This window comes from Nelusetta ayraudi, unplaced genomic scaffold (genome assembly GCF_046127955.1).
Source record: "Nelusetta ayraudi isolate G7.1 ecotype Tasmania unplaced genomic scaffold, CSIRO-AGI_Nayr_v1 ptg000059l, whole genome shotgun sequence".
In the NCBI taxonomy this organism is placed as follows: Eukaryota; Metazoa; Chordata; class Actinopteri; order Tetraodontiformes; family Monacanthidae; genus Nelusetta; species Nelusetta ayraudi.
This window is the reverse complement of record NW_027466109.1, coordinates 221,244-292,500: the sequence shown is the minus strand read 5'-3', so window position 1 is coordinate 292,500 and position 71,257 is coordinate 221,244. Positions and strand designations below refer to the sequence as shown.

The 71,257-nt window shown below is 48.2% G+C and overlaps 1 protein-coding gene across 4 annotated transcripts; it reads left to right on the top strand.

The window, feature by feature from the left end:
- Positions 1-37,734: 37,734 nt before the first annotated feature.
- lnx1 (ligand of numb-protein X 1) lies at positions 37,735-70,667 on the top strand. Of its 4 annotated transcripts, none has more exons than XM_076039298.1 (11): positions 37,735-37,883; positions 42,198-42,687; positions 58,910-59,160; positions 60,798-60,953; positions 62,799-63,007; positions 63,096-63,515; positions 65,040-65,174; positions 66,453-66,630; positions 67,691-67,937; positions 68,729-68,887; positions 69,728-70,667. In XM_076039298.1, exons 2-11 carry the CDS (start codon positions 42,278-42,280, stop codon positions 69,861-69,863), a joined length of 2,301 nt encoding a protein of 766 aa, XP_075895413.1. In that variant the 5' UTR covers positions 37,735-37,883; positions 42,198-42,277; the 3' UTR covers positions 69,864-70,667. The 4 variants fall into 4 exon arrangements, 3 of the variants coding, with proteins under 3 accessions (XP_075895413.1, XP_075895414.1, XP_075895415.1); XR_012928429.1 differs by lacking the exon at positions 37,735-37,883 and having other exon boundaries at positions 69,728-70,272; positions 70,323-70,667; XM_076039299.1 differs by lacking the exon at positions 37,735-37,883 and having other exon boundaries at positions 58,910-59,154.
- Positions 70,668-71,257: the final 590 nt, after the last annotated feature.

Here is a 71,257-nt window from a genome sequence, read left to right as displayed (position 1 = left end):
TTTCCTCGCAGATCATTTAAGATGGAACCTCTCGGAAACTTGTGGCTACGTCCGTGTCATCGCAGCGGAGACGATGTTTTCTCCTCCTCTCCCGACTCTGAAAATCAGGATAGTTCAGGATAGTTCCCAAAGGTCCAGAAGTGAAGACGCAGGTACAAAGTGGCCGACAGTTGGGACACATTGATACTGAAACCATTTTTATAGAGGTTAGTTTATGACAAGAACCGTCACGTTCAGTTGCTTTGTTTCCTTGTTGTTTTCCCTTTTCACAATAGTCAACAATCTCCATATTAGGTAAATGCTAGAATTACATGTTTTTTTGGTGTTTTGTGTGATTTTTGTGGCCTTTTTTGTTGCTTTTTTATGCTTTTTTAATGGAGAGGTTTCAACCATGTGGATCAGCTTTTCTAATCATCCGGGACAGTTAGTATAGTTGGAGCAAAACAAAAAGAAAAGGAAACAATGCCACAGAGGCTTTTCTCCTGCCCTCCCATCTGTCTGTCTGTCTGTCTGTCTGTGAGCTTGTGAGATGAAAAGTCTGTACAGATTCCTCTTTTGCCAAAAATATGGTCTGATGTCCAGAAACGAGGACACATTCCTTCTGCCTGGAATCAGAAACCGGACGGCTGCTGCTCTGCTCAAATTCTCCAAAACTCACTGAGAGTCTTTTTTCGGTTTCGCTGACGTTTTGAAAATCCGGCTGCTCTCACGGCACCATTCTGCCACATTAGGTTTTCGAGGGTGAATATTCAGCTCCGACTGCCGGAATTTTCCTCTTCCTTCCCTCTTTAATCCAGCCAGTCACTTGACTGACACTCGCATTCGCACACAGAGCCTCCGATTAGCTGCCGAGGCGCACGCCTGATTGGACACATCTCAGTCCTCCTGAATCCCACCTGATTACCGAGGCGACCTCCGGTGACCCCACCTCAGGTGGAGCGTCACCAGCCCACAGCGGCTCAAAGACCTCAATCAGAGCGCTGAGCCGGGAGCTGTAATGACTTCCATCACAGTGGGAAAATTGCACCAAAAAACTCTGCCTGTTTGACTCGGTGACATGTTTGAGGGAGGGAGGGAGAGAGAGAGAGCGAGAGAGAGAGAGTCAGACTGGCTTGACTCAGTTTTACAGTGCAATCACGTTCCCCAGCCGGCTCGTGATCTCCTCTGTTCTCTTCATTGCATTCCTCCTCTTATCTGCAGCTTCAGCCGCTGGAGTGGGGAAAAAAAGAGATCCTACAAAATAAAGGCGTGGGCACGCGGTAATTACAGTCTCCTCACAACCAATGAGATGATCACAGAGGTCGCCGGTGTGTCACCGGGCCGTTCTTATCAACGGTGGAATGACGAGGCCTCTGAGCCTACCTCCCCCCTGCACAAGATTGATCCAGCAGGTTTAACTTGGATTCTTCTCCGACCTCCGGGTCCAACCAGAGCAGCGAAATCAATGTTTAAATACCTATGTTCTATGGTATCTACAGCGATGGTTGCACTCAAGTGAGTGCGAAGTGAGAAGCATCAAAATGTGTTAAAAGTTTAATGTCAGTAAAAACAGTCATTTCAGCTCATTTTCATGCCTCAGAAAAGCAAACTCATGATCCATTACCTGAAATAATGCCACCATAATTTTGCTATTTTGAATTGTTCTTCCACATTAAAACCTAGTGCTTTGTGGCAGGTTTTTCTAACAAGTTAAACTCCTTCAGTAACTCTTTTTCTTTTTTTATAAAACATTTGTACACTGTCATGAGGTGTTTTTTTTGTCTTTTTTGAAGCTTTCAAAATGCAAATTCCACACGCATCGAGGAATTTGAATTTTAAAATTTTACTTTCTATCGTTGGAATCCGTTGCTTCGCTTTCTTGCAAAATCAGCCCGGATGTCCTCTTACACACACATACCATTATGGACCATAATCAGCCGTCAGCTGTGCGGCCACGTCTTGGGGAATGTTTAGGGTCGGCGTAAACCACTGATGCTCGTGTACGCAACCATCAAAAAGAGGCGGCGTTGCTTGCCAAGGAAGTTTGTGTTCCTGCAAAAGCTCCGGTCCAGATGTTCAGAGAGAGGGAGGAGGTGGAAAGACAAATATTAGTCTACTGGAAAGCTCGGCGGAGTGGGCCTCGGCTTTGAAAAACATCAACAATACAAGACGGAACACAAAAAAAATTTGGCGGGGGGGGAGGAGGGAGAGCGGAGGCGACACTCGACGAGCCTCCCGGCTGAGTCTCTTTGTTCGGGAGGCGTAAACTGTAAAAGAAATATATGTCAATGTGGGTGTTTTGAGTTGCTAGGGAGAAAAAAAAAAAAAAATTCCCTTCAGCGAAATGTTTCTTTACATATTTATGCAGCGGGAGCAGACGAATGAGACGGACCGTCTCATGAAGTGTAATTTTGCGGCTGGGAAAAACAAGGTCAGCAGTCGGCGAGGGGGGATCTTTATTTTAGTGCTGCGCTTCGGAAGAAAAGTGAGACAACAAGTTGAGGACAAGTCAGACTGTCTCGCCTGGAGCACGTCTCTGAGGGCATTTGGGTCAAAAACAAAAAACAAAACCCAAATGAAATGAACGTTTCAATATTTATGTTGAAATAGCATTGAAATGGGTTGAATTTCAGTTACAGGAAGTTATAACATTAATTTTTCCTCATTTTCATGCAACAGCAATCTCTTACTGTCACTTTCACTTGCAAATCATTTTTTAATGTTGTTACTTTGAATTGTTGCACCATATTAAAACCTGATGAGAGTCACAACACTGCGGGAAGTTTTTTCTGACTAGTTCAGCTACTTGCCATCATGTCAATGTACTCTTCTCCCTCTTCCGGGAGCCACCACCACTTCCGGTGGACTCGCAAATCACATGGCAGAAAATGCAGAGCATGAATCTTCAGTTCATCTTTTTTTTATCATTATTATTTTTGAAGAGCTTTTAAATGTTCACTTAAAATTCGCTGGATATTTTATGCAAACTCAACGAGCCAGCACGCCGGCATCTGCTCTGACCCAGATAAGAGAGCAGCCTCGGTGAGCCTCCAGGGACTCGGTCAAACGCAGGCAGGCCGGCCGGCGGGCGTTAAGTGACACCGAATTAAATTAGCAAATAAAATGGACAGGCCGCGGCGAGGTAATTTAGCACGCAGGAGCAAATCAAATTATCCCGCGAGGTGCAGATGGCAGCGCGGCCATTAATCCGGCTCGACCGGTGCGCGCAGGTAGCACTTATCTCCGTTTTTTTTTTGCCTCCACTTCTGCTCTATACAGGGCGGAGCACGTCAGCCGGTGATGATAAAACAATCAGCGGATGATTAAACCGAGACGGCGGCGCTAACGGCAGCCGGATGTTTGTGCATCGTTTTTGCATCGCCGCCGACGGAGCCATTAGGAGTCGAGCTCCAGCTGCGGCTCATCGAGGCTGCTCAAGCTCAACTTGGTGTTTACAACATGTCAGGTGGCTCAGACTGAACACCTGTTTAAAGAACATCTACGCAGATGTCCTGCCAATGGAAAATATCAGCGTTTTTAATCTTCTTATTCAGTGGTCTGACTGTTTTTTAGTTTTTTTTTTGAAATTGCTTATCATTTCAATCACATTGAAGCCAGAGTTGTTGATTATCGGTTCATTATTGTCTGCCTAAAAGTTCATTAACCGAGCTGCTCAGGCGAAGGGAATCATCAACTCTCGCAGGCGGCTGAGCAAAAACCAAAGCGTCGAATAAATCAGAAAACTAAACCGGGACATCGCTGGACTGTTTCAGACTTTATTTTAAGATAGACATCGAAAAAGAAATTAAAAAGGAAAAAAAAAACAACGTCCGTCCTGTCCAACCTGGTGGGCGGACTGACTAACGGCGCTTCCCGGGCAGCAAACACTGTTATCACAAGTGTTTCGAATAGCGCAAGATGTCAGTTTTAGGAGGGAAAAACAGTGCAAGTGTTGGTATAGCGAATATTATTCCTGTGCCCTCCGCGGCGTGCTTCCAATAAGAACGACACTTGGCCTCTCGCCCGTCCTCTTGGACAAATATTTAGGTTCCCCTGATACATCTAATAAAACTGTTTAGAGCGTTTCCTCGCCGTTTCACCTCGGAGGAAGGATGTAAAAGGCCGGACAGCGCACTGAGGAGCTGCACGAAAAAAGAGGGGGGAAAAAAAGAAAAACAGAGATGAATGTCTGTGCACACCTCATGTAAATATTTGAGACATCTGCAGATTCTGGGTAACCTTTTCTGTCCGGGATGATTAACGGCTTCCTGAGACGAGCCCTCAGCCTCACCTTTGCAGTAAACAGACGGCACCTTTTGTGATCCTTATCTCTCTGCTGTGTATCTTATACACTTATAATGATATCAGGATGTTTATTTTTAACTTTTTCCATATTTTTGCGTCTATTATCTCTTTGCGGAATTTTATGGTTTTAAGAAAAGCAAGGGCAGAAAGAAGCAAGGCTTTTATTTTGTAAAGACATGCATCACAGGTACAATGGACAACGCAAGTTTGCATTTGCTTCTAAATACTTAAATTGGCCACATTTGTTCAGCTTTGCAAACTTGGTCACTCGGTGTTGTCAGACGTCCGTGTCAAGACTCACTTCTTCCATCTTCTATCCACAGCTTTATCTCCAAGATGTCCAAAATAAAAGCACAAGCGGCAAAAATAAGGAGAACAGGGAGAATAAATCCACCCTGATGTTTATACGTGCGCAGTATCCTTATGCAAAATCTGGTTTCCACGAGCGAGTGTGCCGCCTGACCTGAAAAGTGCCCTTTAACCGTCTTGGCATTTGCTAAAAGAAGCATAATCCACTTGTCAGAGGACGTTGAAGCGCATTGAGAAGAAGACTCAATCTAGTAATCATTACGAACGTGTCACTTCCAACCTTGCGAGAAGACACACAACTGTTCTTGTGATAATCAAACGTCTGTCGCCTCCGGAATTCCCGCGGCTCTGACTTACGTAAGGGGCCTTGGCAGATATTAATATTTAAAGTTTGTTTTTGGGGATGGCGAAGCGCCTTGTTTTTGCAATGCTCGTTACGTCATCTGGGCCGCAGCCACAGCAGAGATAAAAGAGCCCTGTTTGCCATTAGTGCGGGCGCCACACAGCAGCGTGAGCCACGTGTGTGATACATATACGGAGCAGCAGCAGCAGCAGACTGGGAGTGCTGCTCATTAATAGCCGTCTTCCCTCAGATGTGTTTCCAATGACAGACGGACGGACTAATCACTAATCCGCTGGTTTAGGCGATCCATCTTCATGGAGATTTTTGTTTGCAAATGAATACAAAACCATAGTTTGCTATGCTTTGGAATTTAGAAATACAAGCCACACTTTACATTAACTAGCATCCATGTCAGATTTCCAGCCAAAGTTCTGATAAGCCTTGGTAAAGATGCGCTTTTTTTATAACGGCGGCAACAGAAAACAAATGTTTTTCTGTGACTCACAGCAAAAGAGATCACACACACACACACACACACACACACACAATAACATGAAAACAATGTTGAACTCAAAAATCCTTGACTAAGTGATGACTGAGTGAGAGTGAGGCATCAATCCACTTGACTCAACTCGACAGACAGACAGACAGACAGGCCGGCCGGCCGGTTGAACTTCTTCTGAAATAAACCATGGTCCATAGAGATGATCCATCCAACACAGAAGATCAGAGAAGAGCTGATAATCTGTGAGCTGACGAGCTGACGAGGAGCAGCTGAGCTTGATTACCGAGTCAGCGCAGGTGTGGATGGAAGGCAGCGCTGACTGAGCAGGAGGTGGGGCCACTCTAGGTAGTCAGTGACCTTCGTAAAGAATAAATTAAGTAATAAAAAGAAGAAAAATAAAGGAGTAAATGAAGCAAAAAAACAAACAAAAAACAATTATTCAAAAGGAAAATGTTTCCTCTGAACAAGAAGACACTGAAGATTGAAGGAGGCCGAAGAGTCCGAGTCTGTCGCTGGTGCTGCTGATGTGTCCAGGAGGGAGCGGAGATAAGGAACTAATCACCCCGCCAGGATGGATTGAGACGCTGCAGTTCCATAAGCAGCCGATCGCGATGCATTTCACAGAGCGGAGTGAGAAGATCACAAGACTCTGCGGCTCCTCGTTCCACCAATGAATCTCATTTCCCAGCCGACGCCGAACTCATTATATCTAAAACCCTGTGTTAAGAGGGAAAAAAAGAACCTCCGCCTGCTTGGTGTCTTAAGGGTGGAATATTTTCACAACCTTATCACTCTGCTTAATGTGAGTCATTGCCAGCCACCCGGCGCTCTCAGCAGGAAATAATAGTCTCGTCGGAGTCCAATCCCTCCTAGGATACGTTGCCTTCCAGACGTCACTGCTTTTATCCAGCCTTTTCTTTAAAAAAAAAGAAGAAGCCACCTTATTTAGAAGCTTTTTGCAAGCGCAGCAGCGGCCGATTTCAAGCTTGGTTTAACTCCTCCCTGCATTTCTTGAGCCTTCACGCTAAATGGGCATAAATAACCCGATGTCCACGGCTGTGATTTTTCCAGAATTGAGAGTAAATAGGCCCTCAGACTTGAAGCGCTGCTGCTGTCTGTGTCTGTGAAGCCAAAGCAGAAGGACCAGCTGCCACATCCATAACTCAATTCACCATTAGTCTCCACGTCATATGCACCACACCACATCACATCATACGGCAGTAGGAAAGATTCATGTCGGCCTTCCTTTCACTTATGTTTCCGCACCCCTTAAGGCTTCAGGCTTTTTATTTTTTTATATACCCTTAATAGCTCTACCGCCTTCCTGTGCCTTAAGTCAGAGTGAAATGGAGGAGAAAATTTATCTGCATATTGAACCATGTTGACACATACTTACTGCTTGTTATTCATATCTTGCCCAAAGCCAGAAGTGTGACTCACTGCAGAGCGCCACAGAGTTCCGACGGTGCCGCCTGACGTCTCACTAGCGTCTCTCTGCTTTTTTGCATTTTTTTTTGTAGTATTATATTCTATTATACACACCCAATAGAAATGCAGTGAAGCCAAACATGTCATGGAAACAAGGTATAGATAGGAGTTTACACAACTGAATGTGATACGGTCACATCTGCATCCATCCATCTCAGCGCTGCTTCTCAGGTGACGCTGCATAATTGCGGATCTTCTCCTTCGTCTTCGGCCTTCTTCCCGCAGGGGTGGCCTCAGCCAATCGTCTGCCATCCATCTAATCCTCTGCATCCTCTTCTCTCACACCAACAAACTAAATCTCCTCTTTGTTCCTCCTCCAGGCCTCCTGTCTGCCAGTTCCGACCTCAGCAAGATATCCACTGTTCAAGTCCCCTCATCTCCGAAAACATCCTCACATGTGCCGTCCCTCTGATGCCCTCATTCCTGATCCCATCCATCCTGGTCGATGCCAAAGAGAAGATCGACATCAGCGTCTTGCTCTCTGCTAGCTCGGCCCCCGGTCTTTTCCTTAGTGCCACTGCAACATCGCTACTCTCACTACTGTTTTCGACGTTTCCCTTCATGGTTTCTAAATCATTTTTTACGATTCGTTGACTTGCATAACCTCTAGCAGGAAAACAAATAGCTTTATGGCAACATTTCATCGACAACTCCAGTAAGAAATTAGTTATTCTGCTGATGAGGTTCTTGTCGATATGTTCGTAATGTCGGCAAAGAGACCAGACAGCACGTTTTCAGGGAAGTAGAAGAAAGAGGAGGAGCTTATTCTCAAAATGTACCGTTTTAGACATGCACCAGGCCAGACGGGGGCGCTGTGCCAATGATATGCCCGGCATTCACCACATCACGAGTCAATGAATCGTAAAAACACTTCCTATGCCATCGCCTCGGCCTGTCGAAGCTACGCAGCGCCGCTTTAAGACTCTGCATGTGAGCGAGTGCGAATTAATAATTCATCGTGCGAGACGTCGTGAGACGTTGTGTAACATTTGCCCCATAAATTATTAAATGGTGAGGAAGATTACACTCTGGACGTTATTACGCAACACGCAATCCCCCCAAGATTGCGCTGCTATAGTGAGACGGGGGGGAGAGTAAGGGGGGTTGACGGGACGCCGCTGGAGACGGAGACACTCATGTGTGACGTGCGCGCGAGAGGAGAGTGAGGACGTCCAGCCGCTGCTGCCTCATCAGCAGGCTGGCCAAACTTGAAAACAGCCCAGATGATTAATCATTAACCGGGCGGCTGTACAGGCGGTATAGAGAGCGCCGCCCGGCCATGTGAAGTGCAGCAGGAGTGTTGCGGTGCACAGGAAATTACACAATCCAGGCTATTACGCCGACTGACAGATTGTCAATTTCATTTATGAGAGCAACTCCGAGGTTAACAGTCGCCATTAGGCCCGACGCGCGGCTGGGCCGAGGCAATCAGCGGGGGTTAGACACCGGATCCATGGGAACGCACGAGTAATTAATGCACCGGGCCGCTGCGATGTACAGAACAAGCGGCAAAAAAAAAAAAAAAATATTCGGCAGGTGGCCGTAAAGACGGGTTTAAGTGGAGCTGCAGACGTAAACGCAATCTACCGACTGTGCAGGTTTTTCCCCCGTCAACGTCTCCTTCCCTAAATCAGCTTGGACGCGTGCGAGAAAAAGTGAGATCACTCCTGCACTCCAGTCTCGCGCTCTTCGCTTTTTTTGAATATTTATGTATTTATTTATATTTTTTTCTTCCAAGTGAATTACGGCGCGCAGCGTTACAGTACGGTACACGCCAGGAGACACAGCTGACAGGCCATCAGAGCTACCGTGGCAAATGAAAGTGACGCCCGAGGGGGAGGAAAGCCGGGAATAAACAGCCGGATGTGTGACGCACTTTGAAGCGCACTTCTGAGAGGAATGGAGGGAGGAGGAGGAAGAGGTGGAGGAAGAGGAGGAGACTGGGGAGGAGGAGGAGGAGGGACGGATGAGGGGACAAAAGATGGAGTGGCCTTCCAAACACTCAGAGTGGGTGCGACTGACCAGACACACACACACACACACACACACAGAATAGGAGGAGAGGTGAGAGAAAGGCTTCACCTTCAGAGCTCAACCCTGACGGTGTCGGTTAATCTTCTGATGTCGTGGGGGGAAAAAAAAAACACTCTGAAGATCCGACGTCTCTTCTCTTCTCTTCTCTCCTCTCAACCTGGTGGAGCAACACGAGCGGGAAGGACTTGCGAGATGATGAAATATCAGATAAGACTTTACTCCACAGCCCAGGGGAGGAGGGAGGGGTGCGCTGCCTTTTCTCATCACACACACACACACACACACACACACACACACACACACACACACACACACACACACACATATCAGCCAGGAAGTGGAGGGTCCTGGTGGAGCGAGGCGTGATGCGATAAGGCGGTGGAGGTTGGGGAGTGGGGGTTGTGGTTGGAGAGGGATGTGTGATGGTTCAAAGATTGCTGCGGTGCAAATATAGATTTTGAAGAATGTATTTACTGCCGTGCAGGATTAGGGTCATGTCATCGTGCCAGCTCGATAAGAAGAGCCCAGATTAACGTCATTCTTATCTAAAGCCCAGCTCCGCCCGGGGGCAGCACCGGCCCGGGACACGGTGAAAGCATGACGGTGCACATGCACACACGCACTCGCACAGTTGTTAGTTAGTTGTGGGGTGCACGTGGTCACATATTGGAAAGTCACTTCCGTGATCTTTTTCAGTTATTTTTTCATGTCGTATTCATGAGCACGAGCGCTGAATCGCTCCGATTCCAACTCTGATCTCCCGCTCTCTCTCTCTCTCCCTCTCTCCCTCTCTCTTTCCCTGAATGGTGAACAGACGGGGTGTGTGGTGTGTGTCGCGCAACGAGCGTCAGCGAGCGTCTCCGTCCTCTCAGGGAAACAGGATGCTCTGAATGCGGGCCGCCTGATTATTGGGAGCGAGGCTTCACATTAGCTCTAATCTGCACAATGAATTCAGCGGCACATTCCAAATTACGGCGGCAGGAAGCCTTTTTATTTTCCTGTCCGGGGTTTTTTTTTTTTTTTTTTCGTGAGACGGTCGGTTTGTTGGGTAAACACGAACAAACTCAGTCAAAGGGCACCGCTTGCCCGAATTAAAGCAGGGGCAGAATGTGTGTGTGTGTGTGTGTGTGTGTGTGTGTGTTTGTGTGTGCAGGGCTTGCGCGCGTTGACGTTCGGTTTACACAAGTGTGCCTTTGGAGGCCATCTGTGCAGGTTTATATGTTGCATATGCGCGCCAGCGTGCACGGCTGCAGCAGAGTGGCGTGAAGTGATAAAGGTCACGGTGGAGTGAGGAAGGGTGGGGGTGGGGGTGGAGGGGAGCCGGGGGGGGGGGGGGGGGGGACTGGCAGCAGGCAGCAGAGTGTCAGCGGCCGGTGAACCTCCGGCGATCTGACAGGGATTTCAGCCCCGGCACTCAGGGCACAGCTGTTCCTGGAAGAGCGGCAACGGGATGACAGGCTGTCATGGCAACGGCAGGACGGCCTGCCGGCTTTGACTCAGTTTGACTCACTGTAAAGAACCTATTGAACAAAGCTGCAACATATAGACCAGCGCGAGCCTCCTCCAAAAACTTGATGAGCTGCAGAGGATTTCATTCTCGCGGCAGCGGAAGAAATTCTGTGATGGTGCAGTTCTACACCGCCACCATCGAGTCCATCCTCAGCTCTTCCATCAACATCTGGTACAATGCAGCCACTGCCAAGGACAAGTGCAGACTGCAGCGTGTCGTCCACCTGGCTGAGAAGGTGATCGGATGCAACCTTCCCATCCCTGCGTGACCTGTACACCTCCAGGACTGTGAGGCGTGCAGGTCAGATCATAGCCGACGCCTCCCGTCCCGGTCATGGACTGTTTGTGTCTCTTCCCTCTGGCAGGAGGCTGCGGTCCATCAAGACCAGAACCTTCCGACACAAGAACAGCTTCTTCCCTACGCAACTGTTCTCATAGACAGTTCCTGACCCCCCCCCCCCCACATAGACAATATGCGTTTCATTAACGCACCTCTCTTGCACACACATTTCTTTGCACATTTTGTTGCACATTATATTTTATTATTTCTACTATTTTGTATTTTGTTATTTTTCTCCCCCCTGTACATACATATATTTTTATTTTTTCGTATATTTAGTAATGTTAGCTGTTCTTTTTTATATTGTTGTTGTTTTGCAAGCGGCAACTACACCAAGCAAATTCCTTGTAAGTGTAAAATCTACTTGGCAATAAATGCATTTTTATCCGACCTTGTTAAGTCATTGTTGATAAATATTGTGAGAACTCATTAGCGTGCTCAGTGTTTTCACATTGATTAGTTTCATTCATAATAATATACAACTAAAGGCTAACTAAACAAAATGTGTTACTTCAGAAGAGTGTAGCAATCCGGTTGCCCTTCGTATGACTTAGTACCCGTGAAGTAGCTATCAGGTTCAAAAAGGTTGGTGAATCCTGATATAAAGATTTTTCCATGTGTTTGTCGTCTTCATGTGGCCAGAGGTTTTCACAGCATCGCCTCCTCAAAGAATTCTTCACTTTGGAAAATAACTGATTTGAAGGACTGAACTGGAACCCGGGTCAGTTAGGAAAGTGGACTCTATCCAGGTTGACCTGTCAGACTGGCCTCTCACTTTATTGCTCGGATCTCTGGAGCTGAAGATAATTAACAAATGTCACCTCATTTGTTTAAGAGGTGCAGTGGAGTCACGCAGCTCTGCAGTTTTGCAACAGGTGTTTTATAACAAGTGCAACAGGTTGAAGTGACCTTTTAGCTTCACTGGTCTTCTGAGATCTTTATATATCCATCATCTTCCCCTTTAGCAGGAATCCATGTTCCGCAGGTAGTGTTACATACAGTATGTGCTCTTACTGTTCAGCGGGAGTCTTTTAACCCCTCCCCTTTCACCCTGTGAGAATTCTTTGTGAGTTGCTCTGTTTGAAATTGCTGTTGCTTCAAATTGCATCATTTTCCCCCTGCTTTCAGAAATGGCTGATGGAGTACATTACCTCCGAGACAGCGTTGGAGAAGTTTAACAAAGTGCCACGTGTCCAAGTGTTCTTGCCATCACTTTTTTTCATAAAAAAAAAAGAGGAGCGCTGTGAGGAGTTCCTGAACACTCTTTGGAGTTTGCTTTCATCACGGAGTTGATCGGATCCCCCGCGGCCTGTTTGCATGAGCTGAGCTGATAACAACGAAACCAACGCATTGATAAAAATCATCACCGGCACTTTTTTCACTCACTGTATTTCACTCCGTGGTGACAAAGTAGAGATTTTAATATACGATAAAGAAAAACTACTTTATTTTGAAAAGAAGGGGGGAAAAAATCAATTAATTGCCAACAAAATCCTCTGTGCTCTCTCTGCCGGACCAATCATGTTTCCATTTCAGTGCCATATCACGTCTGTTGTGTCGGAACTCTGCATCTAATCTGGCTCCAGAGCTTCAAACTCACCAGCAGGACTCTACAGTAGTTCTCCTGCAGGAACAAGCCTTCAACTTTTCCTCTGTTCTCTCAATCTTCCACCTCTTGCTCGAGTTGGATCTGTGTGTTTGCAGCTAACAAGTCAACAAAAGATTCTTAGTGAACCTGCAGGTTTTTTCGGCTTTGGTTTTAATGTAAAGCTCGTGTAGCTTAATATGTAATATTATGTGTTAAATAGCAGAATGAATGATTTTAACATAAATCATTCAATTTGAAGAATATGACTTAAATCAAATCACTTTATGAATTTTATTATGATTTGTGCCATATCAAATTTCATGGTGCAGGTTTAGTTTGAACATTTTCTACATTTACCCTTCGGACGGCAGCATGAGACGACTCGGGACTCGGGACTCACTGCAGGCATCGTGTGCAACAGGTTCAGTCAAGCACAAGCAGCTCAGAGCCTGCAGCAGCCAGGCAGAACACCAACAGCCTGGCGAGCTGAGCAGCAGCTGTGCCTGCAGGTGGCTGATCACAAGCGCAGTTGGGTGACTCGGCTGGAACTTGCGACGCCGCCTGCAGAGCGCAGAACACAGGAGGACGCACCGCAGGTGCAGGAGCGTTGCGATGGGAACGGCCATGACGTGAGTTTGGTGCATCTTAAGGAAACATTAAAGTGTTTAAATGACCTGCTTAAGACCTGGAGTTTCACTACCTTCACGAGTAATTGATTTCCCATGATGTCATCAGTCAACAGTGCAGCTAGATCGCTTTAAAGGTTTGTAAATATTCAAAGATTTATTTATAAGAAATTTAGAAGCTTGATTCTAATTCATCTTATAAACTTCAAGGAAAAGAAGTTGACTCAAACAATCAGCTGCCTGTAGTATCCTTTTTCCACCCCTTTGCACCAATGGGAAGACTCAAATTGGTTAGCCCCTCCCCTCTTTCAAACACATTTTACATGAGTCTGTGTGATTCAGGAATTTGTTTTGCATTTGCAATATCTGAAGAGGCTCAGCTGAAGTCCTCCACCTGACATTCCTGCCCTGTGACTCATCAAAACGTTTTAAACAATGTCATAGGAAACGGCAAAAGGTGGCACAAACAGGGCCACGTTGCTATGTGTTGTATTGTGCAGAAGCTCCACGACACAGTACAAAACCAATTTGGTGGCGGGTCGTTTCTGAAAGCACGGCAGCTGGTCCAGAAGTCGGGCAGGGTTGGAAGCTGCGAGATGTCCCAGCAGCCCCGGGCCGTGGCTTCCTGCCGAGCGGCCAGAGTGGCGCCAACCCAGTGGAAGAGCCTCAGCTTTACTCTCCAGCTGCTGCTGAGTCCCAGGATTTCCATTGTCCTCTGCTTTTAATGCTGCCGCCTCTGATTGGCTGTTAAATCTGCCTGTGGGTACTGTGACCTGGATAAAGATGCAACAATTAAACAGCAATTAATCCACCTCGTGTTTTTGTTTGTTTGCTTGTTTGTTTGTTTTTACTGCTTGTGTCTCAATGTTGTGCTGGCAACACAAAAGCCACTGAATAAACAGGGGCGTATTCCTAAATCGGTGGGACTCTGCAAACGTCCACAAACATGAAATTGTACACAGAATTGCGGATTGGGCCAATAAGAAACAGAATTTCTGGGCTGTGGTCTGGAATTTGAAATTAAAACTGGAGAGAATGGGCAGACTGGTTGGAGACCACTGGTTATACAACAAGGCCTGCAGAAAAGCTAATCCGATGTTTTTGGCGGTGATAGCACGGTAGGAGTATCGCAATACTTTGATGCCCCTTCCAGTCAAATGTGTCCAGGTTGTTTTTTTTTTTTTTTTTTTTTTTAAATCTCTTGTATTCCTAAAAATAAAAAATAAAAACAGCTTCCGTGTGTCATGTGACCCTTAACTGTATGTCATGTGATCATTTCCATTCAGTTTTTGTTCCTTGCAACTTCGTGTTATTTTCAAATTGCTTGAAATTGCTCCAAGTTTCCACATTTGCATCATTTCGTCCAGGTTGAGGGAAACCTGCTGCTGTGGCATCACCCTCACGACCCGTCCCCCACCCCGCTCTGAATCCCGTTGACACTCTGGCTGCTGTTTTATGGGGAGTGGAAGCTGCTGACAGCATGCAACTCCCGGGAGCGCCGTCAGCGCCGTCAGCGCCGTCAGCAGCCGCCCAGCAGGAAGTGCTCTGGATTCTGGCCTATCAGTAGCTCCTTTCAGCAGGCAGGCAGAGGCTGCTGCTCCCTCAACCAGGTGAGTCGCTCACAAGTCTTGCATCGTCACGTCGTGTTCCGTGCAGTGAGTCGCTGGAGCTGGTGTCACTGGTGGTATTTTTTACCAAAAATTCCAAAGAGTTACTAAAGAAAAATGATCTTTTCAAATCCCCTATTGGCTCTCGATGACTTGTTTCTTCAGTGAGAGCCTTGTAATGGGAGGCTAGAATTAAAACTTTAACAGGTTTTCTTCTGCAACTTGTTGCAGCTGATAAACCAACTCCAAACACACAAACACCTTCTTCGGGAGAAATTCTAATGGGGTCTGGTCTGAATAAAGTGAGCCGAGTCCAGTAGAGGGTTGAAAATAACACTGTTTAATTGAGGACTGAAGGGGATTGAGGTGGATAAATGAACTGTTTTTTTCCCTTCTGTTTTTTTAAACAAAAAAATGGGACCAAGGAAAAAGGAATCTCATCATCATGAAGATGAATTCGCTTCAGTTTGGGTTTTTTTCTTTTTCTTTATTTTTTTTATTTTTTTAACTTTAAGTTATTCATGAGCAGAGAGTCCTAACAAGGGGAGGTTGGGTGTGTGCTGTGCAAGAGAGTGAAAGCATGTATGTGTGTGTGCGTGTTTACAAGAGAAAATAAGACAGATGAGGATGGAGGGAGAAGGAAGGAGGGTGTGCGTGTGTGTGTGTGTGTGTGTGTGTGTGTGTGTGTGTGTGTGTGTGTGTGTGGGGTGGGGGGTGGGGGGGTGTCTCTACTCTTGCAGCCGGTTTTCATCGTTCTGCTTCACGCTCGCTCCGTCTTCCTCGTTAGCGGCAACTCGCTCGGCTTTCATCAGCCTTTCTCACAGGCCTCAGCGTGGAAAAGCGGTTTTGTCCACTCTCTCTCTCTCGCTGTGTGTGTGTGTGTGTGTGTGTGTGTGTGTGTGTGCGTGTGTGTGTGTGTGTGTGTGCGCGTGTTCCTGCACACCATTTCACAAGTCACCTTCTGGCTGATAGCATTCAGAGGCAGAGTGGCCTTGATGGAGCGAAAATGTTGCATCAGAGGAAGTATTGAAGTCGGTTTGGGGGTGGGGGGCGGGGTTTATGTGGGGCCGGGGAGGGGTAGGGGCACAGCAGACAACTGTCCAGGTGGACTTGCATATCGCGGCTAACTTGACAGCCTCTCTTGCCGAGCTGAACGGCTGCACGAAGCGTGGCGCTCCGACGGTCCGATTATCACGCAGCCTGCAGGCCTCGTCACCTCGTCCAATCACTGATCTCCCACATCAGGAGCTTCCAGCCGCCGCGGACAGCTTCTCACACGGTGGATCACAGACAGTGTAAAAGTTGAAGTCGTTGCTTCCTCCCGGCTGGAACAAGGTGTTCCTTTTATAGTCGCCCCCCATCCCTCCCCCCCTTCTTCTTCCCCTCGCCTCTTCGTCACTCTCCCTCCCTCCATCTCTGCCGCCCCGCCCCCTCCCCTGTGCTCCCTGCCTCTCCTTCCCGCTCTGATAAGAAGACAAAAGATAAACAACCCCTCCAGCATCGGCCATCGATCGCTCCGGGGTAAAGGCTTAATGGCTCGGCTCAAAGTAATAACACTCCCGGAGTTCTTCCCCCGCTGATGGTGGAGAGAGATAGATTCTCTCCGCCGCCTCAGTCGCACAAAGTTTCGGTGTGAGGGTGAGAGGGCGAAGGAGCACAGAGACACCGGGGGCGAGGAAGAAGAGGAGAAGAATATTCTTTTATTTTTACAACCACACTTATTTGCAAAACCTATTGGAAAGTATGCACATTTCCACAAAGACATACGTTTATAGAAAAATAAATAAATAAATGAATAATAGATAAATAATAAAACAAAAGCAATCCAAAAAAAAGCCCCAAATTAACATTAAATCCTTCAACGTTTCAGAAAAAATCTAACTTGAAGAAGCAGTATTCCCCCAGAAAAAAGAAAAGGTAGGAATTTTACACTTTTTAAAGTGACAGTGGGAAAGAATCCCGAGCGGCCGCTGCTGCCGACACCAGTGTGGTGTCACATGAGTCAGCAGGAGACGCCGTGGTCCGATCTGACTCAAACCACCAGAGTCAACGTGGTGTTTTCGGCCAAAACATCCACCGTTCCCACATTTAGCCTGTTTATTTTTTACCTGCCTTTCATCATCCCGTCATCATCATCACCAGCGGACGTCCCCCCCTGTTCTTGATGCAACCCAGAACACACTTGCGTGCAGCGCTTGGGCCTTTTTGAAGACACGCAGCACGTGCGTGAAACATGTCTGCTGAGCAGGAGCGCCAACCAAAAGTGTGACGCAGCTGTTTGCAGACTGACTCACTGTTTGATTTCCTCTAGTCAACGCCTGCCAGCCGCTGCTGCTTTTGAAATGAAGGGAAGGTAAATAAAGGAACTCTGCTTCAGGTCCACCCTGTTGTGTCCCAGTTCAGTCCTCTCCGCTCCGACTCCTTCGACTCTTTCTCTCAACTCAGACTTCCAGACTTCCTGCTGCTCTACCCACTCCACAGATTTCTGTTCTCCGGAGTGCTCCAACCAATCAGCGAGCCCCCAGCCGCAGCCGGAGTGGGACTTCCTGCTCTGGGCTTTACTGCCTCAGACCGATACTCTGAAGTTCACGATCCTATTATACCAAAATGATGTGATTATAAAGTTGCTGAGCACGGCAGATTTTTTAAAGCTCATTTCATTCGCCTGTTTGCTCTTTCGATCATGCACTAACTCCAGCGAGAACCCACTGACTTAAAGGTACAATTATGCACTGCAAGACCATCAGCTGGAGTCAGAACCTCATTAGATCACCAACAAGGCTGCTGGTTGTGAGTGCAACAGCATCCAGGATCAATGTTACTCCTCAGGGACCAAAACATGAAGCTGCTCACTGGGAATTTTCTTGCTGTTCGTTGATCAGCCAATCCAGAGCTCCAGACTCATTGTCATTTTCCTCTGTATTGCTGAAGTTTCGACAGTAGGCACTTTAAAAATGTGGAGTTCTGTTGGAACGACACCTTATTCATCAGCAGTAGCTTTTTTTTTTCTCTCTCATTTGGACAATTAGAGAGCTAATTATCTGCTCGGTTCTCGCGGTGAATTATTAGATCCAGCCGAGTCAGAGATTGAAATAGCGTCGGCCTGGTGCCGAAAATAACATTTGCACTCTGGTTGACTCCGCAGCTCTCGCGGGCTTGTGAGCGCCTGCGACTGGAATGGGCCTGTTTGCAGAATCTGTGTTTACAAAACTTTCATTGAGGCGAGGATTACACGGGGGTCAGACGCCGCGAGCGCGCTGATGAGGTGACAGTGAGCAGAGACAAGCGCCCACCGCTACTGTGGGAACAGGCGCGACCTCTGACCCTGTCACAGCAGCCCACCACCACCCCCCACCCGGACCATCACAGACACTCACCTTGGGCAGGACGGGCTGTGATGGATGGTAACCTGTGAGCCGTGAGGTCAGCCAGGGGCAGCCTCACGCCGAGCCAGCCACCCGGTGGTGTTTACGTGCATGTGCACGTTTATCCCAATCATTTGTGCAACAATTAAATTTGGTTTGGTTGTTGTGTTTTATAGCCCAGAGGGACTAAGGCAAAATTTTGCCTTTTTTTTTTTTAAACTTAATATACCAATCTTTGGTAGACGAGAAAATAATTATGTCTTTGACTCCTCATCATTTCAAGCGCTTCAGTATTAGTGAGCCAGTTGGCTTCTTATCGCCAGGCAAGCAGTGTCAATTCTGAAGAGCCAGAATCGCCGTAAAGTGATATTTGCTGTTCTGAAAAGGTGCCGGGCCGGCAACCTGTACAGTTATAGCAGCAGAGCCCGTGTCTCGCCTGTTAAAAAAAAGTCAATGATTGAACAATTAAAAGATGAGCAAACTGTTTCACTAGTAAACAGCTACAGTCATAATATTATGATGATAGTGCAGCAGTAAAGCAGTAAAGACAGCACTAAAACATCACAGCGCTGCTAAGTATTAAAGCCACTATCAAAATTTACAAAGAACTATAGTCTTGGATTAAATTTTATGCTCAAGGCCATTCAGAGCTTTAAAAAAAACAAAAAACCCCTACATCTAAATGTTAAAATCGATGAAGAAACATCCCGAACGTGTTGAGGAAGGATGAGACAAAGTTGCAGACGACTCTGTGATCACTGAGCACAGTGATCGAGTCTGGAAGTGACGAAAGCGCAAACCAAGGTAAAAAAAATTATCAAGCGCCGCGTTGCTTTTAATGAAATGAAAAGAAAGTGCAGGTGAGCAGCAGGAGGCTTCCCTCCTCGTCTGCTTGTTTATGGAGGATGCTGCTGCTGCTGACGGCGGCTGCGTGCAGTTGATGCTGTTCAAAGTCTTGAGTGGATCAAACCGCCATGTGTCGGGGCCTTGATACGATCAGCCGTCAGCTCCTCCCGCCGGAGCCGCTGCAGCCGCCGCTCCAGTCACCAGCCTGGCACAATGATGCTATCTGCTCCCTCTTATCTTCAAAGTGAGTCCTGACACTCATGAGAATGTCCCTCGGAGCGAAGCCCCTCCACATCCCCCCTGCCCCTCCCCCTCCTTCTCTTCCTCTTCCTCGTCCTGCACATACACATCCATGTGGCCAGGCTGTTACGTAACTGTTCCGGGGGATGAACGTCTCCGATACCACGGGGAGGTGGTGGGGGAGGGGCTTCACACGTCGAGGCCCTTGATACGGAGATGATGATGACGATGAAGACGAGTTCAAAGGGATGATGGCCAGCGATGATGGTCGCTCTGATCGGCGAGAGAGACTGCTTTTAACGGAGGGGGGGAGATTTGAGGGAGGGTGGGGGGAGTAGGGGTGGGGCACTTTGAAGGAGGCAGCGCCGCTGGAAGCTGATGGAGGCTTTGATTTTTTTAATTTTTTTTTTACGGCGGCGAGATGCGCAACAACCTATGGACCCGGCACGTGAGGTGGTGATTTATTAAGCAGGCTGCGGGAGCAGGAGGCGCTGATGAGCTGCAGGGAGGAGGAGGCAGCGAGAGGCGGCCGCAGAAAAGGACGTGAAAAAAAGACCCCGGTCTTGCCATATCGATCTCATGCAACAGCTTGAGGGAGTTTGTTTTGGGTTCCCCCCCGGCCCTACAGTTGCTCTAAAACACCTTCCTGTGGAACTACTGTCCCCCTTTTACCTCCTTATTTTTTTGCTGCTGCTCGTTCAGCAGATAGAAGGTGACATGCAGGATGAATCCTGCCAGCGGAGTGAAAACACTGACAAACTGTCGCTGGTGACTCTGCCGTCAGGCAGCTTAGCGGGACTGTTTACCTGAAGAGGTTTCAAGTCAACTCCCGCACTCCACACACACACACACACACACACACACACACAGTACATGAGGCTTACAAATGCATTTCTTCTTTTCTTTTTATGGGGACTTTTCCTTTCTGGCCCCATAAAATCAAAGACAAACTGCCCCGGTCCTCATGTGCTGGCTGGCAGGGGAACAGTTGTGTGTTGGAGAAAGTCACTGGAGTTAATTAGGAGAGAGGTCTGCTGTCTGTTTAGAGCAGAGACAGCCAGCCCGCAAGACAGTGCGGAGAGATTAAAGCCCTGCAACACAGAGAAAAAGAAAGAAAGAAAGAAAGAGAAAGAAAGAAAGAGAGAAAGGCCTGGCGCAAAAAGAGAAACAAAGATGTTTCCGCTCCTCAATCAGGACGACGGACTAGAAACAATCAAAGGCTGGCGGAGGCAGAAATGAAATGTCGTGCTGAGACGGGAGCGAGCGAGGGAAGTCTTTAGAAGGCAGAGTCTGAGACAGAGAGGAGAGAAAAGGGATTAATGGCCGGCGAGCAGGCGGCAGAGGATTCCAGTTTCATCAAGTTTTCTCCCGGCTGAAAGCTCGGCGGGCCGGTTTTGATCCTCTGGGCGACGCCAGACTGGAGTCCGGGCGATTCAGTTTGAGTCCAAAAAGAATGTGTTAATTACACGTGCACGTTTTTTTTCTTTCTTTTCTAAGCGTGGAAAGAGAGGAATTTTAATTGAGTATTGAATAGTGATTGAATGGTGCAAGCTGCCGTCGCTGCCAGTCCCCCTGCAGTGGCAAGAATGCAGATCACAGCCGTCTCAAGGCGACGGAGGAAGAGGGGACGCAAAAGTTTTAAGAAAAAGAGCGAAACAAACTGACAGACTCCCAAACACTGAAGCTCACACAGCGTCTTCCAGGAAGAAGAAAATCCTGCTCTCTCTCTCTCTCTCTCTCTCTCTCTCTCTCTCTCTTAGGTCACTCGCTTCCAGGAAGAGACAACAAACGTCAGCTCGCATCAGGACTCGCATCCTGAGGCAGCGGGGCGAGTAATCCGCGGTTCAAGGGTCCGACGTGGGTTCAAAGGTCACATATTGAGTCTGTCCTCGCCGCGACGTTCATCTCTGACACCTTTTGAAGACGGCTCGTAGATCATGGTGGGGAGTCCTCCGTGTCAAAGCGAGACCTTGTGTAACAAGGACCATCCTTCCCCCCCTGTGTATGTGTGTGAGTGTGTTTGTGTGTGCGTGTGTGAGCAACTGAGTGAGTGAGGACATCGACAGCCCCAGATTGAGCTCACATCCTGGATCATTTTCTTCTTGTCACTGGTTGTTTTGTCTCCTTAGGTTGTGCAGTAAAGAAAAAAAAACAAAACATAATAATAATAAAATAACAACCAAAATACAACAACAACAACACAAAAAAAAAAAACAAGGTAAGAAATGGACGGCTGATTTCTCACCTGGAATCTATTCCGAATCAATTTTAGTTTACTTACCTTCAATACGATACAGGGTAAACCTCACCACTTCCTCCTGATGTACATGAGTGAGTTGTACTTTGCATTGTGGGAAAACGTCCTCACAACAAGCACAACAACACACAGTCGGTCACAGGTTATCTTGTTGCAGCGAGGGTACGAGATCAACTCGAGCAAATGAAATGACGAGGGCTGAAAGTTCCGTCCAGCAGTGACTGGCAGCTGACCCACGGCTTGTTGCCGGGCAGATTATATCGGAGCTGTTGGTCACAAACACCAGGTTGCTTCTTGTTCCTGCTGCAAAACAAAGATCAGGCCGAGTTCAATCCACCTTCTCCCGGATAAGAACCGGCTCCCTTTCAGGACAGTGTTTCAAAGCAACTTTGCACAATTTTTGTCTCCTGTTAGCAACATGAAGAACGCGGCCGGTTCTCAACCTCAGTGGGCCAAAGGAGAGCTTCTGACGTGGTGAATTATAATGTTGTTTTTTTTTTTTACTGGGAACCAAGCACAATAAACTCTTGTTTTCCTTCAGAGAGCTGAAACCACATCTCCCCACAAGCCTCTTTCATCTCTCTCCACTGTGCTGCAGCCTCGCCAAACAAGTCGTCTGCATGTGATCCAGCATTTCAAGCCAAAGAGCAAACGTGAGCGGCTGTAAGCGTGCTGCAAGATCCGGATATCTACACACAGATATCCCTCCGCCGACAGCTCGGCTTTTCTCGCTATCTTGGCCATCACAGTTTCTCCTTCCATCCTTTGACTTTCTTTGTGTTCCCTCCCGTCTGGCCGTCCCTCCGTCTGTCCGTCCGTCCGCCTGTCGCTGTGACTTTGTGAATTTGTTTTTATTTTTTTTTGCATCTCTCTCTTATGTAACGGCGCTCAGGGGACGAGGGCACTTTAATCAATACTTCAAACACAACCTCCCTCCACCCCCCAGGAGTTGCTCCAAATGCCACGTGACGACATGACAGGATGACATTTGAAGACGGAAGGCTGGGACGGCCCTGAAGTACCTTGTGCTTCCAGCGCCGCTTCACGTCTCTCGGCGGCGGCAGCGGCGGCAGTGGTGGCTGCTGGGAAAGGAAAGACAGCCGGAACACTGATGAGAGAGATTAGAAGCCACTGGAGAGTCGAGGAGGAGGAGGAGGACGAGGAGGAGGAGGATTTTTTGTTTGTTTTTTATTTATTTATTTTTTTAGTGGTGGAGGGAAGGAAGAACAACAGGCGGATAAAAACACACTCGCTCGGGGGACAGGAGCCCAGGGTGATTCATGCGTCTCGCCGAGATAAAAGCCAGACGCCTAAATGGAAATGGAATTATTCATGGCGCGGCATCGGAGGGACGCGAAGAAAAAAAAAAAGAAGAAAAACTTTAGTTCCGAAAAGATGGCGGCTCGTGGGCAAGCTGGCAACGACGCGAGCCCCGCTGGGGCGGCAGCGGCGCCTCCATCCCGTGACCCGGGACTCCGCTGCCACGACTGTATCTATTTCTGGCCCGACGCAAGTGTAATTGCGTCACATTCTCTCTCTATAGGTCTATATTTACTTGAACCTCCACCCTTCCCTTCCCTTCCCTTCCCAGCATCCTCGGCGGCAGGGTTAATCAAGTGAAGCCAACGCTGATACGCTCCACCGTTATTTATTGCAGCGGGAGGCCTTTGCTTGTATGTCATGATAATTATATGATAAGTGATTGCTGGTGCAGAGGGGGGGGGGGGAGGTGCTGGCGGTAGTGCTCACGTGCGCGTACGCGGAACACGTGGAGCATCACATGCAAGACGTGTAGGGAATCGATGCTGTTGCGGAGGAGCACAGAGTGGTTCATGTGAGAGTCGTTTTTTGTGTTTCCCCCTGCAGCCGCCGTGCTGCGCTGCACCTCCAGGCCTCGTTGTCGCCGTCGCCGTCCCACAGCTGACCCGAATCTTTCAGCCGCATCCCCCCCAAGGGTTCTACATCATCCCCGACAAGACCAGCGCACGAGTGGACTCGGTCGAGCCCACAATGTGTGTTTCTGGGTTCTGGACACGTCGCTAACCTGGTTTTCGCGCTCGCCGTCGAGTCATTAATCTGAAATGGAGAAGAAAGAGGACGGCAAATTAGTCCTGTTTCCGTCAGGTCTTTGGGAGCAAATGAGCTGCACTCAAGTCACTGACTCATAATTAGAATATCACCAACTTGGTGGTTGCTGAGATTTTGTCAAGGATGAGTTCACGCGAGTTGCTGATGCCACAAGACGCCATCAGCTCGGTTCAGTTTTCATGAGAGTGCAACTCATTCACCAAAACACATTTCCATCTCTCAGTGATGACTTTTTGAAAAAACATTCAAATGAGCATAAAACCTTTCTGTGAATTAGATATTTTTTATATCTGCATTTCCGTCATTTTGTATGTAATGCAATAATCAAAATGTGCACAAAAGGAGGACACCCAGTGACTGATTTAATTCAGCCAGGAACATTACTGCATAGTAAATTGTGTAATTTTCCAATTCTTAAAGCTGACAATTTAGTTTTGTTTTTAGTATTTTATCCCACTTGTCAAGAGGACCAGAGTCAGAAAAATAGGCTTCATGACAGCATACGAGTCAGATTTAGTTGGAGGATAACATAATAAATAAGATGATAAGATAATAACAGCAACCTCATATAAAATGATCAGATATAAACTCATGGGGAGACACCATAAAACTTCAGTAAATGTGTTTGGAGAGTTTGGTTCTCCACCTCTCTGGCTGCAGGAAGGAACTCAACGCTCACAGAGCAGCTCTGCGTCTGACTGAAGTGCTAATTAAGCGTGCGACTAAAGTGTAGGCACAGTCTTAGAAGCTGTGAAGAAGTTTATCCAGAAACACACAACCTACTCATAGTAACAGATCACCGTGTTCCAGCTCTGACTCACAGACTGATCACCGCGATTCCCTTCCAGGAACAGAACATTGCTGGTGCATACTTTTGTCAAATTTTTGTCAAATACAACAGTGGGCACAGCGAGTGGCAGCAATTTTCACGGCTGAAAAAGGAGCAATTTTGTTCCTCCTCCGTGACGACCGCCGTGTGTTCAGTCAGCGAGGCGTGAGCGTTTTAGAGATCTTAGTCACTGCCGTGAGTGAGAGCTGCGGCAGGTGAGAGGGAGGGGAGTCAAGACACGGACAGTGATGAGAGGCTTTCACTGTGTGTCACTGTGAAATTCTTTAAAGGTCACTCCTTTCTAAAAATCCACTTTTATTCGCAGTATTTTCGCCCCAAAAGGGAAAGGAGAAAGGAAAGTCTTTGAAGTGTTGTATTAAAGCATTTGCTTTATAGTTTAGCACTTCGTGACGTCACAAAGGGCAGTGAGGTTTGGTGCGACACCCCCAGTCTGGTGTTTGTCTCCCTCAGAACATGTGGAAGGTCCAAGAAAGCATCAGTTTTCTAATCTTGATGTCTTTTATTGTGGGAGGCTGTAAACAGATGGCTAAATACGCTGAAGATCTTTTCAGAGTGGGTTTAGTAGCTTCTCTGTCGGAGCAGGGGTTTTAACACGAAGACTAAACGACCGGTAAAATATGGGATCTGATTAACCAAAATCATAATTCAGGTCTCATTGCACAAAAACAGCTGGAATGATTTCTGGTGATGGCTATGAAAAAATTTTAATTGCCACCACAATTTGAAAATGTCCTGGAAACGTGATTTAACGATCCAAAGCCCCCCCCCCCTCCCCCCACATCGTTTGTTTCAGACCGACCAATTAGATCATTAGCTGGCAACTCAACCCACAGCATCAACTTGTGTGTAACAAATAACTTTCAGTATAACAGCAGAGTGAGCAAAACTGCAAGACTGCTGGTCTTCTTATCAAAGGCACCAAATGAACCTTCGAAGCAGACGGCAGGATGTTGTGTTTACTGCCCTGCAACCGGCACGGCTCCAGTCAATAACTGCAGGTTTCCTGTACCTGCAGGAACAAAAACATCACGTTTGCAGGGTCGCAGCCTGTCTGGAGCTCTACCTGCCACGCCGTTAATAAGCGTTGACCACATTCCAACTTTGTTCTCCTTCTGACTATCAGCACAAAAGTGCATCTGATGACCTTTTGAGCGATAAAAACAGTATTAAAACTGGATATACGTATATATATATATTTTTTTGAGCGCAGGAGATCTCAGATACCATCTTTCATTTAACTTTTAATTAAAGGAGGCGTCCTTGATATGAAAGCCAGGGATGGTGGGGAATAAATTTGAATATAAACTATTGCTTCTGATGTTGCAGCTGATGTGCGCTTTGTGGATGATGATAGTTTGGAGACACGTTGTTGTTTCTGTAGTTTGGAAACTTGGCAAATTAAACCGCACATGAGCAAAATCTCCTGTTGACAAGTGATGTTCAAAAATGCTGATTTCCATTACCATCTGATACCAAGTAAAACCAAAGGTGGGAATCGAGGGTATCGATACTGGCACCCATACTTTTACAAAAGCTAAGACAAGGGAATTTTAACATGCAACTGTGTGTTGCATTAGAGCTACACAATGCCACTAAATCTCAGATTATCTAACAGGAAGCATTCCATTGTAGACACACGAAAGGGTCCTCATCTAATATCGTGAGTGTAGATGTATACTTGAATTTTAAGAGGGTAAACAGTGTTGACACTTGAAATAAATCAAAAACAAAGCCTTAAACGACCTTCTCTTTGTGAACTGCAAATACAATCTCATGTAAGGAAGGTCTGAGATCCGCTCAAAAAAGATGAAAAAAGCGCGTTCACACTACATTTCCACTGGACTGCTGTGGTGACAAATGCCCTGTTGTCACGCCTTCCCTCGTCTCTGTCACGTCCACTCGGATCCTCAGATCAATCCAGCCCGCAGGTGTCTCATCCATCAGGGCCGCAGCATCGCTCTGCGACAATATTCAAAGTGCGCTTGCAAATCAGCGTTAATTTCATCTGGACGGGGCAGGGGCGGGACCGCTAGCGCAACGATGAAAAACACTGCTAATCCCCCTCGTGCGCTCGGTTTGCGGATATTAGAATTGCAGAGTTGATCCATTGATCATTTCACAGGGGGATTAGCGACAAAACGCGGGCGTCCACGGGGGCATTGTCGGCGAGCTTGTCGGCGCTGCCAGATAATATTTTTAATTGCCGCGAGTTTGTTCAATCCTGGCGACGGCCGGAAGTCTCCCGCGACCTCATGGTCGGCTGCGCGGCTTGATGGCGAGATGTAATCACTCGTGTCTGACTCGCGGGCATGGTAGCGGGGAAAGAGGAAAAAGTATTTCTGCACCTCCGGCTCTGATATCACATATCGTTTCCAACCCTGTCGGCCGGGAGACGAAACTGCCATAGGTGTCATACATGAGATGACTCCGCCGCATCACCTATGCCACGATGAAAGGCCTGACTGGGCCGCGACTTGCGCAACTAAATTATGGCAGCAGATGTACGCGGAGCTGAGGGAGCAGCCTAAACTGTTTGTCTGCATTCGGCCCCAGTTCATTTAGCTGCTGCCTCCGGGGACCCTGAGCTCTTTATTATGAATGAGGCGCCTCATTGATGTGCCTCAAAGTCAGAAGCTCATTAGAGCTAAATACTGCGCGCTGGCTGAAGTTGCATCCCGATGACTCCGGCAGCGCTGACACCCGCCGCTCTGCCCTAAATCCACCACTGCCGAAACCAAATGAGGAGCGCGGCTGATTTAATCAGGTGAAAAAAAATCTCGACTCTGACGCGGAGAAGACTTAGACTCATATGTAAAGAAATTTATATAGTAAATTTCAACCAGAGATTTTAGATGACCTGCAGAGATATCAGCAGGTGACCTACCTTAGTTTCGCTAGCTACAATTTGATGTAATTTACAGACCGTAAGAAATTCACTTTGTTTCAACACTGTATCGAACTATTCTGTACTGAATACATCGTCCTTTAAGTGCAGGAGTGCGGAAAATACTTCCGATAAATCATCTTCACTACACAAAAACGTCCCGAACTTTGAATGTGGAAGGATGGACATGCAACAACTTCGCAAATGCTGATGGTGTAGCTGTGATCGCAACATCAGAGTTAAAAGTTGTTTAAATGCACAGTCAGCGCTAACTGTTGCATGAAAAGCATCCAAATTAGCTACATTGTGCTGCAGCTGCGTCGTCACGCTTGTAAAAAGCTCAAATCTGATTTTTACTGCGTCGCTAAAGTCGGCGCGGCACTAGAGCGCGCGGCTCTAATTAACCCACACGCTCCGTTGCAGCCGTCCGTGATGTGTTACCTTTTAACCACAGCTGCTCTTACATAATCAGCTGGGCTACCGCCGCCCGGCTGTCGGTAACACTGCGCTTCCAAACGCGCTCCGCGGTACAAACGGGAGCCGCTCTTTGCTTTTGTTGGAATAATTTAGCATAATAATTTAGCATAGTACGCATAATAACCCGCACAGATGCTTTTTTCCCCTCCTTTCTCACCCTTTCAAATGGGATTTCACAAAAGAGACTCAAATGAATTCAGCGCTTGCAGATCGGAGCCTCAGCAGTTCACAATTTTGCGCGTCTCTTTTGTTTGGGCAGCCAGCGAATTTACTAAAAACTCCAAATTTATTTATTGCCGTCCTTCATTTTGTGCTACTTTGCGCGCTACGTTAATAAGGAGGCCGTTGGCCGAAGGTTTGGCTGCAGGAGAGAAGGAGGTGGGGGGGAGTGAGGGGAGCTGTTTACGGTGTTGCGAAGAGAGAAACGTGCGCAAGGCTCCCTGGAGGGTTGTTAACATGTTTATATGGGACCGGTGTCACCACTCCTCTTTCTCCTTCAATTGACTTATCGATCCGCTTTTAATTACGCAACAATTTTGGTTTAAAAATAGGCTCTGGCTGCAGTCGATATGTTCCATCATTAGCCTGGAGCACAATCCCACCAAGCTGCCGTCCATCCATTCCCCGGGATTAGGAGCCACCTGAATGGGATTAGCACCCGTCCAATGGCTCACCAGTGGCTCCCTCCTGATGTCAGAAAACCACTGGGGGGAGGCGGGGGAGGTTGTTAAATGGCCAATCTGTAACATTTAAGAGCAATCTATTGGCTCTGCGCCTTTCATGAACTCTTGCCAGTAGTTTCAGGAGTGCAGCTTGGCGGTGTGCAAGGTCACGCTGTGATTCAAAAGTTCACGCAAAGGCTGCGATACAACACAATATGCTCCACACATACTGAACCTACAAGTTAAAAAACACTATCAGCTTCAGAATCCACAAGCATCAGGTGCAGTGTGGAGGTACGAAAGAGAAAGAGAGACATTTTTTTTTTTAACTTTCTTCACTTCAGATGCCACTAAATCTTACACACTTGACCTTTGAAATACAAATTCTGCTTCTCATCTATATTTCGTAGTCATTTGAGTTTGCGTAAGTGCCTGAAAGTGTGTGTGTGTGTGTGTGTGTGTGTGTGTGTGTGTGTGTGTGTGTGTGTGTGTGTGTGAGTGTGTCCTCACTTGCCGTCGTTCCTCTAAATGTCTTTGTTCTGCACCAACCTTGCTCTGTCACTGTGCAGCACAGCAGCGCTGGCAGGTAAAACAGTAGGGCCGCGGCATTCGGGTGAACCTGAGTAGTCTGTCTTCAAGTGCATGTGTGTGTGTATATGTGTGTGTGTGCGTGCATGTGCGCGCGCCACAGTGGGTGGGGACACGGCTTCCTTGAATCCCCAGGGACATGTTAAGCTCACAGTTAACTGGCATTTTATAATAATCCTGCTACAAAAATACACAGAAGAGGGATTAAGTGAAGGCAGTGGGATGCAACATTTTACTAAACACTGACTTGCGCACGCACGAGCGTGTGTTTGTGTGTTGTTACGCAGGCTGAACGCTGCTGCGACTGCTGCTGCTGCTGCTGCGACTACTGCTGCTGCTGCTGCTGCTGCGGCGACTGCTGCTGCTGCTGCGGCGCCTTGATGTTTAGCAACCGCCGGCGTGAGCGTTCATGAGAGGTCGATTTTCTATTTATGTCCGAGTGCCCGCCCACCGCTTCGTACTCTCAGTGATGCTTAGCCACACGTATGGCTGACGTCACAGGACAGCCGCCGGGGAGGTCAAGGCAAGGAGGAGGAAGAGGAGGAAGAAGCGGAATGGGTGGATGTGTGACCTCACTTCTTCTGGCCTGCTGCTGCGGTGGAAGACTTGGATGTTGCACATTTAATCCCTTTATTCTCGCGCCCGTCGGGCCGCCCTCGCCTTCTGCTCCGCCAACAAACCGCTCAGCCTCCAGATTTCCCGCCATCTCCAGCCCTTTTGTTCCCTCAGTCAGCTCTGTCTCCACTTTGAGATGTTGGAACTCTCTTTTGCTCAGACTTCTTGCTCAGTGTCTCTGCTTCTCCTCCACACACACACATATATACACAAACACACACACGTACACACACACACACACACACACACACACCAGAGCTACTGTTATTCTTTATCTGACTCTGACCCTGTTTCTGCTAAGCTCTTCTCAGAACCCCGGGGCAGTGCTGCCTCAACATCGCATCTCATGCAAAACCTCATCCAGTGTGTGTGTGTGTGTGCGTGTGTGGGTGTGTGTGTGTGTTTGTGTCACAGAGATCTTTAACACTAGACAAGACAAAGACACCATGTTGTAAATGGAAGCAAAAGGCCGTGTCATTCATGGAGACGAAGCACTTTTTGCGGCGACTTTACAGCTGTGATCTTCGCCACCTTTGTGTCGTATCCACAAAGGTATTTTCGCTAATGATATGTAGGCGCCAAAACGCCCAGAAATGCGGCACCTGAGGAGTCAGAAGCGCAATTTGCACTCCAGTAACCTGAACGCACAATAGATCTACTGAGCGCTCCTGTGCACTCAGCACATTACGATCGCGGATCAGAAGGCAGTCAAGGCTTGTCAGTGTATTTAAATATATTTTTTATATATATCTTACAGTTAGCGCCACCTGAGTGCCATTTGTAGCTGTTTACTGGCTGATCTGATCAGTAAGTGCAGGTTTCAGGTGTAAGTGAACTTGTAACTTATCAATGTTTCGCGTTCTTAAAAAATAAATCAATAAAATGTTTTATTTTATACAGGATAAGGCGTGTCTGTGTGTATGTATGTGTGATATGTTTCTATATACACACCTCATTATCAGCTCTTCAGGGAGGAGTCGCTCTGACACCAGGAACACTTTGACAGATGAATTGACGGGCGTTGTTTACGTCCGTCCAAGTACGTGCGGACGTGAGTGCGGATCCTGATTTCCAATGAGGCATATTTGCATAGAAGGGGCTGTCATTTTGCGCAACATGACTCATTTCTGCCACTTTTCACATTTGCATCCACTCTGTGGATAGGACGCACTGTTTTTGCCGCTACTTGCACGGATTTCCTGGCGTAAAAAACCCTGTTTAAGTTAAGCTTCCAGATTCTTTCAGGCGAGTCTCTGGAGCACCGCGTGGAAAAACGTTTGTGAGAAATGACCTGCATGACATTGACCTACATTTGATGTTTTTTTTTTTGTTTGTGAAATGGACTTCATTGTTTGTTTAATCTTATTTAACCCGGGATGAGTCCTGCTGAGATTCAAAAAACTCTCTTTCAAAGGGAATCCCGGCTCAACCGGGCAATGTTTAAAGGGACAGTCGGCCATTTAGGTATTGCATTCAGGATCATCCGTCTCCAACCAGCCGGCCCAGTCTCTGACCTCTGACCTCTGACATCAACAAGGAAAAAAACAAAAAACGCCTCCATACCACTGCCACTGCTCACTGGAAATGTTTTGGGACCGTTCTCTCTCTGGAAACCCTGATTCTGATGCTCACTTGGAGAGGCAGTAAGTTGCCTTCACCGCGTCCTCGTGTCTGGATGCAGTGAGTTACTGCCACGCGATTGGCTGTCATTGCCTTACAGGTGTGCCTAGAAAAGCGGACCGGCAGGATGTCGTTTTTTGTTTCGATCACGTCGAGGAGAGAGACCTTCAGCTGCAGCGGGACAACAGGTAACAGGTGCGCTCAGCGTCCGGCTGCCTTTTCATCCGCAGTTTTCCTTTGACACGGCGGTCGCTCGGGTCACCGTGAGACTACAAAGCCCCCTGCCTCGGGCTGAATGAAAGCCATCACGACGCAGCACATCAAAAGGCCACTTCAGCTGCCGGTGGAACAGCTGCCGAGGACGGCGGCCAGAGCGCTGCGACCCGACTCCGTCACGGCGACGCGGGGGGGCGGGGCTGTGTACACTGGGGCCAATCGATAGGACACGGGATTCACAACGAGGAGGCATGAAATTAAAAAACTATTTGCAGGAAGAGATGTCAGATCACACACACACACGCGTCTGATTAATCCAATTTGCTGCCGCCCGCTTTCGTCTCTTGCTCGAGAAATTTTCCTTCTGCGCCGATTCGGAAAAGCCGAAGATTTTTCGTTTTCATTTTCTTTTTTTTGGGGGGGGGGGATCTTCAAAGATGTCAGCGATCAGAGTGAGGCAGAGCAGGGCGGGAGGAAGGAGAGGAGGAGGGAAGGGGCGGTGTTATGTTTGCGGATATTCATCGGGGCTCAATTGGTTCCATCCTCCGCCCACCCGAAAATGATGCTCGCCGTCGGAAAGGATCAACACGCAAACGCCCCGCCATCCCCATCGCCCCCCTACGCCCGCTCCCGTTCGCATCGCATCGCATTGCATCGCATCAGCGTCCCGGCGCATCATGTGCAACCACTGTCTAATAAAAGGATGAGAGGATTACGCCTGTGATGAGCGACTCCGTCTGTCCACATTCTTGTAAGTCCCTGGTCATCTGGAGCGGTTGCATCACAAGCCCAATTTAATCACCCCCCTGACCCCCACCCCCTCCCGAAATACTTTGAAATGATTGGAGTCAAACCAGCGTGGCTCCCGATGACAGGCCTTTTTTTTTTTTTTTCGGTTACTGTATCCTGCAACCTGATCCCACTCTTACATAATAGCTCCTGGTGTTACGAAAGACGGAGGACACAGTGCGAGCTGTGATCAAACTGCGTTTTTCATGGTTGCGCCGCAGATTCGGGTGCGAGTGTGAAGCGTGAAGGCGGTTTTTGCGCTGATCTCCGCAGGCCGGGAGGTCTTTGTGGTTGAGCAGCGCTGGTTGGCTACGCCACAGAGATCAAACGCGAAAGGCTGAAATGCCACACCATCAAACGCTTTCAGACCCGAACGCACCTTTTCGATGATGGATTTTTTTGTTTATTTTTTTTTCCTGGCCGTATTTAATCGACTGGCTGCGCCGCCGTCACTGAAGGCGACTTGAGTGACATATGGGGTTGGCAGGGGTCGCTGGTTGCCTCTCGCACTGGAGCAGGATAATGAGACAGTCCCGCTGTCAAGCATCTGTGGCCCTGCTCTGCTTTTCCTTCTTTTTTTTTTTTTCCTTGAACACACGCACACACACACGCACGCACACACACATCTAAGTTTTGAGACACTGTCAGACATACTGTATGTAAGGTCATTTTCAGGTCTTTATTTTTCACCCTGGCTGCCAACGGAGCAGAATGCTGTGTCCAAATAAACCACACAATCTCCACAAACACTTCTCTTTGCAGCCTCACAGACCTCCTGCTAAATTAATGAATTTAATCACCATAATACATAATTTTATCAAAAATGTTTTGCTAACCATCTATGTTGTATCAATGGTTTTGCAGCGTAGCAAACCTGTTTGGATTGAAATGTTCAGTGGATGTCCAGTAAAGACTATTTTTAACCCTCTGTTTAAGGCCTCCTGCTAAAGCCTTTTAGATCTTCCACATGTTGGGAAAGACACAAAAACAAGGCGGTCTCAGAGGGCGAAGCTGACACCTTGGAGGTTTGGTCACTAACCCAATGCTCTTTATGACATCACAAAGGATTGTTTCCTAGAACTGGTTGGTGAAGCACGTCACATTCAAACGAATATTGAAAAAGCAAACAACGAACAGCTGGACTTTTCTTGTCTCTCACACACAAAAAAGAATTTTTAAATTGGATTTTTGCAACAAAAAAAAATTGGATCTTTAAAATAAGCATCTACGCTGACATTTCATTTGGACAATAAATACATGTCAGTGTCTGATGAGTAAGTGGAGGCTGCAGAAGTGCAGACAGAGGTTTTTGTGCATGTCAGTGTGAAGGTGTCGCTCCGCCAGCCGCCAGATTAGCTGCATTTGTCTTCATTTGCCGGCCGCTGTTAGCCTTGTTAGCGGCTGGAGCGGCGCCGCTCTGCTCCAGCAGTCCAACACCGAGCCTGCCGACCTGTCTGGATGTCTCTCTTCTCTTTTTTTTTCTCATCCCTCTCTCTCCCTTGTGCCTTTTCCCATTTGTCCTCCGCTCGCTCCTCATCCTGCATTCCGCCCGCCGACGCCTCCCTGTACAAATGTCTTCCTCCTTTGTTGCCGTCTGGCCCGTGTGTCACCGTGACATTTGACAAATCGCGCGGCGAGCGGCACTTTCCCTTCGGCCGCCCTTTTGACTGATGGTGTTCACACCAGTGATTATTTCCTACAGAGCGGCTGTCAGGAGCAGCACAGACACACAGGCGTGTCCTGCAACCTCACACCGTGGGCCGAGCTTTTTTGTTCCTTTTTTTAAATTTTTTAAAAATTTTTTTCATGTCAGAAGTGGCACCCTCTGTGACACTCTGCTAATGGCTTATTGAATATGTCATTATTCCCCCGTATTATTTTGTCACAGTTGGGAAAATTAAAATCGACTGCCCTACTTTATCACCCCGGTTTGGATTTTTTTCCATCTTTCAAATGAACAACGATAAAAGAAAAGCACGACACTTCAGCCAAAAATGCTCCGCAACTTCCACCCATCTCCGATGAGGCCGTCGGAAGCAGGCGATGTGGGATGGGGGTGTGTGGGTGGTGCAGGTATGGCAGGTGGGGTGGGTGGTGTCATCACAGGGCAACACTGAACAGGCAGTTCACTTCAGTTCAGTTCGGGGGCCATGAATAAGAAATGACTGAGGCTGCAGTGGGTATTTTGGCTGCAAACATGGTGTTAACATCACGTCAACAAGATAAAATTGGTCCTCCCGAGTCTTAGTGCGGAAACGTGTTGTATTTGTCCTCTGTTGTCCTGTTAGATTTGATTCTACAGCCAATAAAACAGCACTAAAACTCAAACAATGAGTGAGGTGTCAATCTTGCGCAAACTGTCCCTTTAACGTATGAGCTCCTGTCCGTCGGACGCTTCCTTTCTCTTTTTTTTTTTACGTGGAAGTGAAGAGCACACGTTTGTCTGCGGGCCACTCAGAGTGATGAAATGCCAAACTCTATTACCGCCGTGAATAAGAAACAGGAGCGGGAACGACGCGCGACGGGGGGAAAAAATAAGAGCCTGAGAGACGTTCAGTCTAGTGGATTTCAGACGCCACCTCGAATCAGGAAGCCAGGGAAGATCACCCTGGGAAATTTAAAGTGTTCGGCTCGGAGGACGCGTTCGTCGCAGGTGGAACGGCACGACTTGTGTGTAATGGGCCAGAGTGAGAGTAGGTGGAGGAGGAGCGCAAAATATTTCTTCTTTTAATCAGAAACAGAGCGGGGAAAAAAATTCCTTTAAGCTCGTTGAGTCATTACACAGTCAGTCAAGTCGGCAGCGTTGCTGCTGTTCGCCTCCATGGGGTGAATCAGCCTGACAAACTAAAAAACGGGGGCAGAACAGAATCCTGTCGCACAGTGTGCGAACCCTGCAGCAAGTGGAAAATATAAAGACGTTGACGATAGGTTTTTGATTTTGATTTTAAGTAGACAGAAAAACAAGAACAGCAACTTTCCTTCAGAAACCTTGCTCGGCTGCAGAAATGATCTTCAGGGAAAGTTTTCAGCTCGGTTTCAAACGACGTTCTAGTGCTGCTCTTATTATTATTATTGCAGGGGGGAATCAAGATGCGCTGCCTGTCACTTCCACTTTCCCTGAAGTTCCTGATCTAATGATCTAATGAGCACACTAGAGTGAGATTAGAATAAAAAGTTGACATTTGCCTACATGTGTGTAAAGATAATGTTGCACTTGCTGAGGTCCGGTAAATTTTTGCTACATATTCCGTGGTGTCATGTACTTGTATTAGTATTGTAGAGCTGTTGTAAAACTTAACTTGACTCTTGATTAAATGACGGCCTGAGCTGAAGTGAGCCGCGCAGACAGCGCGTTTGACTCGTCATTGTGCAAAAAAAAAACCTTGCGTGCGTGTCACTGTGATTTAGAAGCACTCTTTACCTGGGATGATTTGATGAATGTGTCCGAGTTGGCTGAGGGACGAGCAAAAGTGGGCCACTTGCCACTCAGCGAACAAACTAAAAATTAAACTCAAACCCAGCAGCCGTCAGGGTGCGGTGAGGCAGCGGAGCAGACATTTCTTATTCATACAGCAGCAAACGGCTTTATTTATAATTCTGCCAGGGCTGCTCAGGGCTGTTCGGGGCACATAAAGTCTCTTCTTATTTTCTTTCATGAGCCCTAATGGATGCTCAACATGCTTGGACAAAAAAACAAATACGTGCAATAGACTCCGCATTGCATCTCTCTCTCTTTCTCTATCTCTCTCTCTCTCACACACACACACACACACACATATAGACAGTCTTTGTTGAATGACGAGGGGTGGTGGGAGTGGGGTTGGGGGGGGGGGTCGTCTTCGGTGGTTGCTTCATCATGACCTTCCGTCTCTTCTGCAGTCAAGCCTCCGACAGCTTTTGCATCGATGCCATGAAATATAGATGCTGTTTTTCAAGACTTTTACCACGACTGGAGACGGGACCAGAAGCAGACGGAGAAAGTACTATTTAAAAAGAGAAACTTTTTTCCATTGCCTTTGTGCAGAGCCGCTCCTCTGTCCCTCCTCTCTTCTGCCGTCTGAATTCAAATCACAGCTGAGGGACCCAGAGCGAAGTGGGCCAGAGGAATATGAAGCACATCCCGGAGCGGAAGAGGGGAGTTCGGTTGGTGTGTGTGTGTGTGTGTGTGTGTGTGTGTGTGTGTGTCTGTGAGTGAATGTGTGGGAGAAGTAGAACGAGAAACAGTGCCAGTGTAGCTGCTCCTGCTGGTGTAGAACTGGTTTCACCTGCACCTCACAGTGTTTAATAAACTTAGGCAGCGCCAGGGAGGAGACGAGGACTCAGACAGGAAGTCGGTTCGGGTGCGACACAACGCAGAGGTCAAAGGGCGCAATGCAAACAAACAAGCGCGTCCCTGCAGCGCCGCGGGAAGTCACACCCGAGGTTGTTACAATTCCAGCGGCTGTGGCTCTATTTTCTCCGGCGTCACAGGGGTCATGACTCACGCAGGGCGGCTCGTCTGCAGCACCTGCGGCTCGTCAGCGTGAGGGAGGATGAAACCGGGGAGGAGGAGGAAGGGGAGAAAAGAGAAGAGGAAGAAGGCCACGTCTAAAAGAAAAAACGCGCACACTCGTAATGAGTGTTTTGGTGCAAAGCTGCATGGCCTGCAGGCGCTTTAACGAGAAGCAGACGCTGTCAACGGGGAGCAAAACCACAACACAGACAAGAGCCCCCGGACAAGCAGCAGGTATTACTGTACAGTGTGCAGCTTATACATGATAACAAGATACTGAGGTGATGTTTAATGCGGTGAACACCAACCCTTCTGTTTATATATGAAAAAACTTCACCTTGGCTCATTGAATCTGTTTTTCTCTTGGGAAAATATCCACTTTTTGTGTTTTTGTAAAAAAACAAAAAACAAAAAACTAATTTGAATTTTAAATGCTAATTCAAACCACCCCTCTCCTCTCTCTTGAACGCTTGCTTGCAAATCCATTTTCTCCCAAAACTCCCAGAGCCGGTTTGGGCAGTCCTCCTGTTTACCTTTCCCCTGGCTCCGCCCCCTCCACCCACCTCTGCTCTGTCACTTCCTGGTCACCTTGGCCTGCTAGAGGTGAGCAGGTTCCGAGCTCAGCGCGGGAACGGCTGAGCCAAGGCGCAGAATTCCCGGGAGAGCTTGGCCCGGCTGAAATTTCTCCCTGCTGGAGGCCCCGGCAGTCGATGGGGGAGGCGGCGTGAGCGGCCGGGACAAAGTCCTCTTTACTGAGTCATTTAACTCCCCCCTTCCCCACCCCTCCCCCTGCACCTCCCCTGTGCGAGAGGTTTACTGTTACACCCACAGCGGGACTTTACCTGTGCAGGTGAGCTGCGCTACTCCCAGGGAACGTCGCTCAGTAAGTTAAAACTTTCTTCCCGGGTAAAAGTTTGTTTAAAAAAATGTTTCCTCTGTGTGGAATCTGGGCTGGAGCAGTTGTGGTGGTGTTTTTTTCTTCTTCTTTCTGTTCACCTCAGCTGCACTACGGCGCCTGCTGATCATTAAGGTGGATGTGTTGTGTTCAATGTTAAACCGCCAGTCTGAGTCGGCGCTCCGTGAAGCCTGGGGCTGATCCACTCGGACGTCCTGACGTTCAGAGACTCCCGCTGGATTCACATCTGGCCGCAGCTGTTTCCTCACACGCAGGTGTCCGGACCAGCTCGGCCTGGCTAGCTGCGCAGATCGCTGAGAAAGGGAAAGAGAAACACACTCACACAGACATACATTTTGTTTAGAAGTGAGAGACTCTTTTTGGTTCCATTTTTGTCAAAGCTGGAAAAGATTCAACACCTTGTTGCTGGATTTAAAGCTCACTTTTTTCTATCTTAAAACTGACATTTTGATGCCTCGTACCCGGTAGCTAGCTGACGCCACCTTTGACACAACGCCAAGGTCTGGGCCGGCATAGTACTGTACACATTTGGTTGCCTGTCCAGCAACCTCGCTCCTCTTCTTCCTCACCTTCTCTGGCATATCGTTATCTTCTTCTTTGGCAACCATGATCATTTGGGAAACCTTTGCTAGCTAGAGGACAAGAGGTGTTGATGTTGGTGCGGGAAGTGTTGTTTTTTTTAGGTCGGTGCCGGGCAGGCCACCCAAACGTGTGGTCCAGTCAGGCCAGGTGCACTGCTGGATGGACCACAGGTGTCATTCACTCTATTACAAGTTAATGACTTGAAAAATATTTACATCAAGGTGGAAAATCTACAAAGTGACACTTTAATTAGTGTGAGTGACGTCTGTATTTCTTTTGATTTTTTTGCGGCATTTTGGCAACTTGACCATTGCTGAGCAGTGGCTTTATTTAAAATACAGTTATACGTTTTTTTTCTGAAACCATTTCGTTCTCACACACACATATATACACACATATATATAAGTTTCTGTTTCTCCCTCACCTGCTTTTATTAGCATGTTGACGCTTCGGAAAGTGTGAAAAACAAGCACCTTGCTGGAATTCCCAGCATTTCAGGGACGTGTCAGAACACGGCCAGTCTGTTTGTGAATGCAGGTTTCCTCCTGTCTTTGCGCGCTCGCCGTCCAGGTTCAACGCTACGGGCCTCCAGCAACGGCGCTCGGCCCTGACTGGTTCCTATCTGCTCTCTCTCGCACCTCGGCCGTCGCTGTGAGTCACCGAGTTCCCCCGGCAATCAGGTTTCCCTTTTCGACGTGAACCAACACAGCAGTTTGCGATCTTAACGGGGCGAGGCCACGCCCGCCTGCGAGAGTCCAGCGATCGGACGCACTCTCAGACATGATGTGAAACACGCCTAAAGCGCACGCAGCGCGGCACATTAAAAGGGATTTAAAAATCTGATCTGCAGGGCTGAACAGACCAGTTATGCAAAGAAGCGCCGCCTTGAATTTTCACTTCTGTCCTGGTTTTGATCACATTAAAGCTTGTTCGCTTTAAGCCTCGAGCGGGTTCGTGTTTATTCTACACCAGATCAGATCGCGCAAATGACCTCGTCAGGAACGGATCACAGCTGAGTCGCATGAGCCAGCGGCCCTGTTTGGCGAGAGGAGAGGGTGGAAGCTATCTCAAGCAAACAACTAAAGAGCTGAGAATTGACTGCAGGTCAACACTGAAGCAAACACTTCACATGCCTTTCAATTTTTACAATCCAATGCTGGTTTTGGATTAGTGTGCAAGTGTAATTATTAATGAAAATGTAAACAGCCGTAACAAAACAAAAAAAAAACAACCTCAAAGCTCAAAGGCTGTCACGATGTTGTGCCGCTGTCATAGAAATCATTGCAATCTGGCTAATCCCCCCCATTTTACTGCAGCTGAGATGATGAACAAATATAAGCCAATGAGTGAGAAAGATCCTCTGACATTCATTCAGTGATATGATGAGGCAAATGTCAGAGTGGGACATAAACACGATGGATGAAATCATCATCAGTTAACTGGAGAAATAAAAATTGTTTTTAATCATAACAACGTTCTGTATTAATAATTATTAATCATATTGTGAAAAAACCCTTCCCTTCATTTCTGAGTCTCAGGAATGTGAAAACTCCATCCTTTCTCTCTTTGGTTGACTCCTGTTTGCATTGTGTGAGGTTACGACACATTATTCTGGCAACCTGCCCTTTGATATGTCACAAAGGTCAGATTGTATAACATCCAGGATAGTGGCCACGCCCCCTTGGAGACCACGTTCTTCTCCCTTCACGCAGGTGGAAGATCCAACACAGCAGCTAACCCTAACCCAGTGGGAGGCTGTAAACAGAAGGCTAAATATGCTGTTTTCCTGACATCCAAAGAGTTTTTTTGGGGGTCATCGGGGGGGTCAGAGGCGGAAAATATATATATATATATAGATATATATAGATATACATACATACATACATACATACATATATATATAGAGAGAGAGATATACATATGTAGAAAAAAAGGAAATGTGAAAATGGCTAAACTGTGTAAACAACAGCAGCAAAGCTGATTTGGTTGAGTAATAACAGGAGATTTTATGGAGCCTCTAAGATTCAACCTGAACTCCTGAGTTGCATCATTCTCCATCAAACCCCTGACCAGAAACTAATCTCAGGGGAGTGAAAGTGAGCATGACAGCGTGAGATTGGTGTCAATGGCCTCTCAGGTGTGAACTGTGACATCAAAGACGAAAAAATATCAGCCGGTGGAAACCAGTCACTGGGCGCACTGTCATTGCCGTCATTGTCGAGCCGCAGCAGCAGCAGCAGCAGCATTCCGACCTGCGTCAGCAGCCGCTGCTCCTCAGGCCTGGGTGTGTCAGCTGTGTGTGTGTGCGAGAGATTGTTTGTGGTGGCTCGCATTATGTTTCGACACGTCTTTGCCCGTTTGCTGGTGGAACAACGTATTTTCCCCCTGTCTTTATTTCGAGCTGCCTGTCATGGAACGTCGGTTTGATCTGATACCAAGAACAATTTTGACTCCGGCTGGGACAGATGAGCAGCGCTACCTGTGGCAGAGGCGGATAGATATATACTCTGCGAACAGAGATCTCACTGTGTCAGGAAATGTCTTCAGAGGAGAACTTTCCAGGGTCCCCGCGTGAATAAGAATCAGCGTGACAAATATTCCTCCATCCCAGTTTGATGCCTGGCTGAAAAAAGGAATGAGTCAGCCGCGTTATTGCGATATTGTACTTGAGTGAAAGTGTTATCATCAGCTGTTGCTTTGGTTGTCCCAACTCGCCCCAAGACGAGATGGAATGAAGATTCTTTTATGAAACTGGTCAGATTTATTTGTACTTTGAGCACGAAATCACAAATTAGACGACTTCACTTTTTTAATGTATTCAGCAAACACACCCGCCCTACTTTCTGGACTCCAGACACAAGTTTTCTTGTTGTTGTTGTTGTTGTTGTCTGTGGCGATGGTGGTGATGATGATGATGATGATGATGATGATGATGATGACAGGTTTTTTTTTCCTTCTTGCCGTACACTAGCGTCTCATTAGGCAGCCAAGACCCAACAGTGGGTCCAGAAATAAAAGCGAGAGGTGACGTGTGTCCGACTGAGTCCATCTGTCAGCGTCCATGTGCTGGAGGAGCCCGCTGGTGGCGAAGCATGACGTGTGCGCTGGCATGCTTAAGAGCTTCCAGCAAAAAAAAATAAAAAATAAAAAACAGACACACACACACAAAAAAATCAAACAAAACAAAACCAAGGATTAGCGACGATGTCTGTTAGACACGCAGAGCAGCGAGTCAGCAGCCGAGCCGGATCCCCGTCCACCTGTCCCTGCAGCCACTGCTGAGAGGAGCCGCTGTCGATGCTCCCGGCAGCAAATCTCAGCCGCTTTGATCTCATCTTACCCCAAACTGTGAAAAGAAGAGACAAGTTTGTTGTGCTGCAAACACAGCTGTCGTCCAGATATGCGCCAAAAAAAAAAAGAAGCAAAGGAGTCACTTTGGCTCACAGACATTTCTGGGGTGAAGGACAACTTCCCGCTTTTTTTTTTTTTCCCCTCAGCGATGTGACGAAGCTGAACTGGGCGACGTGCAGCCCTGGGCAGGTTGTCAGCAATTGCAAATATTGCTCATTTGCAAGGGAGATTACCAGAGATTAAAGGCCCAGTGTGCAGCAGTGAGTCGCATCTAACGGTGCAAAAAAAGAGTGCGTGTGAGTGTCTTGTATGGTACGAATAATGACGCAGGGAGCCGAGTGTTTGGCCACAGTGCTGTTGTTTGTAAGTGCACCCACGTGTTCAGATGAAGCAGCAGAGCTTTGCAAGTGACTTCAGTATGGTGTGAGAAAATCAAGTTTTGCTCAGAACATAAAAACAGCCAAAAAACTAAATGCCTGTGCGATTTAAGTTTGTTCTTTGTTTGTTCAAAGCCCAGTGGAATAAACAAAAGTACCAACTGAGTACAAGGTAGAAAAAAAATCTCCTTACAGCTACTTTCTGTATCGATCTGGGAAAAAAAAACACTCAACAAATCAAAGAGAAACAAATTCTAACCAAGATTCCCTGTAGTGGAAATAATGCTCGTTAAAAACACAAACAAAATGCTTGTTTGCCTGACGCATCCTTCCCGTCACTTGCCAACAGGTTTGCGCCGCCGACGTGCCTCTCGCGGGATTAAACGCGCCGGATTAACGTCCCACCAATGAGAGAGTCTGGCCCCGACGATGGCCGAAGCCTCCGCTCCTCCGCTCTCCCCCTCCGACTATGAGCTGCTAGCCTCACAGCCGGCGCTGTGCGCCGCGTGCGGCCACGCCCACCAGCTGGGCGAGAACCATGAGTACCTGTACCAGGACGAGGTGGACGACGACCTGGTGTGCCACATCTGCCTACAGCCGCTCATCCGGCCGCTGGACACGCCCTGCGGACACACCTACTGCCAGGAGTGTCTCACCAGCTTCCTGCTGGAGAGCGACTTCTGCCCCGTGTGCCGGACGCCCCTCATGCTGCAGAGCTGCAGGAAGCCCAGCCTGCTGGTGCACAAGCTGCTGGACAAGCTGAATGTGGCCTGCCCCTTCGCCGAGCACTGCAGCGAGCGCCTGCCCCGCGGCGAGCTGGAGGACCACTTTAAGAGCAGGTAGGAACCAATTCAGTGCCATTCAGTTGTGTTTGTACAGAGCGACATCAGAGCACAATTGTTGCCGGTCACAGGTACAGGTGCCCGAAACACGTTCTGTGTTTGCACTTTCAGCAAATAGAATAGAATGGAAGAGCCTTTATTGTAATCGCACTACAAGTAGTAACAACGCAATTGCAGGTTGAGCTATATTACACTGTATTTAAAAAAGAAAAGGAAAGAAATCACAAGGAGATATAAAAGACACACTGAGGAGGCAGAAAAACTGTTTTTTACATGGCAGAAACTCTGAAGAGGTCCTACATTTGTATTTGTATTTATTTATTTAGCACAATTTAAAACAGTGCAAGGAGGGAACGAAGCCAACAGGCCTTGTACTAGAGTTCCACTCCCATCATCTACTATAAATAGAAAGTAAAATGTACAAACATGGGAAAACGATAATCAAAAACAACAAACAACAATGTAGAATACATTGAAAAGTTAGGACCTAAGTTTCAAATTGAGACAAAAGACAAAACTGTTGCATCAGCTCAGGATAAATGGTGTTATTGTCGTTGTTGTGGCATCAGGGTATCACTGTGGTCAGACGTGTCACTTCTCAAGAAGGCTGTGGGTTCAATTCCCAGACATTGTGCGCTGTGCAGTTTGCATTTTCGCTCCAGCCTCTGGTGAACTGGGCATAGCAACTTCACCCTGATTTGTGGCATTGATGAGACCAACACAATGGATAGGGTTAGGGTTAGGATGGATGGATTGGTGGATGGATGGATGGATAGATGGATGGATGGATGGATGGATGGATGGATGGATGGATCCTGCTGTGGCTGTCCCACAATGCAATGGGTGACCACGACGCGTGAGGCAGTGATGTAAGGTGAAGGAGTAGAAGGCAAAGAAAGAACAACCTGAGGGGAATACGCAGAAGTGATTCAGAACAAATCCTCCTGTTTTGGATCAAAGCGAGTGCGAAGCCACCCTGAGATAAAATCAGAGACTTTATCGAGTCCAAAATCAAGAGCCTGAGCATTTCCCCTTCTGTCCTCTTTCCCCTTGCTATCTGCTTAAAAACTTCCCTGACCTGCAGTAAACAAACACACAAAGTGTATCCGCCGTCATTAACCCGCAGCTCAGATTTTTTTTTTTTGTTCTGATGGAAAAGTTCTGCTCGGCGCAGCCTTTCATCTGCGGGCGTCCCGGTTCTTCTCTGCTTTAATGTATCATTAAAAGACGACACTTTGGGTTCTCCGGGCCGGGCTGGGTTTTCATTAAGGCTCATTAGCACTCCTCCCCCTCGCCCCAAAGGCCTGAGGGATAATTAGTGCACCAAGACACCAACACAGCAGCAGCAGCAGCAGCAGCAGCAGTAGTGTTTACCGTTCATCTGCACTTCATAAAACACCAAGACTTGTGAAACCCTGTAAACTCTCTCCTCCCTCTATGTTCTTCATTCCCTTTCACCGTGACGCCACCGTGATCCTCCGTTCCTGCTGTTTTCCTTCCTTCTAAAGCATTTTCCCCATCGCCGGTCGCCCTCCTGCTGGTGTCTTAAATCGCTAATGCGGTGAGGTGCTCTGAGGCACGCTGCACTGTGCTCCCATTGGCCCGATCAGCCCTCGGGGATGTGGCCTCCCTTGTTGCCACGTCCCCGGGGGGGCGATTAAGGGTGTGAAAAGGCCCAGAGGACTGTCTCTCCCCAGATTCTCCCCCCCCCCCTTTTTTTTTTTTTTTGCAAGATTCGGTTCTCTTTAAAAGTTCTTAAACACCGACATCCTCTTTTATTTCCTGGTTTGGCCACCTTGGCCATTATTACATGTCTAAATGCATCAATATGCAGCCTTGAGATTGATTTGATTGGACTTTCACCCGGCCAGCCCGTTCAGGCCAGCGAAAGGTCAGGAAGCTCCGGGAGCCGATCCGGCACCACTGGGCGTCTTCCTGGACGCTGTCACTGTGGGATTACTAATCTTTTACAAAAGTGCTCCTAACCGAGGTGTGAATTACATCACTTTCCCTCGAGCATGTTACCGGGCTGGCATGCCTTCGGGAATACGCTGTCTCTGGCCGCAGCCCAGGGGCCACCATGTCTGAGACGACGGCCGTGCCATCTGCTAGCGGCTGATCTCATATGCATCGAAATATCTGTGACCTTTGCCGGCCTTTCTGTTGAGGGATTGCATTCTGTGCACGGCCACTAAAGCGAAACAGCAAAAGGGACACATTTTAATGTGTAATCAGAGTTGTGCTTTGATAGTTCTGTTGGCTTCCCGTTGCAGCCTGCACGGAACTGACTGGGCCTACGGTATTTTTTTCCTTCTGAGCCAATTACGTGCAGTTACATGTGTATTAATTAATCCCAGTTCTGTCCAAAACAAGTTTTATTTGCTTTGCACGTCTCCCTTTTTCTCCCTCATCGTAGCCATGTTCTGTTACCCACAGACCCTGTTGTTTGTTTTATAGATAGTCTGCCTTGAGCGCACTGCTATTCCGTCGTATTTTGGAAGAATTTGCTTGTTTTTCACTAGATCTTTCTCCAGCCACAAAGGAGTTTTTGCATTTTGGGGGGGCGTTGAAAACCCCCCCACAAAAATACGAGAATTCTTTTGGGTTGCTTTTATCTCTCTGCGTTTGTCTTACTGTGAGGGTTTTGGTGTTTGTATTTGACCTTGCTGTGTGTGGGTGCGTGTGTGTGTGTGTGTGTGTGTGTGTGTGTGTGTGTGTGTGTGTGTGTGTGTTGTCTCTGTGAGGGATGCGGACGGAGGCGATGGGAAAGAGACTCGTGTCTGAAAAACAACTGCATGGCCAGAGCGAGCTAACCGGACTGAGCTGTCACTGTAATTATTACAAATCAAATTCAGCTCATTGAAATATGGTGTTATCGTCTCACCAGGGTATTTTAAGAACAATACATCAGATTAGATTCGATGAGATTAGATTAGATTATACTTTACTGTCTCTGATTATGGGAATTCATTTCGGGCTCATCAAGGGTTCCAAACAATATAGTCATAACATGATAAAAGGAATTGGCAAGTTTATAATACAATAACTGAGTAAAAGAAAGCACATTTAAAGGAGACGATGCACGTGGCTGCCTTTGAAAAACCCTCCTGGGCCAAACTATTCGAGCCAGAGGAGCCACAGAACAACGTGGTCGTGTCGACAACGGGGGGGAAAAAAAGTTGGAGGATGGAGTTGAGACACGTCGCATCTTTATTGTTTTTTTCCCTAGCAGACCGTGTGAAACACTGAGTCCCGATCGTTTTTCTAAAACAAAGCAAGTAGTTTTGTGGCTGAATTTGCCCAACACGCTGGTTTATGTCCACCACATACTAAGGACTGTGTGGCGCAGACTCTTTTGTGGGGGTTGTGTCACTGGGAGTTGTGTGTTGTGTGTGTTGGGTGACTGACGCAGCGGAGCATGTGGGGGTAAAGCTGGGAAGATGTGGAACAGAATGTGGTGGTGTTTTTTTTTTCCTTCTTTTTCTCTTTTTTTAAATTGTTGACCAAAGGAACGTGTTTTGAAATGAGATAATAAAGGCATAATATCAGTGCGGCTGTGTGTGCACAAAAGAAAACATGAAGCCTGAACTTGGTATAATCAAACCTTCATTCCTCGGTGCTGGAAGACTTTTGACCAAACCGCATGTTTGAAAGGCAGCAGCTTGTGTTCCCATGTCGTTTACCCCCAACCCCCGTCCTCTGCTAGATGGAAACACTCCAACCTTTTCTTCTCTGTAATAACTTATGTAAGGAGCTTTTTCTTCTTTCGAGGTTGCACCAGCTTATGCAAGGTCACCTGAATGCATCTCCTTGGCCGAGGCTCCAGCGGGTACTTTGGCTAAACAACATTGCTGTTGAGGACTCTTGTGGACTTTTCTCGGTCAGTGAAACTGAGCGAGGTGATGAGGACTATAAAGGGTCTCCAGTGCCAGCTTTGACATTGAGTGTCCAGCTCTACCCAACAACAGCTATGATTGGCTATAGCAACCTTAGACCCTGTGTGCAGCATGATGAATGGGTGAATGGATAGATGGATGGATGGATGGGTGGATGGATAGATGGTGGCAGGATGATGGGTGGATGGATGGATGGATGAATGTAAGGTAGAGATGGATGGATGGATGGATGAATGTAAGGTGAGATGGAGAGATGGATGGATGAGGAATGGATAGATGGGTGGATGGATGGATGAATGGAAGGTAGAGATGGATGGATGGATGAATGGAAGGTAGAGATGGATGGATGAGGAATGGATAGATGGGTGGATGGATGGATGAATGGAAGGTAGAGATGGATGGATGGATGGAAGGTAGAGATGGATGGATGGATGAATGGAAGGTAGAGATGGATGGATGAGGAGTGGATAGATGGGTGGATGGATGGATGGATGGATGGAGGAATGTATGGATGGTAGAGATGGTTGGATGATGGATGATGAATGGTCGGATGGATGGATGATTGGATGGATGGATGGATGGATGGATGGATGGATGGATAGATGGAAGGATGGATGGATGGATACTTTATTGACAAATATGACCCTAGGCTGAGCCGCTTCCTGTGAGAAACCCCACCTTGACGCCTTGACGGTGGGAGGAGTCCTATCGAAAAACATCGCGGCGAAGGCGTGGGCGTGTCTGCCGCGTGTGCGCACGTTGCCGGGGATGATTCGGCGAGTTACTGTGCTAGTGTATGAAATGACTCCTGTGGGGCACTCTGGCTTCTGCTGGCGAACTGCATCCTGTCACAATCCAATTACATTTCCATTTCCTGCGTGCCCTGCGGTCCTGTTGCTGTGCGCGCTGTTCAAACACCGCAGGAGGACCCGCGCATGCACACATGCATGCATTAACACACGCACAACGAGATGCGCAAACACACACACACACGCAAGCAAATCACAAATTCTGCCTGCAACCACCAACTACCTCCATCCATGAAATATTCATTCAGACGGAGTATTTACACCAGTTAAGTGTCTTTCTCCAGGGGGAGGGAGACAGCGCCGCACTAAAATTGGATTTAAAAAAAAAAGGGAGAAAAGAAGAAGTAGTAGGAGGAAAAACGAAGAAGAGAACCAAAAGAAAAAAAGAAGTTTAAGGCATGGTGAAAAAGAATGCCAAACTAAGACTAGAGAGAGATTAAAGATGCGCTTTGCCCGGGAGCCTGGCTGTCGATCCATATTGACTCGACATATTTTGCAATGTGCTTCTTTGTGTTCTTGTTGTTTTGTATACACGTTTGGTACAGTGGAAAACTGTACCAAACTCGGCAGCCCACTTTTGTTCTGCACCACGAACAAAAAACACCACGCTGGGCCCATTCGTTCATGTAAACACTCCACACTCTGACCTGCGAGCGCAGGTTACTGGACGATGTACATGATGTCGGCTGATTGATGGCTCCTCCTCCTCCTCCTCATCTGCTGGTGTTTATTAGAAAAGCATGTAGCGACAGAGAGGCTGGAGGAGCCTCTATGGACGGACGGACAGTCCGTCAGCAAACACCTCCTCGCTGAGTCGCTCCCCGGCTGTAAGTGGCTGCCGGCGCACGACTGAGCAGCTGGCGATGACAGACGAGGTCGACGTTGTTATTATTGTGTGTCGCCGGCTGCCCTTCTCCCTTTGTTTGTCGCCAAACTGATTATCTGGTGGGGGGAAAAAATATGTCTCTCTAACAAATACACGCGTGTTTCATTTGTAGTCACTGTTACCAAGGTTTATCCCCTTCTTGAATGACAAGCGGTCATCCTGGCCGACGGCTCCACTGACCTGGCCAGTGTGTTTTGGTCATGTGTTGTTGTTTGTGTTTTGTTTTTTTTCTCAACAACACACACACACGTAAGCAGATTCTTTGGAGCGATCAGACCAATCTGCTGCGCGGGGATCAGTCCACTGTCGGAGCGGAGGGGTGGACGTCTGGAGACGACCTGGTCCCCCCGACCCCCCACCCCCACCCCCTCTGCACAGGTCCACACAACGAGGTGGGGGGGGTTAATGCAGTGGCCATAGGATGTGTGTGTGTGTGTGTGTGTGTGTGTGTGTGTGTGTGTGTGTGTGTGCGTGTGTGTGTGTCATAGTGTGTGTGTGTGTGTGTCATAGTGTGTGTGAAGGCAGTAAAGACAGGCGCGGCCGGGGCTGATGTATATTCCACCACCCCACCCCCTCCCCTGCCTTTGTGTGGTCTGCCCCGTCCTCCCCCCTTCCCTCCCCCTCCCCCTCTCCCCGCCTCCCTCGGCGCTTTCTGCTGCAGTATAAGGCAAGGCGCACGCACACGCAACGCAGCACACGCACCCGCGCACGCACGTCGAGAGAGCAAGAGCGAGAGAGAGAGAGGGACAGAGAGAGAGAGAGGGAGAGAGAGAGAGAGTGGCGGCAATGCACACACGCGCATACGAGCGCAAATCCTCTTACGACTCTGTGGCAGCGCCCGGAGCAGATTAAGGGGCTGCACATCTCAAATTGTATTCCAAATGTGCCACCTTTGCGTGGTTCTCCTCCTCCCGCCACCGCCTCCTCCGCCTCTCCCGCTGCCGCCTGCTCCAGCTCTTCTTCTTCTTCACCTTCTTTTTGCACTTTCTCCTCTTCTGCTTCGTCCACCGCGACAGGACCTCTCCTCTGCACCTGCTCCTCCTTCTGCTGCTGCTGCCGCCGCCGCTTCTCTCTCCTCCGCCACTCCGTCTTCAACCTCTGGCAAGTGGCCACCGATCGCCGCCTCTGCGGCTGAGATGAGCGGGCGGCCGCTCTGAAGGAAGTAGCCAAGAGGTAAAAAGCGGGAGGAGAGGAGGGCTGAGGAGGAGGAGGCAGGAGGTGAGGCAGTGTTTGGGTTTTTTTAGGGGAGAGGATTTTAGGGGGGAGGGCAGGAGGGAGGGCGAGGGTCAGCACGGCCAGGTTGGAGTTGGAGGTGGTGGTGGAGGAGGGGGAGGAGGAGGCGGAGGAGGTGGAGGAAGGGAAGCGAGAGGAAGGGGAGAACAGAGAGCGGGACGGTGCTCCGGCGCGAGGAAGACGAAGAGCGAGGCGGCGGAGGTGGGAAGGAGAGGAAGACCATGAAGGCTCTGCTGCTGCTGGTCCTGCCGTGGCTCAGCCCAGCCAACTACACTGACAATCTGGGCAACCTTCACATCCTCTATTCTGAGCTGTGAGTACAGCCACACTCATCCAGCCCCATCCAGGCACCACCACCACCTCCTCATCCCTCCATCCTCCGTCCAGCCAGCCCTGTGTGTGTGTGTGTGTGTGTGTGTGTGTGTCCATCCCTTCGCTTTCACCAACCATTTGTTTGGCTGTGTTTGCAAGTCAACACTTTTAATGTTTACATTTAGATTTTTTTTTTTCGTGGGAAAAAAAGTTGTGTGCAAGCACGTGTGGAAGCATGCGTGGTGGTGCTCCCGATGGTTAGCTAGCAGCAGGACGGGATGGTGCACCTGGGTGGAGCAGAGCGCAGCCCAGTCGGAGCTGCACAGGTTCCGGTGCTCCGTGCAGCTCCGGGACGCTACGGCCAGTTACAGCACTGCAGCATCGCACTGGCTCGGCTCGCTACACCGCGGCGCTCGTGTGTGTGTGTTGTGTGTGTGTGTGTGTGTGTGTGTGTGTGTGTGTGTGTGTGTGTGTGTGTGCGTTTGCGAGTGTGACAGCGGCCACTCTATTGATTAAAGCTAAACGTCAGCATGCGTTAGCTCAGTTTCCTCCTCTCTCTCTCTCTCTCTCTCTCTCTGTGAGCCTTGCTAGGCATGTGGACGGCTACAGTGTTTGTTTATAGATGAGACTTTCACCTCGGCATTAAAAATGAACGGCTTGCTAGTACTCTGGTGTCTCAGCGCGTCGAGTGCCGTGAGCCTCAGTGTGTTTGAAACCGTCCTGGAGACGTGGATTAAAAACACGCCTCGGCTGCCGCACAAGCTTCTGACAGCCTGTCGATCCCGTCGTCGCCTTGCCTGCGCTTGTTTGCAACGTCGCCTTTTTTTCTTGTGGTTCTTAGGAAAAACAGTTGGGTTTTTCTTTTGTTACAGATTCCAATTCCCCAGAGCTCAATGTCACGAGCTCCCTGTTTTGACAGAAAACAAATTCCTTTTCAACGACGGTGAACTTGTTTCGGCTCTCCGGCCAATCGAGTTTCGCACTTTCGCTCTTAAATTATCCTTGGCGACGCCGCTGAATGCTGCCAAACTTGACACACAAGACATTAAGGACAAAAAAAAAAAAAAACGTAAAAAATGCTAAACCCTAAATGGAATTCTACCCCAGGCGAATCGTTACCCTGTTGGTCTCACTCTCCTCCATCCCGGCTCCACTACTGACACCGCCTGTTTCGCCGCCTCGCGCCGCCCCTCCTCATGTGGGATTTAACGTTTCCCTACATTCAGCAGCTCAGCGTGACGCCGCGAGGCTCCTCTGATCCCTCCCTCGCCCAGAGCCAGCAGCGGCTGCGTCTCGCCTCAGCTCACTCCGGCCGGCCTGTCGGAAATGTCCCATTAGGCCGCTGTGAATATGCGGAACAATGAAGCGCCTGGCAAATCCCTCTCTTTGCATTGTGCGCCGCTTACTCTCCGCCGAGTGGGGTTTTGGTAGACAGAGATACACACGAGTGTCCGTGTCGAAGGGCGACTGATGCCAAAAAGGAGAGAGGGGGAGGGAGAGGGAGTGGGCGAGCGAGAGGGTGAGGGCGAGGGCAGAGAGGTCAGGAGGGGACACGAAACCCTGACTCTCGAGCAGGAAGTGACGGCTGACGGGGAAAAAGATGAGCGACTTAGGGGCATTTGGGAGCTGACAGGAAGGTCAAAGGTCAAACCCTGAGTCCGCCCTCCTTCTGGCCGTACAGAAGCCGCCACAGTGGTGGTATAAGAAGCTGCTACTGCTGCTGTAAACACAGCAGCGGTCCTCCTGCTTCGAGCCCACAGGAGACGGTGGCGCTGACTGACGGCCGTGTGGCTCCTGCGAGCTTTCCGGCCGATTACGATGTGTCGGAGGAGGGAAAAGCCGAGCCACAGCAACCACGCGGACGTGGTGCTTTTCCGCCTGGCTGGAGAGCCGCGCCGCGCCATTTGTCTTCGTGCGCGCAGCCGCTGACAAGGGGGGCAGCCTGCAGCCCTCCGAGTACCTCCTGCAACACCGATTGACTTGATTTCTTCCTGCTTCTGTCGTTACCCAACACCCATTGTCACCATACAGCTAGAAGAAAGGCCAGCCGGCCGCGATAGGTCCTATTTGCATGTAAACAGGCAGCTGAACAACACACAGGCAGACTGATGATGTTTCTCTGGTTGGAACTGCTTCGTGCAGTCAGCAGCCAATAGGAAGAGCGGCTCTGACACACACAACGGAGCCAATGCGTTGTGATTTTTCACTCGCTTACACACACACACACACTAGTCCCTCCCCCCGGGCACATGGCCTCCCCTGATAATCACTGCGCAGCGCCGACAAGCATTAATGATTAATCTGCGTTCATTTCTGGGCCTGTGCTGAGATGTCTTAAAGACTGTGATTAGCTTAGCTTCCGTCCTTTCAGCCCTTGTCTGGGAGGCGTTTGATCACAGGGAGCGGGGCGCACACACACACACACACACACACACACACACACACACACACACACACACACATACACATACACGTACACACACACACACACACACACACACACACACACACACACGCACATGCTCCGGTTTTCAGGACGTCTTCCAGCGCGGACACATCCTAACAGGATTAGCCGCGCACTCGCTGAATGCAAACAATGCGAGCCGTTGGCGGATGCCGGGTTTCTTCTCCAGTCAAGAGCCGTCCGGCTTGGCGCTGCTGCGCGAGGCGGGCCAGAGTTTACTAATGAGAAATTTGTTTGGATTAAATATTAATCCCTGATCTGCGGTGATACCCGTCCCCACCTGTCTTGTTGTATCTGCGAGTCCGGCAGTGCCGTCGTGCCGCCGGCCTCCTTCACTTCCTGCGAGACCAGCGCTTGTGTGTGTATGTGTGTGTGCTCAGGTTTGTTAAGTATGATCTGCTGGGTGCGGATGCCACGAGAGGGCATTTACATGCGTGGCAAGACAAAAACCTAGTAGATAAACCAACGCACAACGCAAACAAAAACACAGAGTTAAGGGCACAGCGGCAAGGCTGAAATGGCTCGTTAACACGCAACCGACTCGGCTCACGCAGCAACAACAACAAACAAACAGACACATTAAACCAAATGAGGTGGGCGCGCGTGCGGCCGGCGAAATGCCCGGCTGAGTTATGCATGTATTCATGTATTCATGAGCCGCAGTGAGCGGTGAGCCAACGTGTTTACTTGAGCAGAGGCTTCCTGTCAGATGTGCCTCTCCTCAAGCAGCAGAGCGGCAAGGTGAGGCGGCTGTTAGCGTCGAGGACTCAGATCGGGACGGGCTGCGAGACCGACTCGACTTTGAAAAGGCAGTTTTTCAAAAACAATATTTACGTATGAAAGCGGCTGCAGAGGCTCCAGCTAGAGTTGTGCACTTAAACATCAGCTCTAAAACCATCAACATCGAGTGCACGGCCTTGTTAGTCGCGCTACTGCTACTACTGACGTGTGTGTGTGTGCATGTTGTGAAAACAGATTTGGTTCAGCCACTGCCCCTGATTGGCTCAGACTCTCCTCTCCTGTGAGGCTTCGGGAGTTAAGTGCAGCGGCCCATCGCTCCCCCGACACACCGCCGGCTTCCTGCAGGGTTGAAATCTGCCAGCCGAGCAGAGCGAGAGAGGCGAGAGCAGCGCGGCGCTAATCCCGCACGTGAGCTGCGCCCTGCCGAGCGTCGCCGGGGCCGCGGGGGTCGCGGAGGTGATCGGTCGCATGGCGGCACGTGGAGGTTGAGAAAACAGGACAGTGCCAGAGGCCAGTGTGGCAGCGCGAGGGAAAATATAGGCTAAACGGTGCGATGTGGGACAGCTGCCTGGTGGGGATTCACCACGATCGCGCTAGCAGCGTCGCAGCGATGGGAATTAGAGTTAAACCTTTCAGCGGTTCAAGCTGGAGAGAGAGGGAGAAAATACACACACACACACACACACACACACACACACACACACACACGCACATGGAGCATTTGGTTGCAGGGTTGCCAGAGAGGTTGAGTAGTAGTAGTAGCAGCAGTATAGTAGCAGTATTAGTGGTGTTTGTTTTAGTGATGGTTTCCAGGGGAAAAATCATCCCTAGTGTTTCCTCTACTGAGGATGGGAGCGACAGGTTGAAACCAGACACGGGCAGGAAAAGGTGCTGAGCCAAGGCTTCATCATGAGGTCGCGACTCCAATGAGTATCGTTCGGGTCGCCCCGCGGGGAAAACACATGACTCAAGAGTTTCGGCCGCTGGTCGCGGGCCACCAACTGGCCGCCGTCGGCAGGGGAGACCTCAGCAACGGAGCGGAAAATAAAGGCTGGTGGTTAAAGACGGCCGCTCGACAAAACACAGCGGGAAAGATCTGCTGTTTCTGCCCTTTTTCTTTGTTTTGGGGGGCCGAGGGGGAGTTTGGTTGGTCGCCCGGGTCGCCTCCGTTGCACGTTTATCAAATCTGTCAGCTGGAAATGAGCTCAGTGTGTGTGTATGTGAGGGCAGTTAGCAGCAGTTCTGGCAGTGGCGGTGGTGGGCGGCTTGACTCTCTCTCGCTCCTCGTGCGGCAGATGGGATCAGCCGTCGCAGCAGGTGGCTCCAATCAACACACACACACACACACACACACACACACACACACACAAAACCTCTGATTAGCGCTACTACACTTCATCATTAACAGGATTACTCTCTCTTTATGTAACCCTCCACCCTCACTATCAGTTCTTCTGTCTCCTCGCCGCTGCTGTGTTCCATGTTTGTCACATGGACTGCGCAGCAACCGCAGTAATAATCTCACCATTAAAAAAGACGGAGCCTCGGTCAACGCCTGCAAGCATGAATCTTATCTTGTCTGGACTTTCGACTCTTAATAATGTGAACGTGATGTGAAATGCAGCGTAAATTATCTCAGTGTTTTTTTTTTTTAACTCTTGATTACTCAAGTAAACCAGATCTTGTCCTTTTTTTATGGCAAGAATCTATTTGCTCCAAGCCCCCTCCCGGTCGCTTCTCGTCGCCCCCTGCTGACATCTAAAGCCGCTAAACGTCCCCGGTAGCTAAAGTGCTCTCCGGTTTTCACACTAGCACTCTAAAAATAAACCTGCTGTCTCTCCCAGGCTTCCCACGCATTCCGTTCTTTTGTTTTCTTCACAAGGGAAACTTTTTCACATGTACAACACGTGCAATTTTTAGAAATTCACACATTCTGCAGTGAGAACAATCTGCTGTTCATATGTTAAAAGCCTGAAACAGCGACTCAAGCGAACTCTGATTTGGATGTTACTTCAGTGTCATTTACAAGCGACTTCCTCTGGCGTTATATGGAGACTTGTTCTTATTATCAGATGCTAGCAGGTTCAGACCATTTAACTGCCACTGTTGTTTTTGTCGCTGCGAAAGATTGATTTCAAACTAACACACTGCGTGTGTGATTATTATGCAGCTGTAACTTGAAATATCCTAAGTTTGGATTTGTCTGTCAGCATGTAAGCTATCGGCAATGACATTAATTCTGTAATCGGCCGTACTATCCTTAGATCCTCTAGGTATCTTTGCTATCAGCAGATATTACATGTCCCGCTTTTGCTTCTGTGCTTTAAAGAGGCTGGAAGTTGCTGCAAAATGCAGCAGCTACATCTGCCTGCTGCTTTCTACTCAGTGGGAAATCTGTGGGAAACAGACGAGGAGCAAAGTCAACCCAACTTTTAAACTGTCTTCAAGCCTGCCAGCAGACTCCCCCCCAACAGACACACAAAAGTTGACTTTGGATCCGTTCGCGCCAACATGTCCACATACAGCTGCCACTGTGAGCCTCTGAGTCACCGAGTCACTTGTCGCCGCTCCAGTCGGAGGTAATTTTGCTGAGGGGGTGGCCCAACACGCCGCGGTCCGCGGCAGCCAGGCAGCGGAGAGCGTGTTTGGGCTAGGAGGGATAATCCACTCACCCCTAAAGAGGATTGGAGAATCTCGCAGGGGCTTTAAACGAGTTGTGAGCCGGTGTTTGTTTCACATCGCATGAACGGCGGCCGGCCATTTGCGCCGCGACTGTTGTCGCTTTGGGCGCCACCAGCGGGGTCACTGGGAGCTCTCGAGGCGAGAGGGAGGGATGGCCGGAGCAGGGGGAGGAAGGGTGAGGAGGGCTGAGGACGCATTTGGCGGCGCCAGCCCTTATCTGGGCTTTAGAGAGATGATGTGATAACTGAGGCCCTAGCGAGACGCGGATATCGCGGCGCTAATGATCATCCGCTAAGCTGCAGGATCGCCGCTGTGACGGAGCAAAGCGGAGAGAGTAGTCGCGCAGAAAATCCACTGCTGTGAGGAAATAAGTGGAGGTGGGGGAGGTGGGGCAATGCATATTTGTGAACGTGACGACCCTACCTGCCCTGATGCGGCCCACCTAGGCTAAGGACGCCAAGACCACCCCAGTGTGGAGATACAAGGGGCTCCTCTCAGGCGTATAACCGCACACACACACACACACACACACACACACACACACACACACACACACACACACACACACGGCTGAGATTGTGGCCCAAACATTTTTCAAAAAACGAGAAACTGCAAGTGGAGTTACAGCCACGCTTCAGCTCCTGCTTTCAGCCAATTCTTCCCCGTCCTCCCGAGGATGGGCATTTCATTAAGCGCAGACAAAGCCTCTCTAATAAACCGGTGGCTGTGCCCTGCCGCCTCGGAGACTTCTGGGCCATGATCGCCTTCATATTTCTGCCACACACACTTCTGTTATTCTGGTTTCTGTCCTCCGGGTCTGCCGGTGGATTCACAGTATATTACAAATGAAACCCCGCTCAGTCTGCTCTGCGAATAATAATATTAATAAAGAAGTAAAAAATTGTGAACGCTGTATTGTGCATTCATTCATTCATTTTCCTGGACCGGCCTGTGAGATTCTGTGAGATGTGGGTGGTCTGCGGGACTCAAGCGAGTGATCTTGCGTCCAACAGTATTTGCCCATTTCCACTGAGTGACTGTGGTTTTTCATTTTTTCCACAGACACCTTTGAAAGTCTGGAATGTTGTCCATGGCTTCAGCTCCGTAGAGTTTGAACCCGGGCGTGTGGGTGTGTGTGTGTAAAGAATACTGAAATAGAGGACTGGCCAAGAGCTTTTGGTCTGGTGGAGGCGAGCGGCGATAATTTCCCCTGAACTTTGCCTCAATAGCTGATCTATTTATTTAATCTGTTTAGTAAGGTGCCTGCGTCTGCACATTATCTCAGGAGGGATCCACACCTGCACCGTGTCGTCTGGTCGAATCAGTTTGTTTTCCCCGCTGGTGCAGTAGGTGAAAATACAGCAGTCACACTCGCTTGCAGTCGTACCAAAAGTGAACCAAACAGGCCGGGACATCCTTGAAGACGGTCTTGGCTTGGCGAGCTTTGGAGCAGCTCATTTGCGGTTGATCTCTGCTCTCCATCAGTCCCACCTGCTGGAAGAACTGCAAGCATTCCTGGACCGAAGAACTGCAGCGGCCTGCAGCCAGCTGCATTTTGCACGCTGACAAGTGAACGCAACACGTTCCCTGAAGGCTTTTCCTCCTTCCTTCGTTCACTTCCTGCACGTTTCCTGCATGCATGTCCGATCAATTCCGATAAGTACAGCGCGATTCGCTGACTGAATGAACCAGATGACCCATGACGGCTCGGCAAGCACGTACCTGCGCAAATAAATGCAAAGACGAGCGTACTGTAATCTGTCACGGAGTCGATCGATTCGGCCGTTTCAGCCGCGCGCGCTGCTACATCTGGCCGCCGCTCGAGTGCTCACACGCGAGACGTAGATCAGGTTGGAAAGAGTTTCCCCTCCGTGAAATATGTACTCAGTGCACAGTGACAGCGCCGTTATTGAGACCAAGTGCTGCCACTGATGACGCGTTAACGGAGGGTTAATGCAGTAGCACCACTGTGATCAGCGAGACGTATGACCAAGCGTGCAAGTTTTTAGTGCCCGTCCTCATCTTCGACTTCATCCTGTTGGCTTGGACTCGCGGCTTTGTTGTGGAACAGCTCATGTTCTGGAAGGCTCTTATGGCACGGCATTACACTGCTGGCCACTTGCCTGGAGTACCTGCTGCAAGAAGCCAAGTTGTGCTGCACTAATCGTTGAGCAGCTGATGTGACAGAAGACAGAATCCAGGATTTTCTGGCTATATTTTCGATTTTGGATCATTCAACTCAGAAAAGACCAATTCCGAAACTGTACATCAAGAGAAGAAAAATGTTAATAATCAAATTAAATTATAATATGTTGTCAAAAAACATAATTTCACGCGTTCGCAATCAATTTTTCTTCTTTTTTTGAACAACTTCATGTAGTTGTCTTGTTTGATCCTTTGCTCTTATGCAGTTGACTTGGAGGGAATTGCAAGGGCTTGAAGGTCTAATGGGTGGAGCTTGTAAAAGCCTGGGAGGTGCGGCGAGAGTTTGAGTGGCAGGCTGTGCAGGAGCTCAGTGGATCATTTTTATTTTCTTTATCCAGCTCATTAAAATCTACCTAATGTTTGAGCCACTTGGCTGAGTTTCAGCCGTGCAGACAAGCCGCTATTATTCCCGCCTGTGAAGAGCTCAGCTCAAAGTTTTAATGGAGGAAACTCAGGAGGTGATTGCGAAGCTGGCAGAGACACCTCGAGTGGCTCAGGAATGCGATTTGCCTCGGTGCACACAAACAACAAACAAACACCGACAGCAACAACATGGAGATGATCTGTTTTATATTCAACTGCAGTGTCAGTTACAACGTATCCCAACGCCCTCGTGTGTTGTTTCTCCTTCTGTTGTTTTCCCTCCAATTCAGTCAGACTGTCACAAAAGTTGCAGGCACTGGAGACAGCTTGTCTTTTATTGAAGGAGCAAATTTTTTTTTTTTCTGGCACATCCCCAGAGAGGCGACGCATACTTTTATATATATACATATATTAGAGAGCTCTGTGAATTATTTTTTTTGCCAGAGCATTTTGTGGTTGTAGTCCAGTGTCTGGGCCAGGACTGTACGGTAGAATCTGAGAGCATCTCATCAGACCACCACCATCATCATTATTTTATCTATAATTATTTCCACTATTTATTGCAATGCTTTGCCAGGCTGCACCTTCAATCCAAACCCCTCTCTCTCTTTGTGTCCCCTGTGTGCAGGTGTAAAGGAGCCTCTCACTATGGGCTCTCGGCCGACAGGAAGAGGCGCTCGCAGGAGGGCGAGTGCACCGACAGCACGTCGGAGCTCACCATCGCCACGCTGCCCAATGACAGCCCCAACTCCACTGTGGCCCTGCTGTCAGACGAGCCCGGCCTGGTCAACCCGGCCTTTGACCCCAGCATGGAGGACAACAGCCAGTCGGGCAGCACCACCAGCCTGGCGGCGCGCAGCAGCACCAAGAAGAGTGAGTGTGAGTGGGCAAGCTGATGTATTAGTGTCAGTGTGTCCGGTCTGTGTGTGTGTGTGTGTGTGTGTGTGTGTGGGCACATGATGTTATGTTACAAAGTGCAAACAGGAATGTTTGCTTGATTGAAAGACACAAATTATCGTGCACAACCGAGCTGACAAATCAAAAACTGCATTCCTCAGTTTTAGAGTTACACAAGGGCTTAATTTGCTTATTTGACCACAGATACAGTCTTGTTTTTTTTCCCTAATGGCCTCTGATAGAAATCCAATTACCTAATTAGTTCCATTGCTGCTGCGTTTGTGCACCAATCTATAAAATCTAGACTCTCAGATAGACAGAGGCTGCTCCACCTCTGGGCGGCTGGTGCTGCGGACGTGGGTGTTAGGACCGTCCTCACTTCCACCACCATCGAAAAAACAGGCAGCAATCTGCAAGCATTCCAGCCCCTCCGCCCCTCCCCCGGCGCCAGTGCGCGCTGAGGCAGTGGGGACAGCGGATGACGCTGCACCAGCATTTTAGGCCCGGCTGAGCGCCCACCACCAGCACCACCACTGCTGAACAAGCTGTCAGCTCCAGAAGCGGCCGGCGCTTTTAAAGAATAATGTGGCTGTCAGGAGCCTTTTGCATCTCCCAGAGCCTGCAGAGGGAGGAAAGAGGGTGCGGAGGGGCGCCGAGGCCGAGCTCGGCGGCTGCCTCTGTCTACACTGCAGCCTCCTTGCACCTTTCCCCGTCTCCCGCCGTCTGCTCAAAGTGAAAGTGCCAGACATAAGTCTCCCTGGGAAGGGTCTCTCTCTCAGATGTGGTCACCAGGGTGCTGGCAGTTACATCACAGCTGTTGTTACGCAACCACGTAACCACACTCTGCGTGGATTGGGTTTATTAATTAAACACGCAGGTTAGAAAGCTCTTCCATCCGAATAAAAAAGTTCAAAGGAAAACATCCAAGTTTGAACTCAAAAATAAAACCTGAAAAAGGCTGGAGTGGATGGGCTGGGGACCAACATTGCTCCCTAAACAGGGTTGAACTTTCCTAACGCTTGTTCCCATTAGCTAATTATTGGCTACCAGCTTAGGTCTTTGTTTGTATATATATATATATATATATATATATATATATATATATATATATACATATATATATATATATATACATATATAAACAAACAGTAAAAGTGAAAACCGAAGCAATTCCTTCACAATTTAATGTTACCAAAGTATTAATTATGTGTACTGAAGTTGCATTTGCATAGATGTTTCCTCATCAAACCAGATATGTCATGTCGTCAACCTGTTTTATATTCTGGTATTGTTTAGCTCGAGCCCTAAAAAAAAACAACAACTTACTTTTGTGTTGGGAATGAAATGTTTGATAAGAAGCTTCATTGTCAGGCGTTAATCTGCACACCACAAAATTCTTATTAACCAAGAGATTATTGTAGAATGAAGTTAGTGTTGTTTTGGCAGGTGTGATAGTTAGACTCATGCTACAAACACCAATTGGTCCTCTGGTAACATTCCAACCCAACACAACACTCAGTCACAAGGAACTTGATTGGCTACAGGGAGGCAGCTGCAGACATGTCCGGGCTTGTTCAGGATGTAGGACTCTATAAAATGCCTCCTTTTCTCCTCCGCAGTCAGAAACTTTGACCGTTCTTCAGTGAGGAGCCGCTCCTTCAGAAGGTTGAATCGGGCATTCAGCGTGCTACGGAGGACCAAGAGCGGCACGGCGGTGAGCAATGAGACGTCCGAGGAGCGGGACAATGCCAGGAACTCCAGCGTGCCCCGAGAAGGTACGGACCTTTTGTCTTCATGTCATACACTTTGATGCATGTGAATTCTTTTGGCTTTGTTTTTGCTTGTTGACTGGCTGGCTTGCGTGTGATGTGAGATGCTGCATCGGCACTTCCCCATTCCCCCGAGGAGGAGCTCCAAAAGGCAGGGCTCAGCTTCTAAAGTATGTGCACTTGTGATGTACCCTCAGCTGTGCGAGGAGGGTGACACGGCTGGGAGTCCAGAATGTAGCAGTAGCATATGTTTCTTTAATAATTCAGCTGCAGATTGCATAAGTCTTTCCGGTGCATCACCAGGGGGGCCAGATCAGGAGGGAGAAGGCAGTAGCCTGAGGCGCTGGGAACGAGGGCTGGATCGGCCTGGACGCAAGGCCGCTGACGTCCTTCATCCGTCAGTTTTCCCGCCCTCTATCCCATCCTCCAAGCAGTCTCCTTCTCTTCCACCTCTGCCTCCTGTCCTTCCCCGAGTATATCCAGGGGAAATAGGTTTGCGCTGATTTGACGGAGCGCTCCCAGGGGAGAGCCGCGCTCTTGACACGGCAGCCCCGCAAGATATTACCCCGTGAAGAAAATGTGCTCTGTGGATGTTTAGCACTCTGCAATAACCATATCCACACCCGTTCGTGATCGCTAAGTAGGGGAAATATAGTCGACCATAAGAGAGCGTAATGTTGGAGCAGAGCTATGGCACAAGGAGAACGGATGTGCTGTTGCGTAACAATGAAGGATGACGAATGATCACAGACTAGATTATTCTATGAGGCTATCAGAGAGCAGGCTGGGAGCATAGATTAAATATTCACTGCGTGCCGCTGGAGAGACAAAGATAGACGGAGTGGATGCAGGGAGATGGTAGCAGGGAGAGCCAATAGAATGGAAGAGTGGATACAAGCAGAGGAATGTCCCCACGGGCCAAGGAATGGACTGCTGAGAGGGTGAAAGGGCAGGTGATGGAGACGAAGGCGAGGTTACGTAACAGCCGCAGGTCCGTGTGTTAACGTGAACTCATCCCGGGGAAACAATCCGCTGACATGACTACGAAATATTGACTTTGGAAAGGAGGAAGTACCGTAAGAATAGTGTGGATCAAGAGAAGCGAGAAGAGAAGGAGAAGCGACGAGTCATTGGGAGGAGAAAGGAGGAAGGAAAATGAGGACTGCATCTCCCTTGTATTTGTCATGTATTGGCCAAAATATGCAACCAAAGATCCAGACCCAGCCCAGCACCGTTCGATCCAGGATGTGTCATTCTGACACGTTACACTGACATCATTATTAATGGGTTAATTGTTGTGCACAGCCCTCTTATGCAATTTGATTAAAAATCTCGTTTTTTATTGCCACTGACAGTAGTTATTTTCGTTAGTTGTTTCCATGTCTTTTGATAAAAATCCTGAAGATACTGCCATGGAACAACACTGTTTCCGTGTGTTTGGCTTTGGATTGGTTTGGATCTCGTGCATGTTTCGACTGTACTCGCACCCCCGCCCATGTAATGGCCCCGTGGAAGTCTGAAAATGTGGTTTTTCCCAAGCATACTTGCTACAGATGTATGTGACTAATGATACAAACATGGGGCAGGATGATCAGCCAAGCCAATTTTCCCCCTTGGCTTGTACGAGTTTGTTTGAGTAACCTGCGGGAGTAGAGACAGCTGGTCCCGCTGCTGAAACTCTCCACCGCAGTCCTGCACTTCTTGCTCAATCTGCTCCGCACGCATCCTCCCCTCCTCTGTTTTAATTGGCGTTGCGTCAAATAGCCTTTCTCTCTTTTTGTGAGTACAGTACAAAAAATAAATAAATATTCAAATTAATCCAGAACTTTTGCCTCGGCCTTGTTTCCGCAGTGCTGGCTCTTCCTCAACTGCATCACTTGATCCCCGACGGCGAACTCACCAGTATCAAGATCACGCGAGCAGATCCCTCGGAACCGCTCGCTATCAGCGTTGTGGGTGGCAACGAGACACCGTTGGTTCGCATCCTCATCCAGGACATCTACAGAGAGGGGGTCATCGCTCGGGATGGACGCCTGCTGCCTGGGGACATGATCCTGAAGGTAGTACCCGTAAAAATCCGGTACCATCTCTGAACAAGACGCCCATTCCTGCTGTTTTCACCAACATTTTCCTGTTGCTTTTTGCCAGGTGAACGGCATCGACATCAGCAACGTGCCTCACTGCTACGCTGTGGCCACCCTCAAGCAACCCTGCCAGCTCCTGCGGCTGACAGTGCTCCGGGAACAGCGCCACCGCTACCGCTCCCACTCGCACAGCTACCCACACGGGCACGGCCACGAGGTGGCGGTGGGCCACCCGTCCCACGGCGTGCACCTCCCTGTCAGGGATGACAGCATCCACGTGGTCCTGAACAAGAGCACACCGGACGAGCAGCTGGGTATCAAGCTGGTGAGGCGGCCGGATGAGCATGGAGTCTACATCTTTCACCTGCTGGAGGGGGGACTGGCTGCACGGGACGGCCAGCTATGCGTGGGCGACCGTGTCCTGGCCATAAATGGACACGACCTGCGCTACGGCGCCCCGGAACACGCTGCACTTCTCATCCAGGTTAGTTGGCGGAGTCCTGCTTTCTATCGCACTCGCTCAAGACATGGCGTGATTCTTGTAGACGTTGAGGCGAGTCCACATGTTGTCGTTGCGGTGGACCATAAACAACAGGGTTCTGCTCTTAGACAAAGACCCCGAGGTATTAAAGATAATTGTGGTGATTCAGGCTAATTGTGTTGCACTGCGCGATTACGTCTGCACTCTGATGCTGCAGCTAATGGTACTTAATTGTGGCGAGTCCTCGAAAGGGTCGGGTTCGTGCAGCCGCCAACCGGTTCCTGGCCGACGCCAGCCATTAGGGGGTGTGTTTGTGGTTAATCGCGGTTAATTGCAGTGTGTTTGCGGCAGCTGACTGAGCAGGCCCGAGGTTCCTGCCTGAGAAGGGCCGCCGCCTCTCCAGGGTCTTGGCGGAGGCGAAATGGGCTCTCTGAGTGGCTACTTTTCTGTCGGAGATTAAGAACTGGCTGGAAAGAAATCAAATTAGTCCAATTAGGTTCAAAATTGGGCCGGAGTGCTTAATCCAGGAAGCAGCTCTGCATTGTAGGAAACCGGTTAAATTTGCGACCGAGAATGCTAGAGAGAGAAGCAGCCACTCTGTGTGAATTTCAGTTTGAAAAATGACTTTGATGAAAAAAATGTGAGTTGCTTTACTGGTGTGGGCTGAGCTGCAAAGGCAGGAGGGACTGAGGCGAGGCGGAAGCAGACCCTCTCCATTAATAACTGGTTTTCCTGCTAATTTCCCCTCTTGGGGTCAATTTAGAAGACAAATACAAATGGTCATATACTGTAATAATGAATGCTGCAAATACCCTCAAGGTAAATTCAAGTGCATGTAAGCTGCTCACAGCAGAGAGGAAAAATTACTTTTGAATCATAATTTCAATGACCAAAACAAATAAAACACCTCCAGAAACTTTTGTCTATCACATTGTTGTGGACCAATGAGCTGTGATGCTGCTAGTTTAGCCAGTGTGACGATTCCAAATGGAGCCAGGGGCAACGTTAACTACCTCCCTGTGGCTTGCTCTGTGGTTCAGTTAAGCTCCTGACAAAGGACTTAAGCAACACCGCGCTTCAATGAGAGAGCACCACGTAGTTTGGATGAGGCTGCCATTAAAATAGCATTCATGGAAGTATACTCAGCAGACAGTGTTTACAACTTCCAGCAGCTTCTTCCCATGGTTCTGCCTGGAACAGTCGGGAGCCTCCACTCCACAAATCAAGCTGAACCCTTTATTAAATTGACTAAATCTTTAGGAGCAACTGTAAACGCTTTCCCTTGGACTTTGGCAAGGCGCATTTCATGGGCGAAATCTGAGCGATCCTGTTGGCTTGCAGTGTTATGAAGCTCTTAACGACCCACAGCGACAGCCAAAAGTCCAGTAAGCTCAGCTTCTTAGCTCAGCCTAGAAGCTGGAAGCAGATTGTCTGGCCGGGTCTGAAAGAGACTCAACAGACACCCGTTTACTACTGTTATTTTGCTGCTCATTTTCCAACTTATTTTTGTCTCTCAATTCTCTCCAGGCCAGTGAGGAAGGTGTCCACTTTATAGTGTCCCGTCAGATCTGCCTACCAGGCCCAGACATCTTACAAGAAGCCCCGTGGGGCATGGATGGCCCCCCACCGTATTCCCCAGTGGACATAGAACAAACACTCCTGGTGAGACACACTCACACACACACACCCTTTTAAGTTTTAAATGATTAAATGGAGAATTTTATTTCCAATTCATCAAAATCAAGATTGTCATTTAGGCAGCACAATTGGCTCCCCGTCTCTCAGAGAAATCACCATTAGTCATCATGCTTTACACTTTAAAGTCTCATCAGGCTTCGCTGGATTTGCATTGTGCACATTTCAACAGCTCGACGATTTTCTGTTCAGCAAATTCTGCCATACTCAATTCCCTTCCTTGAGACTCTTTGGTCCATCGCTGTGGTAAAATTTGAGCCAGCATGTCATTTTAATGTGGCCCATTTGAGTGAAAATTGTCTACTGAAATTGAATGCTCTGCTCATTGACTATAAACTACGTCACCCACATTGTGACCCACAGAAAGACTTCCAGTCTACTAGATCCCAGTGCTTATATACCAGTGATTGAGAAATGCTTACAAATAATCCCAAAAGCTTGTATGAAAGGAAATAAATTCAATGAAGAAATAATAATCAAATATTCAATTTGATTTTCAGCTATTTCCCAATATAAGATGTGATTGCATTTATACAGGACACGAGCTGATGAGGTGCTGTGGTTCACTAAGTGCTGCATTCAGCCACCATTCCCACATCTATTACCAGTGCTGTGCCCCGAGGTCAGTCATGTGATCGCAAGCGACCTCTGACTGCGGGCACGGCGAAAATGTGTGATTGCAGTGGCGCCTTTGTTAACCACTGGATGCAGGCGGAGTTCCCAAACGGAGTGAATACCTGCCAGCCAAACACTGCATGTTAGAGAGAGGAACGCTACTCTTGATTCTAATTAATTCGCTCATTAATTAGCCACTCTGTCAATGTCATGGATCTAATGGAGCTCCACTGGTGGTATTAACATGCACCTCCTGCCATGAGAGGCCTTCGCATGTCCTCTAGGAAAAACAGTCAATGTGCAGCTCCCAAGTCTGCAGTGCCGCCTGCAGAAGGTGACCTGGATGCAGCGACGAGATTCATATCCAGCTTTTATCGCACTTATGAAACCGAGGATTGTGTGGGACACTGTTTAACCTCTGTCGTGAACACTTGATTTAGACTTTTATTTTTCACTCAAAAAAAGCTATTTTTTTTAGTTCAATTGTTTTTTTACGAACACAGGACATGAAGTGACAATGTCACTTCATGTCTTCCATCATCTCGATAGTGGCTTTAAAGTAAAGAAAAAAAAACTTTTTTTTTTTTCTTTCTTTTAAAATGTTTTTCTCTCTGTGTTTGCCCCGTCAAGGACTCCTGTGAGAAGCCAGCGTGCTACGAGAAGACAGTCACTCTGACAAAGGAGCCGTACGACTCCCTGGGTATGACTGTGGCCGGTGGCATGTCCAGCCGCTGCTGGGACCTTCCCATTTACGTCACAAACGTGGACTCTGACGGAGTGGTGGGGCAGGAGGGGTCCATCCGGAAAGGTAGCTAAAAATCCTCCCCTTCTTTTTTCACCATTACTCACCTATATGTGTGAATTTATATTCAACTAATTGGTACTGAGTCATTCCCGAAGGCTTTTGTGCCTACAATTAGCAGTGTGTTGTCTGAAGTGTTTGTTGTTGTTTGTGAGGCTCATCATCTGCTCACACCGAGGGTGTCACGGCTGCCTGATGAACACTTTTGTGCAGAGGAGGCGAGGGCGGCTGTGTGATTGATGAACACTTTGGATTCATGTTTCATTATGAGGTTCATTCATCCGATGGAAAGGAAGCTCAGCCACCGCTGCAGCGGTTCAGCGCGCCACAAATTGACTCTAACAAACTTAAACGATAAACACAAACAAACATCGGCGCATTAGCATAACATTTCGGAGGACTCGTTGTGTTCCAGTGGAGAATTTGCAGAGCACTTAATTATTTCGCATTATCTGCAAGCAGTCAGCTTATAGGGCAACAAAAAACACACACACACATAACATGGAATAGAAGTCAAATAATGGCACACAAGCATCAGACTGTACGCAGATGACAGCGTCTTTTTCTTCCATCTCTAGTTTCTCGACTACACATTTCACAGTAAGACCCAATAAGTCCCGTGTTATTATCCTCCTTCCTTCCTGTGCAAGTGCCGTCCACCAGGAATGAATGTTGTGCAGTGTTACTGTTGCATAAAGCCGTGTTTACTGCCTTCTAACGGCACACAGTGGCACAGTAGCTGCCTCCATTTTTGCCCGGGCATAAAACACATTTGCGTATGTTTCCACGGAGTATTTCCTTTCCCACACGCACGTCCATGAGATGCAGTAATGTCCTTTCCACCCCCTCTTCTCCTTTATTGTCGGCTGGGTGAGCGTCTCCACGCTGATTTGTTTTGCTTGAAGCCATTTTCAGAAAATACACACATGCAACTCTCCTCGCCTCCTTTTGTTTCCTATTGCTGCGTCCTTATGAATATAAATTAGCTAGATGATGAGTCCCTGTGTTGTGAAAGGGTTCACCGGGCCGGAGGGGAGTAACCTGTGGCGGTTTGCCTCCTGCGCAGGCGACATCCTGCTCAACGTGAACGGTGTGGACCTGACGGGCGTGACGCGGAGCGAAGCCGTGGCCAACCTGAAGAACACCTCCTCCCCCGTGGTGCTCAAGGTCCTGGAGATGCGTCCGCCGGAGGAGTCCATGCAGGAGTGCACGCTGCCGCCCTGCCTGTCGCCGTCGCCTAGCGACAGCACCAAGAGTCCGCTGCCCAACGACGACTACTCCCCGCTGTGGGTGTCCTGGCTACAGCTGCCCAGGTGAGTGCATTTGCATTCCTCTACCTCACTGACTTCTCCTGCTTTGTTGTTGTTGGATTTTTTTTTTTTTTAATTGATGCTTCTATGACCTCTGCCAGCTGTTGAAAAACTGAAATTCTGACAGAGCCAGCTGGGAGGGGTTGCTCTCATTATACTTTCAAAGCCAAAACTTTGGGATAAATATTCAACACTATCACAACTGGAGGAATTTTGAAGAAGTAAATTTTCATCATACATTTTCCTGGTATCATCATAGGCATGGGCTAAAATGAGAGTCTGATGATGAATGGTGACTTTAGCCCTAAAATTATTTTGGGATATATATATATATATTTTTTTACAAATGTCCTGGTTAAAAACATTTTTGTTCTGCTAGCAGACAATTGTAAACAACACTTTGTCAATCTGTATGCAAATCTGTAATTAAAATACCCTTAATTATTTATATTATATTTTAACGCTGCTTTATACTAAAATATTGTTGTATGAGTTTGTCAACCGTATGTCTTAGAAACAGTAACCAGACCATAGCTACACTCTAGTGTATCAATATATCTCACTAAAAAGTCATTTGAGGAGGACAGCAGCGTGCTGACAGTGATAAAGTGAAATAAATATACGTGTCCAACAGTGAATTTATGTAGGAGCAAACCCACCTTTTTTTCCATTGTAGAGTCTTGGCGCATTCAGGAGTCTGGCTACTGCACTTGCACTCGACATATAAATATGGAGAAGTTGTTAAGATACGGAATAGAGATTAGTGTTTTTAATCTCTTCCCTGGTTCGTGCAGGCATCTTTACTGCTGCAAAGACATTGTGCTGCGGCGGAGCACCTCGGGCAGCCTCGGCTTCAGCATCGTGGGAGGTCAGGAGGAGGTCAACTGCAATCAATCCTTTTTTATCCGCTCCATCGTGGAGGGGACGCCGGCCTACAACGATGGCAGGATAAGGTATTAAGTCTCTCTTGGAAGAAGCAGAAACCTCCCTCGAAAGGATAAAAAGCTTTTTAATGACGGGGGGAAAGGACCCATGTTTTACCCATTATCATTTTTATTGACGGCTCAAGGAGAGCCGCTTGGCAGTGTAGCAAAAGAAAAAAAAACTCAAGAGAAAGATAAAAACTAAAACTGACTGCTAAAACTGTTGTTTTGCTTGCCATGTTTGAAAGGAAACAAAAACAAAGCGCTCTAAGGGGGCGGAGCAAACACCTGACTGGGGTTGTTGTCACTAACTTGGGAGAGGTAGCAAACCCCCTCGTGTCATCACACAGAGGTGGCCTCTCCACATCCCTGGCCATAGCCAGGAGCAAGAAAGAATTGTTGCACTCATCTGCACGCATTCACGCATGTGACAAAATGCTTTGTCACATGCATTTCAGTTTGGATGCATTTTGCACACTTATGCACAGTACATATTATGATATTACACACATATTATATTATATGTATGTAAATATACATATATATATATATATATATATATATATATATATGTGTATATATATATATATATATATATATATATATATATATACATATATATATATATATATATATATATATATATATATATATATATATATATATATATATATATATATATATATATGTGTATATATATATATATGTACACACAATATTATATATATAATAATATATCATATTACACCAATTACACAGTTCATATTAGGTATCCATACATAGTACAGGACTGTGGACTTTGCACATTTTGGATCCTATTCTTTTCCACGCAACAAAGTTTTTTGACGTCATCCCTCCCTCTCTGTGCAGGTGCGGCGACATCTTGCTTGAGGTGAATGGGAAGAGCACATGGGGGATGACCCACACGGCACTGGTGCGCTTTCTGAAGGAGCTCCGCGGCAGAATCACCCTGACCATCGTCTCGTGGCCCGGCAGCCTGATGTAGCGTCACCCAGCAGCGTCCAGTTCTGACCGACGAATGTTGACGGCAGAGCTTTAGACTGAGCTGAGCGCCCCGAGCTTGCTGAGTGGCAGAAGCTTCCTGTAGTGCTGTAGCCGTACGGATGGATACCTTCTCACTTCTGATGGACAGCCGAGAACTCGCTGGGAGTTTATTTTTTTGTTGTTGTTGTTCCTGTTTTTTGGACAAGGACGAGCACCAGACTGTGAGGTTACCTCGGTGCCGTCTGAGCGCACTGAGACGGGAGGATGTTGGACTTGAGCCGCCTCAGACGGTGTTTGGCGTTAAGGGATGAGAGGACGATGTCTCTCTGCTGCGGCACCCAGTGGATGCAGTATGTGTGTGTGTGTGTGTGTGTGTGTGTGTGTGTGTGTGTGTGTGTGTGTGTGTGTGTGTGTGTGTGTGTGTGTGTGTGTGTGTGCGCGCGCGTGTGTGTGGATTCAGAAGAACAAACTACACGTTGCCAATTCCAGTAGTTATGTATTAGGGAATGCATTAAGATGGACGCACATTTCTTTACTCTAAATGTTGGGTGTCTCAAAAGAGAAAAAAAAAAAAGAAAAGAAAAAGAGAAAAAAGATTCCGGCACTTGTAATACATTTCTTTTTGTTGGTTCGTTTGTGGTATGGCTCTGTTCCGTTTGTACTGACAGTGCTTGTCTTCTTCCGTCGACACGTCGAGGACACGTTGCCAAGTAGTTTGTCTGTGTTGAGTTTTTTTGTTTGTTTCAGAGTTTTCTTTCATCTTGAAAACTGCGACTAAATTAAACCACTGGCAATAAAAAAAAAAGAAATTTAAAAAAATCTAAAATGATCGGTGTGTTGAAAACATATAGAGAAGAAAAATCATATTTAATGATAAGGTGACATTGTGGAGGCCTTACTAATTTTCTTACTTTTAAGAGAAAAAAACACTTGGTTTCTGTGTCATCAGTGGATGATCTGGGGCCTCATCTATTGTGGTTCTGTCTGTCACGCTTTGGCCTGTGTAATATATCTGATGGTACATTTGGTTAAATGATCAATAAAGTCATTTGAAAAATGCCAACAAGTGTGAGAAAAAAAAAAAAAATCTTTCAGCACCAAACACACCTGGTGTGTGTGTGTGTGTGTGGGGGGGGGGGGGGTGCAAACTGTCTGCAGAGCAATTTTAAAAACTCTCCTTCAAAGTTGGTATTAAACTCTCTCACTGCTCAAACATGTAGCAGGAAGCCGGGGGGGGATTTGGCCAGCAAATCTTCTCATTAAAAAGACAGCAGACTACAGGTCAGGGTGGTTTTAATTTCCCCTCTGGTCAGTGGAGACACATCTTATTGGTCTGCTTGTCCTCGTTTCCCTCTTCTTCCTCCTGATGCTGACCTTTCCACCGACTGCTGCCGT

What these genes read in the sequence shown, in the direction of transcription:
- lnx1 (XM_076039298.1), top strand. Translation starts at nt 42,278, where the DNA reads ATGGCCGAAGCCTCCGCTCCTCCGCTCTCCCCCTCCGACTATGAGCTG. An exon ending in GGAGGGGTCCATCCGGAAAG is followed by an intron (nt 66,631 to 67,690) that starts GTAGCTAAAAAT and finishes CCTCCTGCGCAG; the next exon opens with GCGACATCCTGCTCAACGTG. An exon ending in TCCTGGCTACAGCTGCCCAG is followed by an intron (nt 67,938 to 68,728) that starts GTGAGTGCATTT and finishes TGGTTCGTGCAG; the next exon opens with GCATCTTTACTGCTGCAAAG.